Source organism: Vigna angularis, chromosome 11 (assembly GCF_016808095.1).
Source record: "Vigna angularis cultivar LongXiaoDou No.4 chromosome 11, ASM1680809v1, whole genome shotgun sequence".
Classification (NCBI taxonomy): Eukaryota; Viridiplantae; Streptophyta; class Magnoliopsida; order Fabales; family Fabaceae; genus Vigna; species Vigna angularis.
The window spans coordinates 23,301,627-23,373,715 of record NC_068980.1 but is presented as its reverse complement, the minus strand read 5'-3'; the positions used below and the strand labels follow the sequence as shown (position 1 = coordinate 23,373,715).

Genomic DNA, 72,089 nt, shown 5'->3' with positions numbered 1-72,089 from the left:
TGAGAAAACTATAAAAATCCATGGGGACCTAGTTTAGTAAAATCTTACACAAATAATAGTTTCTTTTGGAGTTTCCAAGGAGTAACAAAAAAATATTTTCTTTACCATAGCAACACAAAAATGTTGATAGCCTCCTCCTCCAAGTAAGATGATCCAAAACATGAAAATGAGACCATGAGGTGAGTGGTGTGCAAAAGAAATGGAGGAATGGGTCAGTTTGATGGTGTTTGTGATAGGATGGAAGTGTTTGATGGTTCTCTTGAGATGTTTGATCAATTCTAGAGAATGAAGGGTAGAGAAGACCATATGGAATGCTTTAGCATTAACTTTGGAGACAAGTATGATGGCACAAATAATTTTGGCAGCATAACTCTAATAATCTCAAAGTGAATACATGGGAGAGACACTTTTATTTATAGGCCAAGGTAAATAAAATTTGTAGATACAAAACCCTAAAAATCTCATTTTGGCCACCTACGGTACAAGTCTAGAAATCCTCTCCATTAAGAAGAGGACATGTGACCACTAACTTATAGGAATCATCTCCACTCCTAGAGTGACATGTGACCATTACTTTGGAAAAAGTTTCTCCACTAGGAACATGAAACATGGTCACTACCTATAGAGAATCCTCTTCATTAAGAGCATGTCACATGACCTCTACTCTTCATGTGGGAAGCTCTTTACCTTGTCCACCAAGCTAGATTAAAAACTTTGACCATGATCAACTTAAGCTAGGCTTCTACTTGGGTCAACTATAATTGTTGACCTAAGTTGAGCAAAATTCCTATACTACTTAACCTATAAGGCCTAAAAAAAAGGAAATTCTTTACTATTAGAAATGTTCCATGATGGTCCCATAGAATAAGAGCTTTGATTTACCTTGTATAGATGACTCTAGCTTTTCTTGAATATGCTTGGTCATGCTTCGTATGATTGGTCCCTTAGTCAGGGGTTTGCCATCAAAAGCCCCAATGGATACTTAACTAAAAAACATAGGACACTCCAATATGAGATGTGAAATAAAAACTTTTCTCTAAGCTAGCTTATGTGAACAAACTTGCATAGGATACACTTGTTCTTTATTCTCTAGTGGCTTCTTTTCTTTTCTCACTAGAGGCACTCATAACTTCTGTCTATTTATGCCTCACTCTCTTGCTTACTTAAAAACTCCTAAAAACCTTATGCAAAGGGTTATTTTAAATTACATAATAGGCTCAAAGCTCATAAGTAAAAGGGTTAAATATGTTTATTTATGCCTCACTCTCTTGCTTACTTAAAAACTCCTAAAAACCTTATGCAAAGGGTTATTTTAAATTACATAATAGGCTCAAAGCTCATAAGTAAAAGGGTTAAATATGTTTTTGTTCCCTTAACTTTAAGTGAAAATTGGAATTAATCCCTCTTCAAAACTTTTGGTTAAAACATTTAGTCTCCCATCTTTAGAACTGCATCGATTTAGTCATATTAACCAAATTTTGTTAAGTTTATTTGATGTTTTAAATGTGTTTATTAGTTAACATTGAAGAGTAAATGTGTCAAACAGTGTGAACAACTCAAATGTTATCATGAAAAGCGTTTAAAACGTTAAATAAGCCTAACAAAATTTAAATAAAAGGATTAATCCATGCATTTCTAAAGTTGGAGTACTAAATTCGACCAAAGTTTTGAATAAAGACTAATTCCAATTTTTACTGAAAGTTAAGTGACCAAAACATATTTAACCCTAAATAAAAATACATATAGTTTTTTATTAATTAAGTTAATATAGACCCAATAAATTTGTGACTCACTTGATGTTAAGACAAGATCGTCTAGATAATAGACTGTCTAAGAAACCTAGGTTTTGAAGTTTAACAATAAGCATTAAACGAAATATATTTTCAAAAAGAAAAGTGCCTACTTGACCTAAAGCACCTAAAGGTTTTATACAAGAAGCTACATAAATCATCCAAGTGCTAATATAAAGTCCTTTCAAGATAAGAACATACAAAACAACGTTTCCCTAAATTTAATATCGTCTAACTTGTTGTTTACAAGAAGCGTCCAATCAATAAGAAAAAGCCTACATGAACCTATGGTAACAATATGCTTAAGGATTTCTATTCATGAAGTGTTGAAAAGAAAAACATTTTACAAAGATACTGTCTAAGGGATATGTGCAAAACAATAAGATGTGTTCTCAAGCTTTTCATCTAAAACAACTTTTCATTCATAAGCATCTAATGTTTTACATCGTCTACTATCAATATGTCATACATCATCTAATATTCTTGAACGTTACACCTGAATGTTGCATTAATTACTGATAAGATATGAGACAAAATGTTTTTTACAAGCTACAAAAATTAATATCTATAAATGATCAAATTCAAAAAAGTGTTTTTGTGCTTGTATACTTTGATCTCTTTATTTGTGCAGAAATGTCAGTACCTAGCTTAACTTAGAAGCTCTGTACAAAAGTTAAAAAGACGTTGAGAGATAAGAAAACATTCATAGAATGTTTCATCAAAGCTTTTTATACAAGAAGATCGTACACGTTATTTACAAGAAAAAGTTTTGTTGCTTTATAACGTACACTTGAGTTTGACCAAACTATTGGAAAGTCTATAAAGCCTATCAAGATTTCAAGTCAGTCTCCAACAATCATCTATCAAAGAAAGCTATATAAAAAGATCAACTGAAGAGAAAAAGTTGTTATTGGAGTAGAAAAGAGAAGAGGTGAAAAATGAAGAGAGAGAATATCCAAGAAAGATTTTAGAATACCATATCTAACTCAATGCTCATATCGCCTAAACGCTCCTTAATCTAAAAGAGGTTGTTGAAGAAGATACCAAAAGAAGTGGGAGATGAAAAAGAAATAAAGACAGTATGTTCAAGAAAGATCATCATCAACTTTGTCTCATCTCAAAGCTTATATCGTTTGATGATCTTCCATCTAAAAGGGAGACCTTCTTTCGAAGAGAAGAAAAGACGAGAAAAGAAGGAAGCACCGAAAATGCGATTGAAAGACACTCTATTGTTCTTTAAGTCTACATCGTCCGATTATCAGACTACACTTCAATATACTTGTCCTCTCTTAGAGAGTTACCCAAGTCTATAACTAAACAAGATTTCATACTGTATTGTACTGAAAATGTATCCTCTCATTGAGAGCTTTTAAGTTGTATCTTGTAGGAATCTCGTCGTGAATTTGTCGTAAATTCTAGAGAAAATTAATACACTTGTAACCAAGAGTGGGTTATACTTGGATACTAGGAGTGGTGTGTAAGAATACTCAGTCTAGATGAGTTGTCTAAGGTTAGATCCAAGAGAGGCTAAAGTCGGACTAGTCGTGTTGACTAGGGAACTAAGAGTGGTGTAAGAATACTTGCACTAGCTTACATTTGTAACATGGATCCAACTTTTCATACTCTTCACTAATACGATGTTCATTTATCCATGTTTGATCCATACTATATTCGTAACAAACTCCATCAATCTTAGGTTTTTAACTCTCATAAGGTGAGGTCCTACACATTTTGAAAAAATATTTTTCATAATTTGCTAATACGTAAACGAAGAAGTCTAACATTATAAATTAGATAAAATTTCACCAACATTTGACATTGGTCTCCGAAGTACATAAAATGAAAGTGATCACTCATAACCACAATCAAGTATGCATAAAGAGAATAACACAAAATAGTCTCAACCGAAATTTTATCAAATTTATGCATAAACTTCAATGTATACGTTATAATTAGTTATGAAAATTATTTTTCCAAACTGTTTGCCAAGATAAATAAAATAATGGGAAAAATAATGTAAAAATTCACATGCAAATCAAGCTATATTAAAGCCTATTAACACATGAAATATTCATTCAATATTTAGTGTACATAACAAACCTTGAACGAAGTCGGAGGATGGATGTATGGTCATTGCCGTAGTGGAAGGGTTGTTGCTGGTGAGGGAGAAAGGAGAACTTGCATCACCGCTTGAAGGTGTTCAAAACACAGTCTATACACGAAAACAATAAGTAAAAACGAAAGAAAATCATGCCCAAGACAACTAAGTAACATGCATTTTCATTAAATGAAAGAAAATTTACCTTTGGTGGTGGTCGCACATGTCTTGGCAACTATTGAGAGACCTTAAAAGAGAGAGCGTGAAGAAACAATGAATGCGAAATGTTGTCACGCTGTTTTTTTTCTTAACTTTCTAAACAACATATGACATCGAAGCTAGTGGGATTCAATGTGAAAGACATAATCGATGTCGGATATGTAGCGGGCAACCGTCTAAAGGGTATACTTCGTGTTGAATTTTTTAATGTTTCAAACATCATTAGACATCGACCTAAAGTAATTTGATGCCTAATGAGATATGACGTCAGCCCTCTATAAAATACGACGTTTAAATGATACAGGAAAGGTCATTTCTAACTGGATTTTTTAATGTTTCAAAATCATTTGATGTTGGCTCCTTTATAATCTAACGTCTAATAAAATATGACGTTAGTCTCCTTGAAATCTTATGTCAAACTCTTCAAAAACATTGCCTTCTAGCTTGTTTCTACTAACTTTTTTAAATATTTAAAAACGTAAATTTCACTGCAAGATTTCCCTTACATTAAACGCTTCTTTTTTATTTACAGCCACCTCTCATTTTTTTACAATATTTTTTTTTATCTAGATGAATGAGTGACATTATAAACTCATTTGTATTTGTATTGTATATACCAAAGAATTCTCATTTGATTTATTTATAATATATAATAAAATAGTGGCGGCAAAATATTTATGTAATGAAATACCTTTCAGTAATAGTAATGGGGTGGGACTATTGAGGACAGAAGACAGAAAATTCTCTTTTTATGCAAGTTCCCTGAATCCTCGATATATGGGGTCTTTATATATCTGAAATGATGTCTCAGTATTGCAATATAGAATATTAGTACACGAAAAAAGCAAGAAAAATAAGAGGGAGAAGAGAAATAAAGTAATCTAAGCTTATCTATATATCATGGATCAGTAGTGGTTGGAATAACATTGATTCTAATGAAATTAATGTTGATAAAGGTTACTTTTAAAATTCTTAATGAATCCATAACTGCCAATGTCTTTTGCGACCAAAATGGAGTTTTCGAGTCCAGCCCAACACCATGTGACCCATGTTCGGATCTTCTCACTCGATTCCATTTCATTTTGTTTTCCAGTGTAAAGATCTCTCATTAGTCACCTCTCTAAAACTAACTTTAGTTATTTTTACTTTCCTTTTTAATTCATGACGGATCTTTAAAAAATATTTTAAAATGTTAAGATAAATGTATAAAAAGTTTAGAATACCAAATATATAAATTAAAACAACATTTTTATTTATATATTTATTTACTTAAATAGAAAAAAAATGTTGTCAAGATCCTCCTATAATTCTTCAAAGTTCCGTTTGTGATTATATAATTTTTCTTACTTATTGTATAGATTTTCAAACGAAATATTATTAATATCAAACAAAAACAATTTTTAATTTTATTAAAAGGTGAATTATTTGATAAATACAATTCTTTTTATCTATACCTATATATAAAAAACATTATTTTTTTACCTTTTCTTTTTCATTTTTACCCTGATCATTAATATAAATTTAATTATTTTATCATTTTATTCTTTTCAAAATAAGTTCATGTTAGACACCAATGTCATTACATGAAAATTTTATTAAAAAAATAAAGAAAAAGAACAAAAAAAAATAAAACTACAAAAGACCACACCAAATTCATGATAAAATTACATCACACTTATTAAAGAAACTACTTTAAACTTCATACACCAACAAAAAGAAAAATTTCTCAACACTTTATCATTCTTCAATCTTCTTATATTTCAAAAAAAGACCTTTAATTTTTACACTAGTAAAATAACGTCTTTTTAACGCGCTATATACGCTTCGGTTTTACTAAAACCGAAGTATATAAAAGCGCGGTGGCATTTTCACAGTTTTAGGGAAGTTATATGCCTCGATTTAAAAGAAACCGAAGCGCAAGATGTCTACTACCTCGGTTAAGTCAGAAATCGAAGCATAAAGTTTTGTCACTGTACCCTCTGCTCCTCTGCAAATCAACTGACAAACTAACAAACTTTTTGAAAAACACATACTGCCTCGGTTACAATCAGAACCGAGGCATAAAGGCCATGCTATTGCATTGGTTTGGCGCCAACTGAGTCATATAGGTTCAATATATTTTCAAAATTGTCATTATATTTTTCAGTTTTTACTATTTTCTGATATAATAGGCATCAGTTAAGCTGAAGAACCGAAACAGTATGGTCATATTACCTCGGTTATATTTTGAACCGAGACAGTATAGGCTGTTAAGAGCAAGCCCAGATCCTCCTCTTTCCCTTAAACGCGCTAGCTAGAGGCTGAAGCTTCTTCCCTTTCTCTTCTTCATTTCTAGCGAGCACGAGCAACGAGAGTGTTGCGATGGAGGTGAGTGGCCAGCGAAGACGTGGATAGTCGCGGCGAGGTCGCGTCTGATAGCGGCAGCGCTTCCGCGAAGGTTCCAACTCCGACTTCTTCAATGGCGACGACTCTGCGAGGACGTTGGTCGTTCTGATTCACGGCGCAAGTTTCCTTCTCCTCCTTCTTCCTCTGTTTTCGTTTGAGTTTTAGGGGTTTCCTGTTTCGTATAAGAACGTGTGTTGGGTGCGAATGGGGATGCGATGACGGACGAAGGCGGCGGTGGCGCGTTGCGAGGAAGGCGGCAGCAGAGTGAATCGTTTTTTGATTTGGCATTTTAGGGTTTCTGAAATTGAAAATTGGAGAATTAGGTTTTTCATTTTCAGATTTGGGGTTTATGTTCTTGTTTTTGCGACTTAGGGTTTCAGCTATTCATCTAATTTTAGGGTTCCAGCTTTGTTATCTGAGTTTGTGAAACAGTGTGGTTATGTCCTGAAACAAAATTCCTGGCTTGGGAAAATCAGGTATGACTCGGATTGCGGAGGAGATTCTCTCCAAGCGCGGGTCTTGTTCATCTTTAACGTTTTTCATAGTCATTCTAGTCACTGGTCTAGAAGAAAAAGTGGAACGGCGGAGGACGGTGGACGGAGGGTTGAAAGAAGGGCGTGAGAAAGGGAGGAGCGGAGGGAATCTAGAAGAAGGGCGTGAGACATGGATTTCATTTCAAATTCATTTTTGGGCTTCTGTCTTTGCAATCTTGATTTTTTTCAGTTTGGGGGTTTGAAATTAGAATCTGGAATTAAAATCAGAACCGAAGCACAAAGGTGGGTAAAGAAGAAGAAAAAAGAAAGACCCTACTGCCTCGGTTTAGGTTCCAATTGAGGTAGTAGAGGGGGACAAAGTAACTCGGTTCAGAACCGAGGCAAAGAGTCTACCACTTTTTGCCTCGTCTGAATATGCCTCGGTTCAGGAACCGCTGCCTATGGGCGAAAAAAACCGCTGTCGTTTCCTCTGACTGCACTAGTGTTAGAAGTTGTTGCTTTGGAAGATTTAGTATTATAGCCTTCTTTGGTCTATCCATAGGTTTCCTTGTTATTGAACTTGCTCATCATCATCTTCCATATTATAATCTTGCTTCTCAACAAACATATTAGTCCATTTAGAAGCTATTTTCAATCTCATTTCCAAAGGAAGTAAAAATGTATTTAAAACATTTTTAAACTTGAATATTTGTTTTTGTTTTATAAATTTTTTAAAATATACATTTTTAATTTTATCAATGAGCTAATATGCTTAATGAGAAACAAAATTCTATTTTTAAGGATATGATGAGTCAATTCAAACTACAAGAAACCTAATTAAGGTAAGTCAAAGAAAATTAATACTAACTCTTCTAAAGCAAGTATTTCTAAAAAGCCCTAATGAGTTTTAAAGGCCTTCTTTTTAATGTGGGAGGTTAGTTAATGATAAATCTATTATGGTGTTGCATTGATTTACTTTTTTCGGTCTATGAATTTACTTAATTTTTTCATAATAGGTATTTTTTGCCTACGTGTGTAATGTATTTTTATCATGAATTTGGTATGGTTTCTCCATGTTTTTCCTATTCGCTTTCTTTCTCTTTTTATTTTTTAATAAAATCTCCATGTTAGAATTGATGCCCAACATGAACTTGTTTGGAAAATTATCATATTATGATAAATGGAGTGTCTTTATATAATTAAAGTGATAAAATTACACTTATGATAATGACTTAAAGAATAAATATAATTACACTTCTGGTCAAAGTCGACTGAGCTTTACATCCACCTAGGCCAACTCAACTTGAGCTGGGTTCTTATGTTAGAGGACTATCTCTTGATCCTATAGAAGAAGAAGTTGAAGAAGAGTCATTGCAATTCAAAGGACCTATGATAAGGTTAAGGAGAAAATACTTTGAACAACAAATCTTCTAAAGGCTCATGATGCTCCATGAAGATTGGAATTCAAGGAACATGAAGATCATGGCTTGAAGTGCATTTATATAATTGTTTAAACAATTAATAGTATATGTAATTTTCTTTTAATTGTAAACGATGTTTTTGAATTTTCAAGTTATTTTTAAGTCCGATGTCTTTGGGTTTTCTTTTAGGGTTTCTTAGGTGGTTTAAACATTTGTACCTATATAAAGGAGCACCAAATACATATGTAGACACTTTGAGACGTATTATATGCACTTGCATTCTTTGAGAGAGGATTCTCTTGGTTTTTAGAGAGAAACTCTAATTCTTATCAAAGATTTAACATCGTTGTGACAAATCTTCACTCAACTTATCAATCTACTAGATTGTGGCGTCTTCATCCCTCTCTTATTCTGCATTCTTCTTTTATTTATTTTTATTGTGCCTCTTGAGAATTCAAATTCAGAAGTTATCATACTCTTTCTTGGACATGATCATATCTTCTGGTATCTAGAGTAAGGTTCCAGTTTGAATATCCTCTTTTATCTGATTTTTTGTCTTATAAAAAATAACCTAAAAATTCTTGAATGTTGTTCAATACTTTGTTTTGATTTTTTTGTTCTTAGAATTTTACAAAGGGGTAAAACCCCTAATATTTTATCCAATTCCGTTGAGTTTTTAATTTTTTGAGTTCTTCGTTTAAATTGTGCATTTCTACATTTGATTCTTGGAAATTTTCTGTTTTGTGTTAATTCTAGTCTTAATTAATTGTTTACCTTGATCTTGCATGAGTTTTGATGTTTGAAGGAAAATTATTTAGTTTTCTTTATTTGTGTGTTGAACTCTAAAATTGAAAAAAGAAGGAAAGAAATAATGGTAAATTCGAGTCAAAAGGAAACAAATATATATTGAAAGAAAAAAAAGGAGAAAGTAAGGATTCAAGAGTAAAAATAAAGTTGTAAGTTCAACACAATTATTATGTTGCCCTATTGGTCATGATTCATAATCTATTAAATTATATTCAATCTTTTTTTTTCACTCTTTGCATTGTTTCATATAACTCTTTTTAGTAGTCCTATGATTTTCTATTTTTATTGTTTTATATCTTTTAAAATTCTTTGAAGTTTTATCCTGAGTTTTGTATTTTCTTTGACCTCTTTAGTCAATATTTAGATCTCGCAACATTTTTCACATTATTTGTTCAATCTTTGGATACTATGATGTTGTTGGAGAATGAAGAGTACATTAGTGAGCTTTCTACTAAAGAAACATCTGAATCATCTAATAGTGATGAAGAAGACATGAAGTGTGAAGTACCACCTTTGGATGGAGACCTTTCGATAGTTAGAAGGTTGTTGGGTAGTATGAATAAGTAGGAGAATGAGACCCAAAGAAGGAGTATTTTTCATTCTAGATGTATGGTTATGGGAAATGTGTGTTCACTTATCATTGATGGAGGAAGTTTTACAAATGTAGCAAGTAAACTACTAGTTGAGAAGCTTGGTGGTGACATCTATACACCCTAGTCCTTATGCTTTGCAATGGTTGAGTGTGGATGGAGAATTGGCGGTGGATAAATAAGTGAACATTGCTTTCTCTATAGGTAAATGTGTTGATGAGGTAGTATATGATTTGGTACCTATGGAGAGGAGTCACTTGTTGTTGGAAGGCCTTGGAACCTGTGGTAACCCATGGTGGACCTAACTCTCTTTAGACCGGTATTTCTATGGATTTTGTTTTAGGACTGCCACGATCCAAAAAAGGAAAAGATTTTTTTTTGTGGTAGACAAGTTTGGAAAGATGACTCACTTCATTCCTTACTGTAAGAGTGATGAAGCCAACCATGTAACCAATTTATTTTTCAAGGAAGTGATGAGACTACATGGTATTCCAAGGAGCATTGTTTCGGATAAAGATGTAAAATTTGTTAGCCAATTTTGGAAGGTAAATCAAACTGAAGTGGTAAATCAAACTCTATAATCTATCATCCTCAAACGAATGGACAAACTAAAGTGGTAAACCAAACTCTTTCTCAACTTCTTAGATGCTTTGTAAATAGAATTTTGAGAACTTGGGAGGAATTGATACCTCATGTGGAATTTGCTTATAGTAGGGTAGTTCATTTTACTATTTGAATGTTTCCATTTGAGGTAGTCTATGGTTTTAACTCTCTAAGTCCCTTAGATTATTTACCTTTGCCTAATATTAAACGAAGATGGTCTTGTCAAAGCTACTTTTGCTAGGAACTATGAATGATCAAATTAAAAAGAAGATAGAGAAATTGGCTTCTAAGGCTAGGAAGAAGATGAAGTTTGAGCTCAAAGATTGGGTATGGGTACACGTTACGAAGGAGAGGTTTCCTTCCGAAAGAAAATCTAAGCTCCTACCTAGAGGAGATGAACATTTTCAAGTTCTTAAGAGAATTAATGATAATTCTTACATTGCTGATCTACCTAATGATTATGGAGTGAGTTCTAGTTTTAACATTAATGACTTGTCTCCATTTGATGTAGATACTTATTTGAGGACAAATTTGTTTCAAGAAGGAGGAAATGATAGATGACTATCCACTAATCCTATAGAAGAAGAATTTGATAAAGAGCCATTACAATTCAAAGGACCTATAATAAGGTGAAAGAGCAAATACTTGGAAGAACAAATCTTGTCCAGACTCATCATGCTCCATGAAGATTGGAATTTAAGGAACATAAAGATCATGACTTAGAGAGCAATTATACCATTGTTTAGGCAATTAAAAGTATTTGTAATTTTCTTTTAATTATAAATTCGCTTCTGTTTTTAAATTTTCAAGTTATTTTTGGGTCTGATGTTTTTGAGCTTTCTTTTAGAGTTTTTTAGATGGCTTAAACATTTGTGCATATATAAATGGGCACCAAATACATATGTAGACACTTTGAGTCATATTATATACATTTGCATTCCTTGAGAGAAGATTCTCTTAGTTCTTGGATTATAACTCTTATTCTTATAAAAAGTTAACATCTTTGATGTAAATCTTCACTTGACTTATCAATCTACTAGATTGTGGCATCCTCATCCATATCTTATTCCGCATTCTTCTTTGATTTATTCTTGTTGTGCCTCTTAAGTATCCAAATTTAGAATCAATCATACTCTTTCCTAGACAAGATCGTATCACCTTGTTAACTTGGTTTGACTTGGATTTGGACCAACTTAGCTTAACTAGATTTTGTCTAACTCGACTTAACCTGGACCATGACCAACCCGGCTTGACAAGGACCTGAGCCTACTTAACTCAAGATAAATCTGACTTGACTCGACTCAGACTCGAATCGACTTGATTTAACATTGATCTAGACTAACTTAACTCATTAACTAAAAAAACTTATGAATATTAACAATTATTTAATATTTAAATAGGTTTTTGAATTTCATGGTAACTGATATACTTTATTAAAAAAAATCCTTAAATTTAAATTGTCTAATGAAAATTAAACACTTAAAAAATAAATAAATTTAAAGTTAGATTAATTGAATTCAATGTACTTGAATATAAACAACTTTTACAGAGGAGGATACCAAATTTGTACAACATTATAACTAATTACATTCATGTTCTTGTATTTGGAATGATAAAGTTTATGTTGATGGCAAACAAGAAGAGCCTTACAGAGATGTAATGAAGACGAATATGTCTGATTATGGTACAAAATTAAGAGGCCATCCAATCATGGGGGCACTTTGGCCTACATGTATGTGACCTAGAATTCTTTGCTCGGCAAGGGTAGATCTATTTAGAAACCTCAAGTCAATGTACTTATATGTTTCTCTATATGTGATGGGTATATTAGGGCAAGTGAAGTATTTGATGAAAACTTTGGGTAGAGAGAGAAATATCTTGTACTTGATTTGTTTACTAAAAATCTAACAAGCCCATGTGTTAGATTCTTGCCCTATAAACTAGGATAAATCTTTACGAGTACTTGTAGATGCACAGCTTTGGAAGTGTATGAAAGAATAGTGTGCACATGAAGCCCTCTATACGATTTGCTTTTCCAGATCGCTTCAGCTTTTCTTTCTTCTACACAGCTTAAATTCCTCTTCTCGTTGGCTATAACTTGATCAAAAATTAAATTCGTACTTTATTCTATTTGCATAAATATGAAATATGCTTTTATATAGCTTTAACATTAGACAACAATATCATTGTATACCAATTATATATTATGTTTCACTTCCTTCGAATCTCACTCTTCAACGATTGATTGGATATGTTGATAACAAATTGTTCGTACTGTTGGAAAATCACTCAATCAAGGACGTTGAAAGTTAAAAAAGAAAAACAAAACTAGTACTTTGATTTCTTCGTGAAACTAGTTTTTTTTTTTTTTTTTTTTTTTTTTTTAAATATATAAAACAATATCATATGGTTAAGCCATTGGGCACTTTATTAACATAAGAATTTTCCATTTTGACTATAAAGCTCACAATTTGTTACCTTTATCTATTACTGGACATATACGTGTTTCCGCATATACAAAGAGTTAATAATCTTGTTTTGTTATGTGTGTGTGTGTGAGATAAAAGAGGAACATGTAAAACGATGTATTGCTGAAGAAACAAGTTGAGTGGTGGGTGAACAGACAAGGAATCGTACTATTGCACATTTATGCTTTTCTAACATTTATGCATGAAAAGTATAAGGAAAACATTATACAATTTCTGTTTAATCATCGACAATGGGTAAGTATTTTGATAATTAAGAAATTTATATTTAATCATTAACTTTATATTTAAAAGACCAACTTTAACCATCAAATAAATAACATCTTCTTCCCACATTCATACATGTTCTACAATTTTTTTATGGGTGAAAAAGAATAAAATAAGTAAAACAGTTACAGACACTTACAGTATTCTAATTCATATACAGAATTGCAGTATGACATCAAATACATATTTTACTGTAGAAATTAAGTTCATCTGGTTAAAGTACAATAAAAAAATTTATTAAATAAGAATCAATTTTAAAAATAAATAGTAATTAATTATTTTATTGACTAATTTAGATATTTTATAAATTAAAAATTATTTATATTTAAAATAGTCTTTATAATAAATAAAAATTATAATTAATTTGTAAATTAGAGTTTAACTTAGTCTTTATTATTACGTACCAAGGTTTTAACTATTTAATAAATTAGTGTCTAAATTAATATCTAATTATTAGAAATTAATTTAGACTAAATAACTTTAAGCAAAACCTTTTGATAGTTAATGTTACAAACTAATTTAAATTATAATTCACAAACCAATTTAGATTATAATTCACAAGTTAATTATATTTTTTTATTCATAATAAAAATTATTTTAGATATCAATACTTTTTAGTAAAAGGGTATTTAATTTTATCAATACAGTGACTAATTATTTTATTTTTTAAAATTATCATTTAATAATTTCTTAGTTATGTTTCACTTCAACTAGAAAATGATAAGTTCAAATACACTCTAGACATCTGGAATCTATCACAAACAATTTAGTTACGACATAACTTTAATATGTTTAGGGACAGAATAATGTATATTGAATTGGAGTTAATTGATAGAATTTTTCTTACCAAAGTAGGTAAAAGCTCTCCACAAAGCCCTTGAACCCTAGCCCTACATTAATTCTTGTCCGTGTCTAATTGGAAGCACTTTAAATACAACTTTAAGATTAACATTGTTTTGTTTAAATGATTATTGATCCTTTTTTACTGAATTACAATTTTATTAAAAAAATATATTACTGAATTAATTATTAAGAAACGAGTTTTATGTCTCTGATTTATAGAATAAAAATGCAACTTATTTGTAAAATAAAATTTACATTTACTTTTATTTATTTATATATATTATGAATTCATCTCATTTCTAATTAATGTATTACTTTCAATATTAATATTCCGTATCAAAATCTGTTACTAGCGTCAAATATATCGTAAAACATTGTGTTGCAGGATTAGAAGAATTATTATTAAGATACTACCAAAAAGGTACGAGTATATTAATAAAAAAGATTAGTTAAGTTGATCGAATAGAGTATAAGGTTGTAAATTTATTATGTTGTATTTGTCCAATATTCGGTCAAATAGTAATGAAAATCCAAATTGAAACAGCATGAAAGTATTTTATGTCATTTTGTTCATAAAAAGATAAGAAGATATTAACCCTTATAACATATGGACCGAAATCCTACAAATTTTGAAAAGGGTATGTTAGCGTGACAGGTTCAGAATATGATTGAAAATGAAAAGAGAGATGAAAATTAAAGTACGTAAGTACATAGAGAGATTTTAAAGATCTCGGGTTACACGTTTCGAAAATTCGAGAGCATGATCCTAAATTAGGGGGTTGCTTATTGAAACTGCATACCCTTTTAAGTACACACAAAACAAAAATTAAAAACAACAATACAATTGTACATGACATTCAATGGATATCAATTCAATATATATATATATATATATATATATATATATATATATATATATATATATATATATATATATATTACAAAATTATAATATTCTAGTCAATCTTCCAACAAACAAGTAATAATATAATTCAAAATTCTTCAATACCAAATCGGTTAAGTAATATTGTGATGTTGGAGTTAATTATTATATTTAAAATATTGTTTGATTTAGAATCTTAAATTTTGTTATGGTTTTATCCTTGAGGAATTGGAAAAAAAAATTATTTAAACTTATTTTAATATTGATTTCTTGCGGGAATATCAAAATAAAAATTATAAAAAAAAGTATTCATTAATAGAATAAGATAAATTTGTTTTAACTGTTTTATAAAACGAAAATTATGTTTATTTCACTTAAGTGTATTGTGATTAAAATTATTATATTTTGTTAGGTCTGATATTCTTTATAAAAATTTTACATACTTGAATCGTCTGTAAAACTTATAGGTACATAAAAGGGTTGGAATTAAATGTTAGATTTGAACTAAAAAATTGAAGTCACCACACTTTAAATCTAAAGCCTTCTAGTTATATATTATCTATCTTACCAATTTCAACTCAACATAAATTAAAAAAAAAAAAGTAATTGTTTTTCTTATATAAATTGATCCATTAATTTCATCGATCTAATAAACTCATTTTTAAATCATTTGAAGAGAGAGTCAATCCGAATAAACATTAAATCAAAAATAGTTTCAAATTTTCAAAAATGATATTGAAAGTTTCACAACAACTTGTGTTATCGACTTAACGTTTGCACAACAAGACGCTTTGGGTCAAATCTTCACATGTTTTTAGTATTATTTCAAAAGGTTTCTTTATTAATAAAAATATAAATTCACTTCTATATCTTATTATATCTTATTTTATTTAACGTGAAACTTTGTTTATATCTTAAGTATTACCCACTTAACGTTTGTAGTCCAAAAATGATTGTATGTGGTGATAAAAGGAAGAAAGAAATACGAGCTTTGTTATGATGAGCACAAGGCTTACGCGTTTACAGTTGCACAAGTTAGAAAATGAGAAAGTAGAGAGAAACAGTTTAATTAGTTTGTTTTGATATCCATAATTCTTAGCTGCCTAATTCCCTATTATAGTCTTGTCCACTTGCTTTGACAACTTGCCTCAACCCACTCTCTTGCACTATCACAATAGCCTATATATTTCAACCCACAAAAGAAGAAACACAACACAAAACACAAAACACACATCAATTCATTTCCTTCTCTATGCCCCTCTCTCCCTCTTCCATGGCCTCAATCCCACACTTGTATCCAAACTACACCTTCACTACTCACGATCTTTCCGACTTCCCTACCCCACACATCACTGCCAACGCTTCACTCATGGAGAATTCCATGTGGGCTGCTCAAGATAGCTTCATTCCTGTGCTTGATATCAACAATGGTGCACTTGATCATATTGTCTCACTGGATTGTGATACCATGGCTTGTGCCAATTGGATGCCTTCCTTCTCTGACCAAGTTGGGGGGCTCTCGGACTTGGCCATTTCAGACTGCAAAATGGGCTTCTATGGCGGCTTTCAGAATTTCAACGCCAGATATCAGCCACATATTGGGGACTTTGGAGAAGAATGTTGTGCTTTTCTCGAGGATGTTAAGCCACCTCCATATCCTAATGCTGCAAGAGAAAACTGGGTATACTTTTCTTCTTCCATTATTCCTCTTAATGTTTCATCCTGTATCGTAGGTCGATAGAAGTCTGATTAAAAATAAGATCAATTTAAAATGTATATTAAAATATATAAATGAGTGTAGATCTTACTTTATAAGTAAGTTTTGTGAGGTTTAATTAAGTTTAAAGTATTAGACCATCGTCAATTCCTTTCTTAAAGTTTCATCAACCCTTCTCGTATAAGGTGATTCTTTCTTTGTTTCTTATATCAAACTTTCATCAAAAGTTGAAAGCCTAATAACAAAGTTTTCACTGCCTGCTTTAGAAAATAACAGATACGTGGTTTCGTTTTATTGAATGTTGGTTTGGAAATTGATGACAGGGACTTCAAGGTAATCAAATACAAGCAGTTGAAGAGCCAAACATAAAGGTGGGAAGGTACTCAGAAGAAGAGAGGAAAGAAAGAATTCTGCGATATTTGAAGAAAAGAAATCAAAGAAACTTTAACAAAACCATCAAGGTCTTTTTCTATATTCTTTCTTTCACTCAGAGACACACTTATACATGACTCTCTTTTTTTATTGTATCTTTCTGCATAATCTGGAATATGAAATTCACTTTCCATTGACCTATTTCCACAGTACGCATGTCGGAAAACCTTAGCTGATAGGCGAGTCAGAGTTAGGGGAAGGTTTGCAAGAAACAATGAGCTTTGTGATGAAGACATGACATCAAAAAAACACGAGAATCATCATCACCACAAAGAAGACTTCTACGGTGGTGATTCAATCCAGTTCCAGGTAACTTTCCTTCTCTACTGTTAAGATGGATATCAAGAAATCAGAATCCATAGCTCATCACTATCAAAATGCTGTACACACTTTTAACCATAACCTAACAAACTAAATAATTTAACCAGTACACTTTTTATACTATACATGTTTCTAGTCCTTTTAACACTACAAAATATTGAACAAAAAACAATTTTATTTACTTTATTTTAAAACATAAAAAACACCCAAGTATATAAAATGTGAAAAATTAGAGTTTGGATTTTTCAATGGTTTTTTTAATGTTGTCCTTCTTAAACACTGAAAAGTCATAAGAGAATCTGGTTTCAAAAATCAAATGGGAGTGTTAATTAATATTATATTTTGAATATCTCCTAGGTTTCTTTTAATCAAATTTATGAATATCTGCCATGGTTAAGGCCAAAACAAAAGTTTTACATCTATAATTGATTGTTCTTATATATGCATGCAGTTAAAGAATGATGAGGAAGATTGGCTGCAAGAGGCTATGGCAAGTCTAGTTTATTTATCTCACTCTTCACCAGAGGATATGTAAGATAGCATGAATGATTATTCCACATGGGAAGCTGTTGTTATAAGCAGATGTGGGTTGAAAGGAAACTGAGTTGTGGAAGGTGAATAGGAGGAAAAGGAGAAGAGAGAGTTTAATTAATTTGTAATTGTATGCTAATTTGTTTTGTTTAAGGATTAATCACGTAGATGTAAACTCTAATTGCATGGGGGTGTAACAAAGCAGAGGAGATGTAGATTGTTGATGTTAATTTTATAGGCATCTTTGTTAAGGAATTGGATGGGCCTAGTTTGACTGGATACTTGGGTTGATTGAAGGTATAATATTCCATACAAGGGACTTTATGTTTGAGAAGACACAAATATTCCGATAAAAATAGCTTATGAGTCACTATCTCTCGAACTGTTTGGAGTCAATTATATCCATTCATGTGATTGTCATCGTCATGATTACTGAAAGCCACTAATCGCAAATTCTAGTTCCCATATATTGATGGACATTGGCCTCTCTAAAGGGACCTTTTAGATTTACATTTACTTTCGTTACTTTCAACTTTTCATTACTTTCAACTTTTCAACTTTTCAATCAAAATTTTATAGAATTGAGTTAAGATTAAAGTTTATCTCTTAATATAATATCGATCTTATTTTTTTTTTCGTATAAGTCTTAAAAACTCAATAATATAATACTTTATGGACAAAAAAGAGTTATTATTTGTTTACATGTTCCCCTATTCTATTAATATAATTAAAAGAATTTTATTTATTTATTTTAAATTACAACATTTGTCATATTATTAATTACTTTGTATTGACTTGAAGTTCGCTGTACACATTACAAAAGATTCTGTCAATCGAGTATATTTTGTATACAGAAAGAGATTGCATTGAAATTGAATTTTATGTACATGTTACCCAAAATATACATAACTAAGTTAAATAAAAAGAAAATATAAAAGGAAAAATTTGACTGAAATTTTAGGTGGCTGTTCATATACCGTTTGATGTTTTGTTTTTAGTAAGGAAAAGTATATAATATATTAAAGATATTATGGATGTCTTAATTCTTATATAAAAATCTACTGTTTACATAAAAATAATATAATCATTCTTTTCATTTCCTATCAAGATGACTTTATCAAATTAATTTTTCTCAAATTTGATAAAAGAAGTTAATGCCAAATATATTCATCACTCATTGACCGAAAAATATGTTATACAAATTTAATTTGCCTAATTCATATACAAATTTTAAGTTTAATAGGATTGCCATAAAATATTTTTTAGAGTATAAACATTATTATTGGTGTAAAATGATGCTTTCATACATTAGTTTCTATAATTGCATGAAAAGGTAAAATTAAATCATAAGTGAAATAAAAGAAAAACCACTAATATATATATATATATATATATATATATATATATATATATATATATATATATATATATATATATATTTCCTTTTGATAGATATTCTCACCTTGAAGTTTGGACATCATGGTGGAAATGATAATTATTAGCTTTTCTGTTTACTTCTGGATGCCAATCTTGTGTATGGGAAAGACGAAAAAGAAATTATTCTTGTGGAATATAATGTAAGAAAATTTAAAAGACAAACACCTACGAATATTAAAGGACAGAAAAGAAAAAAAAGAAGAAAATAGACATTTTATGTACTACCACACACTGATTTAGGTCATGGAAACCCTACTATGTTTAAGGAACATTAATGATTTAGAACAAAATCATAGACATATAGGTTAATTATGACTTGGTTGGTGTAAATATGAGATTCGAAATATAGCTATACTTAGTTTATAGTTCAACTGATTCAAAGCAATCCACTAAACTTCTTATGTCGTGTTTTAGAAATTTGTTCATAAACTTTCCATTAAGAACTTAACAGCATATATCCCAGAAAGTAGACTTCAACGGACATTATGAATCCATATTAATAATTTAAAACGTTATCTTCTGATAAACGAAACCCTAGTTTGGAAAGCACCCAATATTTTTGTCCCACAATTTTGTGATTAAAGCTTAAAAGTGAAAAGTGTAAAACAATTCCCAACGTTTTCAATTGTATATTAGTTGCATTTCATTTTATTCCCCGTCCCTTTACCAATCCAATCACAGTAAAGCTTGAGAACTTTTCCCAGTTGAAAAATAATAAAACGAGAACTTTGGAGTTTATCTATCTCTATCATTAAATATAAATATTGATAATTTTTTTGTTTTTACTTTTATTCGTACTTATGACATGGTCTATGTTCTGTTTTTGTTTTATAGTTAATTAGTTTTTTTTAGTGAGAAAGAATTTTAATTAAACGAAGCTTTTATTTCATAGTTAATTTGATTTGGGCAGGTTGGAGAAAAATTATGCATTATCCTTTTATTGTCGTTAGTGTGGATGTATAAAAAAATAGGTTGTTCGTCCAAATGATCTATGGAATTCAATTCCAATTCCTTGAAGGCCACGATGCCATGGCAAGAACATATATGCTCCTCTGGACCAAGCAAGCATCTACAAAATAGTAAGAACGAACTTTATGATATTTTTCGAAGTTTTGTATAGTTTAATATTATATAAGTTATACAATATTAAAAAATATTTAGAAATTAATTGAAATTTTGTTATGGTTTAAATGTATGTTATCCTTTGACATTAATTCACATTAAGAGGTGGTTTAAAACTTTTTAAATTCATTAATTTCGTGGAACAATACAAGACTAAATGAAAGAATTAATTATATATAAGCTTTTGTCACTTTCATGATAAGGACTGTTACCAATAACATAATACTATATCTTCTCCCTCTTTCTAATGTACAAAATCACAATTCTGAATGTTAATTATGTGATAAGTAGGTCACATAGCTCCAGATGACAGCACTGTTACAAAAAATGTTGGAGAGTGGGCCCCACCTTCTTGAAATTTCACGTTCTTCAATCACCCATTTCTTTGTATCATATTGCTTTTCTAGGAACTATTAACTCCTATGCTTCTTATAGTGGTGTCATTATCATAGTTATCTTGCTCTCTCCTTTGTCATCATGTTCAATCAAGACTTTTCTGACATACACAACTTAGTTGGATATTTAGCGTAGAAATTCTGTATTAATATTCACAGAGTGTTATATGTATCAAGAAAAGAGAAATGTGTACCTAGTAAATTTTAAGTAAAGTGAAGTTTCTAAGAATGACATGTCACAAACATGTCATTGGTTAAAGCAACATATGTATAATGTTTGGTGACATGATAGAATTTTGCTTGGAGTTTTGATGTTTTGCATACTGTGGTGGATTCCTAGATTAATCAGTCACAACTCAAAAGTAAATAACTTATCGGATTTTAACTTGGTGGAGCCTGCCCTCTACTACTACAACCAAAAGCTTTGTAGTCAATAATGGATTGATTACTAAGCTATATGAGCACACTTTATGTGATTGAAAGTGGTATATGAAATGGTCCTTTTCAGATTCTACCTACAAGGATCCATGTTCCTTCTAGATCTTCACCCTATAACCTATATCTATATATATATATATATATTACTTTATCATGTTATGTGTAAATATTTTTGTATTACTTTTTCGCATAGTAGTATTGCGTTCAACTTTTTATGTTAATGTTATTGGCAAGAAAATTATATCAAGGAGTTACATCCACTGTAAACTGTATTGAGATTGACAAAATTATCGATAGAGAAAAGTATCAACGGAAAACTGTATTAAAAAAGGAAAAAGCATATATGTAAGAGCAGCGTGAAAAAGAAGTTATTAGTAAAATTTGTATTAAGAGATAACTTTAGAACCCTATAGAATCAATGGTTTGGTACGATTCTCTTATGGTAGTCTTCGGTCCCTAGTTTTCGATCCTCTTCTTCGCTCCTTGATTTTGCTTAGCATCTAATCCTGTTTATGCTTGTTTAAGCAATACTTATGCATTCATTGGCTTGGCGGTGGTGGTATCAATGTGAATCAATTTAAGGGTGTTGCTCCCTACACCACCACTCCTTACTCCCTTCACCTCCTCATTACTGTTTTGCCCTTCAATAAAATTTTATTTTTAGGGTTAATATTTTTGAATTTTTATCCACTCCCAACCCATTTCAGTGACATATACCTGGTATTCTACATGTAGTGGCAAACACACAATCTCTTCTTTCTTTTTAACGTTGAACTTCTTCCTCTCATTCGTTGTGCTGTGTGAGACTGCAGTAGAATTTCATTACGTGGTGTGCATGGGAGGTTGCAAAGGTTGGTGGTAGTAGAAGGAATTGATCCAGTGTCAGGAGTCAGTCTTGGTGGTCTGGTAGTGCTCGAAGGTTGCAGTGCTGCTTCGTCCAGGTGCGTAATCAAATAAACCCTAAAATAAAGACTTAAACTTTAAATGGATGTCATCCTTCAGCGGATGACGGACATCCGTTGAAGGCCAAACGGATATCCCACATCTGTTTTGGCCTTCGCAGCTATGAGAGACAGTCAAGCACAACAACAACACATGATAAACAAATATACAGATTTAAACTAACCTGGGATGGAGATGAAAAACCAGATCCACCGCTAGATCTAAGCTCCTCCTCTACGCTTCTCCACACCAAGAGTCAACACCAACAATGGAAGGAAGCAAAGGGAAAGGGAAGTGGGGAAGAGAAGGTTGAAAGAAAAAGAAAGAGAAGGAAGAAGAAAACCTTGAACGGAGATAAGAAGAGAAGAAGAGTGAAAGATGTGATGTGGTGGTGGGGTGCAGCTATCGCGGGAGTGAAAGTGAGAAGTAAATTAGGGTTTTGAAATATGTTAGAAAATTCCAAAAGGTAAAAAGTAAAAAGTTAAAACAGAAGGGTAGTTTTGGAAATAAGATAAATTGGGGAGGTGGAGGGAGTAAGGGGTGGTGGTGGAGGGAGCAACACCCTCAATCTAAATGTTGGTTTATGTGTTTGAACTATTATCTTAACCTAGTTCACTTTTTGACGAGTTAAAAATTTTGTAACTCAACTTGATTCATGAGTTGGTGGATTAGTTGGTTGGTTCGCTTGCAAATGTTTTAATTTTATAATTTATTTTATATATTTACTATAATATAATAAAAGTGGATTGACTTGATTTATTTATTTTATATTAATGGAATCAAAGTGTTCACTTAATTTTTCAAATATTTTTATAGATAGTAATTGAAAATTAAAGTATTAAAATATATACCTTTACAAACAAATAAATTAAACATCCAAACTATTCAAATATTATTGAACAACATTCTAGTATTTAAAAATATTAAATTGTGGACCTATATAATTAAAAGTAGAGAAAATTGTAATAAAAGAGTTATAAAAAAAGTGAAAAAAACTAACAAAATGTTGTTATTAGAAGGGTATATACTAACCCTTCTTCAACCCGGCTCGAACCCATTTAACCCATGAGTTAACTAAGTTCAGTTTAGTTTAACCCACACAACTTGACTTGAACCTGTGGTGATCAAGTTGGCTCACGGGTTAAAACTCATTTTGATATCTCTAGTATTAACTTCATTTTGACATCTCTAGTATTAACTGAAACACTACGCACGAAGAGGTTGAGAATGATCATGAGCCAAGAGGTTATTAGCTTGACTGAAATTGTGCCAAGGTGTCACGTAATCGTGTAGTACACTAACCTTTTAGGCTTGAGAAAGTAAGAAGAGTCTTGAAAGAAAAACATCACTTTTTGCTAAGGTATTGTCAATGTTGTATGGTATACTGTGATAGCAAACATTCTAGCCACGATCTAGCACATTCAAGAAGAGTAGGCTTTTGTCGAAGGTGGGCCCAAGCTCTTATCCTCTTGGTCCATAGTGAGCTTTTAGAAGAATAGGTTTCTTTGAGCTTTGTATTATGGGCCTAGTAGTATAGATTCTTCTTTTGGGTCTTGTATTTGGGCCTTAGGTATTGTGTAGGGTTTTGGGCCTTAAGGAGACACATGGGTCTAGGCTTTTTACCTTAGCTTGGGGTGCAAATCTCCTAGAACAAGGTCCTCTTTATACGTATATGAGAGGAGAGTTGTTAATACAAAATCATCTATTCGCCTAAATACTCTCATGCTTTGAAGTTTAATCAAATAACAATAAAATGGGATAATAATCTGAAAACAACTTAAAGTGAAAACACAATATCTAAAACTAGAATCCAAACATAGAAAAGCTTCGGAAAACACTTAGGCCCTTAGGTAATAGAAAACATCTAGCTTAAAACACCCAGACGTAGGGCTAAACGCTATTGTTCCTAAAGCGTCTAAGAGATTTAATGTTAAACGCTTAATGCTTATCATACCTGAAAGAGGTATTCAACATAACTCTCGAAAAAAAAACATTGTTTTCTACATACATTATTAAAGCGTTTTTTTAGAAACACTTGTATTAGGATCTTACTTTCACTTGTAGGCTTTTAAAAGTCTTGCAACTTACTTTTTAATATAGTTTACTTTCGGAAATAATCAATTACCACGAGGGATAATCAATTATCATAGGTAGAATTAAAAAAGGACATCAATTCGACAATAATCAATTATCACTAAGGATAATCGATTATCACTAAAAGTTATAATTATCCAAGGTTTGGCAATAACCGATTATCACTTTTTTAATACTTTATAACGGCAAAAAATAATCGATTATCACTTTTGGTAATTGATTATTATTGACAGTTAGGAACTGCCTTTTCAGTTTCTAACCCTGGCCTATAAATAGAAGTCTCAATAACCTTGAGAAGGTTACCTAAACTATCACAGAGTACATAATTGGTTCTGAGGAAGCTCTAAGTGTTTAAGTCTTTCTTGATCTTGTGCCTGAAGAAGGAGAAACTTATCTTAGTGTGTCTAAGGTGGAAGTGATTATCTACCAAGTTGTTTCAAGTTGTTCTTCATTCCAACGTGTGTTGAAGGAAGGTGTTGTTGTCATCTCTTATCGGTTAAGAGAGGTGTTTTCTACTTCACTTTGTTCATTACTTATCTTGTATCATTAAATCATTTTTAGTGAAAATTTAATCACTTATTCTAAAGTGATTAACAACTAGACATAGAATTTTTTGATTTGAACCAGTGTAAAAATCATCTGTGTCATTTTCTCTATTCCTTCACCTCTTTACTTTACTTTGTCCGAAGAAAATTTTCAAAGGTAAAGACAAAAATTTTAATAGAACCAATTCACCTCTCGCCTCTTGGTTTTGTGTCTAAACACGCTCTTAAACATTCCGTTACGCGATAACAATTTCTACAAAGGTAACATTTCATTAAAGTCATCTTTATATAGCACAATCTCACATTAAAGTTAAGATATCTTGTTCTAGTAAGAATGTGTATGTTGATTCAATGACACATGTTGTGAGCCACCCTTCTACACAATTTTATTTCGTATTTTATTTTCCAAATTTGTTGCACCTTCTATATTTTTAAAATAAAAAAACATCTACCTTTTTTTCTATATTAGTATTCTATATAAAAGTGTAACATCCCAAAAATATAGTATAACTATATTATAGAGTCATCACATATCATGATAAAATAGAACAATCATCTACTAAGTAATAAAGTATTAACAGTATAGTTATCCAAAAATAACCTTAAAATTAAAACTTTACAAAATTCTACCTAAAGAACAAAACTATAAACACAACCGATTGGTCCCTACAAAATCTCCACCTGATCGATCGGTACTAATCTAAGCAGCCGAGTCCTCTCCATCCAGCGCATGCTCCACCGAACACTCACCATCCTCTGCTCACATCCACCGGATGATCATTGCAAAGGAGAAATGTCGAACGGGCAACATGACAAGACCAAAAGAAGGGTAAGCCAGTGTAATTTAATAGTCATGTAAACATACAATCCAAACACACTGAACATTTAAAATAATTAAACACAAGAAGAAAAACATATAATACATATTGACCGACCACTTTAACCGACCGTCCGGACTAGTATGAATATGTAGCTTTGGTCGTTCGTGCACTCGTGGATGTAGTAACTGGAAACCCATCAGCTGCCACACGTGGTTAACCCGTTATCACTCACCGTAGGACCCCCCCCCCCCCCTCGGCTAGGGCCGCTTGCTATTCTCACGACATGACTTACCCATCTCTACTTGAGACTTGGTAATCATTAGAATGTCAGGATGAACGTCGTACATTTCGCTATCCATATTCATACTATACCACCACCTTGATTAACCGATCACTGAGACATTCCTCCTTGGAATTCTCTTTCATACCAGTTGGAACATCATACTTCATTTGAATTTTAATACAATTGCTCATACAAGATAGATCAATACAACTCTAATAATTAATCCAAACCAAATAATGAAATCAACATTTAAAGACTGAATAACATTTCGTAGAAGAAAACCGAACAGATGACAGCACAACCTCTGGATACAACCGAACGAGAAAACTCATCATAACCAATGAATGAGACCGAACGGAAAAACACTCACAACACGTGAACATGACCGAACAGTCCTTAATAGGTAAGTTCTATAAAAGGCCGAACACAGTTAAGACCGAACACTAGTACCAGACAACTCTATAATTAAATCGAATACTAGTACGACAAACGAACGTTATGAATAAACCGAAGACTACTAAAATTGAACGTTAATACAACACCGAACCCTACTCAGACCGAATACTAATACAACACCAAACACTTCTAAGACCAAACACGAATACAAAATCGAACACTGTTAAGACCGAATGGGAATATAAAAGCTAACACTTATACGAAACCTAGCACTACTAAATCAAACGCTAATACAGAATCGAGTACTACTAATAACGAACGCTAATATCAAACCGAATAATACTAAGGCCGAAAACGAACTGTTAAGACCGAACGTCAGTACTAAACCGAGCCCCACTAAGTCTACTACTACGAAACCAAATACCGCTAAGACTGAACACTATTGTGAGACTAAGTACTACTAGACATGGCCGAGCGGTCAACAACAAACACTCGATTTTCTGCATAATTTTGCAAAACTTATGCAGAGCGAAATACACACTAGAATTTAACAAAACTGAATATTTTGCTCAACCCAGAATTCACTCCAAAGTCTGCATAATCTACAACTCAATAATCACAGCATTTAACATGTCACACAAACAATGTCGAACACCCAAACATTAAATTTCACCCACATGCATAACCATCAAACAAAGTTTTCATACATCATCAACCAAACAATTAAATTAACTAGCTTCCCTTACCTCTTAACCGAACGGGAAAATTCTACCCTTCCAGAATTTGCTCACACTTCCAGAAAATCCTAAGAACTCCTATAGCTCACTGATTGGTGAGAAGAGACCAACCAAAGTACCAAAAATGAAGTTAGAAAGTAGAAGAGAAGGCTAATGAACACATGCATACAGCAAAGCTTACTTGCATGTGTCAGAAATTCCAGAAATTCACCAAAATTAAACGAACGAAACTTACCAGCTCTAACCACTACACCGATCGGCGAAACAGAGAGGTCTTGCCTCCCAGATTGCTTAGGCACGATCTGATCATTAAACAGATGAAGTGAGATTGAAGAACTTTAGAGAGAAGGAGGAGAAAAGAAGAGAGTAGAAGAAATTGGAGAGATAAAGTTATATTCAGATAATGAGACGAGACTTTTGAAACTTTTCATTTATATATCAATCCTATTTCAATCTAAACTGCTCGGTCTCATCTTTTGCTTACACTTGTCTACTCCAAACTCTTCTAAACCTCTCGGTTCTTACAAAAAGTACATCTTGATTTTAATTTTAAAACTAACCACCATATTTATATGCTTTAATTCAATATTTTATCCTTATTTTCTTTATCTTTTGGCTAAGTATCTCCTCCCTTATATTTCAAAAATCAAAAGCCTAAAATCTCTTTTTTCATCCTATATTATTATACCTAAATAAAACTACATTTCTCAATTTTAATTTTAAAATTAACTTTAAAATTAACTAACTTAAATACAACTTATTCAAATTTTTTTCTCAACTTATTTATTTTTTATTTGTTTTTCCTTAAATTTTTATTCCCAAAAATTTTAAAGTCAAAAAGGAAATAGGAAACGTAGATTAAAATTCGATTTTCTGAAAACCAAAATCCAACTAACATTTTGACGAGATTGCAAGTAATAAAAAGTTAGAATTTTCTTCCCGAAAGATCAAATTCTTGGTTAAAAAAAATCATGTTACTACATGCATCAACAACCTTGATGTTGGACTGAAATGTTATTTGTCACATTAGATTAATTTTAACGCAGTTGAAAATTAAAAACCTAAAACTTCAGATATAAACATATTTATTCCAAATATTTTTCCAGCAAACTACAAATGGAAGTTATATTATACTCCTTAATAAAACTTTGTTTGTCGTAGAAAATATCCATTTACCGGAAAGAATATTTTACATGACTTATATAAAATACGAAGACAAATTAAAAATAGAACTTCAATTTTTAAAGTAATTTTCGAAGAAAAATATATTAAAATATCCATAGGAAAGTCAAACTAGGAAAGAAAAGGATATACAAAAATGGTCAATATTCGGTGCTATAAAGTCAGATGAGAGTTCACATACAAGTCCAACTAGAACATCACTAAAGGAAATTAACGCAAACTAGCTAGCTTGTTTTTATCAACTTTTCTCTAAGTATAGAGTCTGAGCAGAGAGAAAACAAATAAAAAAAAATTATTGAAAAGAAAGATTAAAGCAAATGGGGATCACAAGCAAGCATTCTTACAATCGTAAGAAAGCACTAATACACCATAGTGACTCAAACATTCTCTTTTCTCTCTAAGTTGACCTGTTGGCATTATCATTTATAATGGTTTTCCATCTCAGTGCCACGTGTAAAACCTTAGGCTTTGTATTCATACCTAGGAATTGGAGTTTGCCCAAAAACATCATTTAGAATAACCCAATAAATTAATAAGAAATTAAATCACATTATTTTTCTAAGAAATCGACAACCACAAAACATTGCATGGTTATTATTATTTTTAGCTATGTTGCATGGCTATTGCAATCGCATTAAAATACAAATGCATAACGCATCAATCAAAAATGTAAATGTGAGTGTAATTAGTGGTAACAGGAAAACTTTTATAAAACAAATAATAAGTTTTTAAGTTGTGTTTAGCAAATTTGAGTTGGGACATGGATATGTTAAGGAGTGAACTTTAAGCCTATTTATAAGGTGAGGTTTGCACTCATTTATATATTATAAATTGATTTTGTCTCTAGTCGATGTGGGACTTCCAAGATGGTTCGATATAGTATCCGATAGCGGGTGGAACAATAAACCCAACAAACAACAAATATCGCTAGAATAGATTTTAACCAGAACTTTGATACCGTGTTAAGAAGTGAACTTTAATCCTAACTCAACCTCACAAAACCGGTTTGTAAGATGAGAATTCACTTATATATTATAAATTGATCTTATCTTTAGTTGATGTGAGACTTCCAACGAGATTTTGAAAAAATACAAGTGGGTCCTTTGTAAGAAAGATATTCATTGAGCTCATTGTCTCTTCACGGCAAGGGAAGGCAAGATCATAGTGAAGTTGAAACAATTGCATAACTGTTGATGAATTTGAAAACATTTTTCAATTGTTGTCTTTATGTGTGTTTGAGACTAAACCCATACACTATCGAAATCACAATAATGAAGGAGTAGTTTGTTGTAAGTGGCAAGTGCATGTCGTATCATATATACGCCTCCAACTTTGCTCAACAAAACCTCAAGAAGAGAAGATAACCATACACACTGGCCCCATTGGATTTGGCAAGGAAAAAATAATTATAATTGGTTGACTATTATTTTTTATATTTTTTTACTCAAACCCAAAATATGAGGACTACGTTGTTATCAATTTAGAATGTTGTTTGGGTGACCACATATATTTACACCTCGAGCACTGAACTTGAAAAAAAAAAGGAAGAACAATGTTGTATAGTACAAGCAAGCATATCAATGTTGTAATCATAGCTATGTATATGGGGCCAAAAGTCTAGCACTTTGTCATCAAGTAACATGGGATAAAGCGTCTACCACACCAAGATTCTTACAATCCCTGACCAGAAAAATATCACAAAATTTTCATCCTAGTTCTTCAAATTTATATTAAGTATTTTGTTCGTAACCTATGTTTATTTTTGTTGGAGATTTTACATCATCTTAAACACTTGAATCATTCAAACTTAAAACTCCCAATGTTTTGATATTTTGTTGAACAAATCAGTATATTGTTGAAATCATCAAATACATAGTACATATAATCCATACACACCATCATTTAAAAATAAATTGTTATAATTTGAAACTAATATTATTTTATCAAAACATGTACATGTGCTATACTTTATATAATAAGTAGATTTAGAGATTAAATTAAACTTATAAATATAAATTAAATTCTTATAATTTATATATAAAGTAAATACATTCAAAGATTAAAATTAATTTTATGAATATAAATTAAATTTTAAAGTACGTAGTTATCTTTTTTATTTTTCATTACACAAAAATAACTCAACCTAAAGTTTAGATGGAAGCTAAAAATAATAACTTGTTTGCAGAGTCCAACCACACGTCATATTTTTTTTTTGCTGTCAAACATTAAGAGACTATTCATATTGATTATAATTGGAATGTCTGAAGATTGAGGGTATTGAATTGAAAAGTTAAATATGTTTTCTTTAACTTTAACTTTAAATAGAAAATTAGAATTAGTAACTGAAATTTTAGTCATCCTAGATTTAGATATTTTAATCAAATTTTGATATATTTATTTAATATTTCATAATAATATTTAAATTATTTTATGATAAAATTTAAAATTAAGAAACTAAATTAAATAAAAAATTTAATGTTAAATTAAATTAAAGAAAAAACATATTTAATTCTTGAATTTTAAACATAAGAGAGAAAATGATAGATAAAAATAAAGTTTTAGAGTAGGGGAAATAAAAATGATAAGAAATATTATAGTCTTAAAAAAAGAATAGAGGTGAGTGAAAACAGATAATTGGGTAAGGGTAGGCTTTTGCTTACTGCACCCCATGATTATTATTTGTACTCCCATATTAATTACTTTATTTTGTTACACCACCTTCTGCCTCTATTATATTGTAATGATTGTTTCCACTGTCTCTTCTTCTTTATAACATTTCTTATTACATTATGATTTTCTTTTTAAGAGGAAAACGAGAAAAAATAAAAAATAATGATAAGATGACATTTATATTCAATTGTTATAAAGATAAAATAATTATAAAAAAATAAAATTTATATTTTTTAAAAAATAATAATAAAAGATAATAGCATTAAATAAATGTAAATGATTTGTGTATATCAAAGGATTATTTTTGAAAAAAAAAAGTATCATTTATGGAAAAAGAAAATAAAATGTTGAATTCGGTTAAAAACTTGTTTTGGAAAACTCCCTTTTAAAAAATGTGGTATGTTTTAGAAAACTTTTTCCAAAAATGTTGTTCAGAAATTTTATTTCGAAAAACATTTCATATGTTTAGGAAAACTTGTTCTAATCAACTTGTTTTAGAAAGTTAGTTCTATAAAGTATCTAGTATATTCTAAAAATCTTATTTTAGAAATTTGTTTTGGAAGGTACATTCTAAAAGATTTTTGGAATAAATAATCTGAAAGTCACGATTGAAATATTAAAGAATAAAATATCATTTAAAAAGGATGAATAGTGTATAACAAGTGTTAATACAATAAAAAGAATAATAGTTTAAATTAACAATAAGAAATGAACCTGGAAGGATTTAAAATTTGCAAAACCAAAGGTACAAGATCAAATTCATCAAAGTTAATTATATATTAATATTGTTTTTCCTCTAAAATACATACTTTACAATTGTTAACAACCAAACTCATGCTCAATTATCTCAATTATTAACATAATTCACAAAAAAATATTTAACACAATTAAAATTTTTGCACTAATTATCATTTTTTCGTTATACTAAAAACAAAATAAATGAATTATTTATCTTTTTAAACTTACAAGATTGCAAATAGTAATTATGGGAGTGCTGGAAGAAAACCGGAGAGAATAACATTGTGGAAGTGCTGGAAGAAAAACCCGAGAATAACACCGGCTTTTCTGTATATCGCGTTTTTGCTATTTACAGTCACATAAATATATGTTTACAATTCCTTTTATTGGTATGACCAAGTATACCCTTTATCAAGAAACAAATATGACCGTCAAACCCTTTCCTTTCAATTCTTTAAATTTTCTGTATGTTTTTCTTATTAAAGGATTTTACCTTAATTCCTCTCATTGAATTTTTCATCAATCTAGTTATAAAATATTTTGATCATGTTTTTAATTTGTGTGTAAACAAACTTGATGTATATTTTTGTTATTTTCATCATTTCAGAAAAATAATCTTTGGAGAATTCCGAAAACTAATTTTTGAAAATGTTTCTTAAATTACTTTTTCTAAAAGTGTTCTTATAAATTGTCTTTAAATTTAAAATGAAAAAAAAAGATAGACTTAAAACCTGTGGTTGATTTTTCATTATTACTTAATTGCATTACTATTTGTGTTCAATTAATGAAAAAGATAAATGGAAGAAACGAGATAAAGACAAAATAGGATAAGTTTGTCTGACAAATTTTATCCCACACCAAAGCATGTTATTTCACCAAGTCAAAGCCTATCAGGTTATCCAAAAATCACATTTGACAAGGACAATTAAACATAATTTTAAATAACTTTATAACCATCAAAATAATTTTTTAAATTTAATTCAACAAAATCTTCGACAAAATTTAATAATATACATCTAATATTTATTCAATTTGATCAAGTTTCACTGTAAAAAAAATTGAAACTAATTTAAATTAAAACGAAGAATAAAATTGATGTTTAGACCATATATATATATATATATATATATATATATATATATATATATATATATATATATATATATATATATATAAAGATGGATGAGTTGGTAAGAATAAATGGTCTACAAGTACCTTTTGGTGTTGGATTTGTTGTTGGTCCACTACAATTCCAAGAAATAAGTCCAAATTCTAGTTTAAACCCAGCAATAGAAATAACAAAACAAATTAAAAATCTTAAATGAAAATTGGAAAAATAAATATCACAAACAGATAAACTATTATTAGAAAACCCTACATCATATGCTTGGATTGTAGTCTAGTATAAAAGTAACATAAAACACTTAGAAAACAAGTTTCTTGACTTAATTACTAAGTTTACTATGAATTTTAACCTAATCTCCGTTGAGGTTTTAAGGTCTATAGACTTCTTTAATCCTTTCAAAAGTCTCCATGTAGCACTCAGAACTGTTAATGGTCAGTCTTTAGATCTAGTGATCTTGACAGTAAAGCCTTAGAGTAAAAAAATATGAAGTATACAAACAATATAAATTCTGGTCAACACATAAAGATGCATATCATAGAGTATAGTTATCCGAAAACTAAGAATAACAAAATTATTAATATTTTATTACAATCACTTTTAGACCAACACATTAAAAATGAATATAACTTTATTCACTTATGATTAATTCAAGTGGTAAAGCCAAACTACAAATTAGTAATAAATAGTCCAAATATTAAGGGATAAAATATTTAAAAAGTTTAATAATTCGATAATTGCAATATTAAAAAATAAATTACATAATGATTATGCTTTCTTTAACTGTTATCCTAATTTTTCTATGAACATAAAAATGATAAAACAAGTAATGCTATAAAATTATATGTACAAATTCCAGATGAAATTATAGATGAATTATTAGGTCAATACAACTATAAAGTTTATTATAAAGTTACATAGATTATAATTATAGAGCTATAAGATCTTCATCAATAAATGAATGAAAGAATATACTGGTAGAAAGGAGAGATTGGTATTTTAAAACATTCACAAAACAACAAACATAAAACTTTAGAGAAGAATTTTATAATTACCTTAAGACAAAATGAAATAAATTTATACTTCTGGTATTCAAATTAAAGTAAAAACAATAACCACTAGTACAGTCAGGCGAAATGACAGCGGTTGTTTTTTTTTATAGGCAGCGGTTCTCGAACCGAAGCATATTCAGGCGAGGCATAAAGAGAGAGGATTTGGCATCGGTTCAACCATAACTGAAGCAGTAGAGTTTTTGGTTCTTTTAATTTTTTTTTAAGAAGGACTATATGCCTCGGGTTAGGGGAACCGAGGCCGTATTTCCCACCCTACTGCCTCGGTTGTAGCTTGAACCGAGGCAATAGAGTTCTTTTTTTTTTCGCAAAACTTTCTGCTTCTGGTGTGGTCATAACCGAGATCATAAGGTGTTTTTCTACCTCGGTTTTGACATGAACCGAGGCATATATCCTTGTTTTTTAAAAAAAAATGAGGTATGTTTCTGCAACATTCCCAACAACAGAAACAGACCTGCATATATATTTACAGCCAGAACAGTCCAGAATAATCCAGAAACGTATATTTTGAATGAAAATTATAATAAAACATAAATACATTCAATTGAGTCATAAATTAACTTCTTATAAGCATAAATGAATCCAATTATAATCATAAATCAAGTTTGAAGCATAAATCAATGTAATGTACAAAGTTAAACGAATAATAATGTAGAAAAGCATCAAACAACTTAGAAACATAAACTTAGAACTTACTATATCTTAATATCTACTACATACTATTATATAAATGAATTACATATTTAGCCAGTGTTTTCCTCACAAGTTGAAGTGACTTCTCTGGAATTGGAGCAGTCCTATTGAATCTCTGCATAAAATACAATGATTTCAATTAGTGTATTTGAAAGCTAAACTATAGGGAAAATAAAATTGAAACCTAAATAATACCGTTTCCCATCCACTGGTGTAATGTGCACGAATAATGGTCATCATTCAAAACATGACGTAGTAACCACATTCATATGACCCCGTTTGTATATTACACTACAATATATCATCATAATTATAAAATGTTAAGTAACATCATTTGAATGGAACCAAATTAACAAAGTATGGACTAAAATACCAAACCTTAAGGGCAACCCATGCAAGCTTTTTAGCTGTAGTAGTAGATCTCCCAGATAACATCATATGTGTTGCAAGGGAACTATTAAAAACAATTCCTTTAGCATACGTTTATATAACAAAAAAGACGAAAAATTGAGATTCTTACCAATCTACTACATGTCTAAGAGGGCTGGGAGGAGACTTCTGCAATGAACAAAACCAGACAGCAGTGTTCTCCGGTATGGAGATCACAAGTAGCTGCCAATGACACCTGAAATTGGTAATAACTTATGAATCATATACCAAAATTAATAAATGAATGTGTTGAAGTTAACAAACTTCACTTACCCATATATATAAGGGAGAAAATATATCTCCTTCCCCATTCCAAAGCAAGTGGTGATGTATGTTTGGATATCATCAAATTTATTTCTTTCATGAGTCATAGAGGGGTCAATGAACCCATATGCATCGTTGAACCCCTTCTTGTTACTAACATCAAACATATACCTAAAATGAAGAAATAATCTGATATAAGTAAGTTGATAAAATAGAATTATATAAAAAAGTTTTCATCAACTTACATCATCCACAACTGAATGAGTGTAATATTAATTTCTTCTCTACCCGACGCAAGCTCCCTAACATCTTGATGATGCAACTACAATGGGCTCTGAGCTTCTCTTCCAAATGTAGTAGAATCCCAGTGTACATTCATCGGCGCATCTAAAATGATTTTAGCAAGCTCATGTAACGCACCAAGAGGGTCATCCTCAGATAAATGAGTCTTCTTCGGTGTAGGACTTCCCTCTTGACCTATCTGCTGTTAAATGCAAAATTGATTATGTTATAACGTCAATTAGAAGTAAATATTAAAATTGAGAAGTATATAGTACGAGTGTTTACCGGGGGATTAGATACATCACCAACCAAATGTCTAGGCCAGGCGACAAAGGACTTAAATGCTTCTTCCACAGTGAAGAACTCATCTGTAGGCACAGGAAGAACGACATCTGCTATGACAACTTCATCCACCGTGACCTTGAACTCATCTTCTGAAAGTTGTACACTATGCACTACAGTGGCTGTCTCATAAACTGTACCACGAGCCACTAGCATGGTAGTATCAGAAAGAATATATAACTGACATGGACGAGTTTCATCCATGTCGTCCCCTGGGGCACCGGCAGCTGAACAACTTCCTTTACCGCTTCTACCTGTCAAATTAAATGTTAGGTTATGCAAAAAGTAAACTAGTAACAAAAAATAAATAAGTTTACCTGTAGGGGGCACAACATGTTCCGCTACAGGAGATGGCGGAGGACGATTGCCATAATCCTCATAATGTTGCTGGAACTAGCGCGCAACCATTTCAGCAACTTCATCATACAACTCTGCCCGAACCTTCTTTGTGATCTCCTGCGTCATCTCTTTTCTTATGTCCTCCTTCATCTTTTCGTATGAATATGGACGCGAGGAAGACCCAAAAAACTGTCGTATGCCTATGCCAGTCCCAGCACCACGCACCCGTCCTGGGTGCTCAGGTCGTCCAATAACTGTGGCAAGAAGATCCTGACGACCTTCTTGTGTGAATTGACCTTGGGAGCTCTGCTCAACCTAGGAGTCCTGTCACATAACAAAAGTTCAAAATCATTAGAAATATCTATGTAATATATATAACAAAATTAATGTAAAAATATAAGAAATGACATCTTACAATTCTTTCAGATATTTCTCTGGCAGACTTGGAAGTGTAGGAGCCCGATGGTCTTATACGGGCTAACTTCCACTTCTCGTGCCAAGATGGTGGTGAAGGAGGAGGAGGAGGGTCACCACCCTCAGAAAGTGGAAGTCTACTATCTGACTTCTGCTTCATTATTTTTTCTTCAAGCTTCCTATATCCACCACGAGACAGTAGGTGTGGATTTTTATTCTGAGCGCTTATTCCCTGTGCTTTTGACCTTTTTTCCTGTGACAAAATGAAACAATTGTCATAGTAGAGAATTATGAATGATGAATTGAATGATTTTACTGCACTTACCTGCTACGCCTCGGATGAACGAAGCTCTACAAACTGACGCCATGTTTCTTCGTCAATTGCTGAATATTTGGAACATGGAGTTTCATTACTTTTTGGTCAAATATATATCTAGACGTCAATTTTGTCTTAAACCCTCGAAATCTTTCTGCAATTGCAGATAAACACCTATTCCTTAAGCTCTCGACGTTTGGCATATCAAATTTTATCTGCAACAAAGAAAGTAATTACCTTATATCAATACAGATTTATCAATATAATGAATATAGAATTTGGAGCAATATTGCTTAACTTACCAAAAGATCTTGCTAGATAAGATTCCGATCAGCCTCAGAAACATGGTCAAAGGATGGAGTAAGTATAGAGATACGATCACGTGCTAGTACTCCAAGGTAAGACCTAAATACATCTGCATTTGGGCCAGATGCAACTCCAGTGACCACGTCAATAATGACAGGTGTCCTCTCACCTGCATTTCTTCTAAGTATAAGCTGTCGTAACCTCGTTGCTCCTCTCGTCCGTCTAGAAGTGGTGGGGACTTCATCGCTTGACGAATGAGGTGACTCAGCCATATATTTGTCACAATAAATAAGATGAAAGATAAATAAAACACTTATAAAATAACATATATTATTTAACAAAAGCCATAAATATTTACACAAACATGAAATTCATACATAATCATATAGATTGGTCATATATATATTCCCTCATTGTGATCTTCTCGTATTGCTTGTATATCATCAATTAGAGGGTCGTCATCCAAATTTATTGTCGTTTTAAATGGATGGTTGTCAGCGATATGAAGATTACTTAGATTCTCTTCTTTATCTTCAATTTGTCTTTTTCCTTGGAGAGCAACATACCAATGGTCAGACGCATGATCTTTGACATAAAAAACCCGACTTGCTTGATATGCCATGATGAACGGTTCGTCTCCATAACCAACCTTTCGAAAATCAACAAGTGTCATACCAGATTCATCTATTTTGACACCACTCTTATTGTCTACCCACTTACATTTGAAGAGTGCAACAGAAAACTTAGTGTAATCAACTTCCCATATCTCTTCAATTCTACCATAATATCTCATGGATCCAACTATAGGATTTTGATCTTTGGATGTGGAAAACTGTAGCGACTCAGCTTCTGGACTGACGCCACTATTTTGTACTGTGCTTTTATCATCCAAAGTCTTTGTATAGAATGTGCAATTATTAATTTCGTAGCCTGTACAACATACAACATCAAACTTCAAGCCATTTGCTAACCACAACAAAGTCTCTAAGGACCGTGATTCTTTCGAAACTTCAGATTTGAACCAGGACAAGAATGTTTTGTTATACTCCATTAACTGCCATTTCTTTGATTGTCGTGGATAGTTGTCCTTTACAACGGCTTTGTGTGCTTCCAAAAATGGGATCACTTCATCTGTGCTGTTTAATATGTACATATGTGCTTGCATCAATTCTTCACGACTTTTCGTCACCACATTCACACCTCAGATGCTTTTACTTGTAGAATATCTATTCAACCATGATGTCCGAGGGACTCCTATCGGATTTGCTTTAGTCATATACTCAGAGCAAAACTCAATACTTTCTTCAGCAATATATCTTTCAATCATTGAACCTTTTGGACGATATTGATTTTTGACGTACCCTTTCAAAATCTTCATATAACGCTCAATAGGGTACATCCATCTTAGGTATACTGGTCCACACGACTTTATTTCTCTGACCAAATGAACAAGTAAATGCACCATGATGTCAAAAAAGGATGGAGGGAAAAACATTTCTAGCTAACACAAGATGATGATAATTTTGCTTTGAAGTTCATCTAACTTTGTAGGATCGATGACTTTACTACAAATTGACGAGAAAAATGAGCACAATCGAGTTATGGTCTGCCTAACTTTTCTGGGCAAAATTCCACGAATTGCCATTGGTAACAATTGTTGCATTAAGACGTGGCAATCGTGAGACTTCAGTCCAACAAGCTTTAAATCTTGCATTGACATTAAGCTCTTGATATTTGAAGAGTATCCTTGTGGTACCTTGATACTCTTTAAACAAAGACAAAAACTTATCTTCTCTTGTCTGGACATTGTGTAACATGCAGGGGGCAAATAAGTACGTTTACCAATCTCTCTTGGTGCCAACTCTTCTCGGATCTTCATGTCAACCAAATCCAAACGCGCATTCACTCCATCTTTTATTTTTCCCTGGATGTTTAGTAGTGTACAATCAAGTTATCACAAACATTTTTCTCAACATGCATGACATCTATGCAATGTCTAACATCTAACTTTGACCAATATGGAAGATCAAAGAATATTGATTTCTTCTTCCAAGGGGTCGTTACAGAAGACTTCTTCGACGTTTTCCCAAATATATGATGTACTTTATTAACTTTCTCAGCAACTTCAAGTCCAGTAAGTGGAATGGGTGCATTGTCTTTCTCTTGTTCTCCATTGAATGCTTTCTTTAACCTTCGATATGGATGATTAGATTGTAAAAATCGCCGATGACGCATATATACTGTCTTCCTTTCGTGTTTTAATTATTGAGCTGTAGTGTTTTCTTCACATATAGGACATGCTTTATGACCCTTCACACTGTACCCCGAAAAATTACCGTAAGCTGGGAAGTCATTAATGGTGCAAAATAACATGACATGCATCATGAAAGTTTCTAAAGCAAAGACATCAAATATTTCAACCCCATCAACCTACAACAACTTCAAGTCTTCAACTAGTGGCCTTAGATAAACATCGATGTCATTTCCAAGCTGCTTTGGACCAGATATCAACATTGACAACATCATGTACTTTCTTTTCATGCACAATCCAGGAGATAAGTTGTAAATTATCAGTATAACGGGCCAAGAACTGTGATTGGTACTTAAATTACCAAATGGATTCATTCCATCAGTAGCTAAGTCAAACCTAAGATTTCTACATTCTTCACCAAATTGGGGGAATTCTTGATCAATAATTTTCCATTGCTTTGAATCAGCTGGATGACGAAGCAGCCCATCAGTTGTTCTCTCATCTACATGCCATCTTAGGTTTTTAGCGTCTTTGGGATTCGCGAACAAACGCTTAAGTCTGGCAACTAGTGGAAGGTACCAAACTACTTTCAAAGCAGAACCATTCTTTTCTGTGTGACCACCATCTTCACCGTTGTTTTTTGACTTGTATCGTGATAACCCACATTTTGGACACTTTATCAAAACTTCATTCTCATTCCTATATAATATGCAATCATTCGGACATGCATGTATCCGTTTATATTCCATACCCATCGGACAAAGAATTTTTTTTGCATCATAATTACGATTGGGTAACGTATTTCCATCTGGCAGCATTTCATTCAACAACGACAACAATTCTGTAAAACTCTTATCACTCCATGCATTGCTCGCCTTTAAATTCATGAGCCTTAATATCGCTGACAACCGTGTGAACTTAGTTGAACCCGCATACAAAGGAGTCTCCGCATCAGTGGACATCGTTTCATACACATGCGCTTGGGCAAAAGCTTCTGCGCCAACATCGCGGATCATGTCCTCTAAGTTGTCTTCTTCTGCTTGATCTTCCATATCCATTGTGGAATCATAAACATTTTCAGGTGGAGAGACAGTTGGAAAGTCTGTTAATTCGTCGTGCCATATCCATGTTGTATAACTTCGTATGAAACCATCACAGATAAGATGTTCCCTAATATCAGTTGCGTTCAATTTCCTCCCATTCAAACAGTTCACACAGGGACATCTGAACTTGACTTCATCATCACCACTTGTACTCGCATTACGTTGCGCAAACTCTATAAATTCTTCTACCCCTCTCTCGTACTCAGTGTTGATGCGTGGTAAATTAACCCACCCTCTATCCGTACGCATGTTTACTGAAATTGTTTACACAATTTCAATAATCTTGAATGATTACTTTGATCGTGTTTGTATTCAAGGTGTGACCCTATCCCATTCAAGAAGATTCACTTTTTTTAGTTTATTAAACATATCAATTTTAAACAACATATCTTAAATTTCACGAAATTTTGCCAGCATTTCGCATTGGTCTTCAGGTTACACGAAATGAAAGTGATTATAAATCACAATCAAATATGCACTTGAAGATCAATACAAAACACAACGACAAATTTTCGTGAAATTTAAGACATGTATATTAAAATTGATATGTTATAAAAAACTATGAAAAAGTTATTACTCTTCTTAAACTGTCCAACCGAACAATTCAAGATTCAATACTTGTAAATTATTATTACCATCTCCTCTATTTTCATTTGTAAAAAGTATGTTTGTTAAAAAAATCTGGAGATAGTAAATAATTTTTGTATTGAATCTCAAACGGGAAACTAAGGCTAATTCACAACAACAATATATATTCAAGCAAACAAATAATTACATATGCAACATGTAATATATTCAACCAAACAATATATTCAACCAAGAGTAAATAATGTCATTTCAATTAACTTTAGGGTTTAGATACTTGAGTTTATTCCACTTGTTTACAACATGTTTCTCAAACCTTATTTGAATATTGTTTAAATTAACGTATCTCCCTTCCTTCCATCTAAAACCCAACAAGTCTTTTTTTTAAAATTTCTTTCTTGTTATTTCTTCTAAACTAAACTATCCTAAATTAACTCTCTCTTTTTTGTCTACTTTTCCTTATTTTTATCTACACCAAATGCGTTTAATTGGTCTCAAAATCTATCTATCTTGTTATTTTTTTATGTCTTATATTTTGTTAACTACCTTGAGTTACACTCTTTGAATCAATTCCTTGAAAAATACTCAGCCTTCAAAATCTGTTGTTGAAAGAGGACAAAGGGACACAGTGCAGTGCACTTCCATTCTCCCTTTACTTCTTTAACTAACTTCGCTTCCACTTTTTGAATCCCTATGTTCTAAAAGACTTATTCTTCTTTTCAATTTCAAAAAAAAAATACATTTTCAATCGCTCTAAGTGTTAGGCTTAGAACCAATTAATCATCCCAAATTTCCAACCTTCCAAGTTTGTTGAAACTCAGCTTTTATTTATCTAAACTAAAAAATCTACAATTCAACGTGCCAATCACTACACTGTACATTTCTAAATTAACTCGGAATAGTGCGTAACACATTACTTATCCTAATAATCCAACTGCCAAACAGCCAATACACTGCCAACAACAAATAGCCAATACACTGCCAACAAAATTAAAAAAATCAAAACAACCAATACATACAATTTGTTTCTCTTTCGGCCTCCACCAATTATTATCAGCAAAAACACAATGAACCAACCTCAATGCAGACAACAAGATTGAAACAGCGTTGGAGGCAGTACCGGCGGAGGCAGCAATGGCGGAGGAAGCACCGGCAGGGCAACGGTGGCGCGACGGTGAAGGGAGGAGGCGCGGCCAAGAACGAGGACGAGCAGGAATGTGCGAGCACTGGCAAGACCGAGGCAGGCGAGACCACTGGCAGCAGCACTGGCAGAGGTAGCACCAGCGAGGCACCAATGGCGTGACGGCGAAGGGAGGAGGCGCGACCAAGAACGACGACGAGTAGTGGCACTACCGAGACGGAGGCAGGCGAGACAACTGGCAGCAAAGCGGTGGCGCGGCGAGCCAAGGAGTGGCACTGGTGGACGAAAGCACAAATGAAGAAGAAGACCGTATACGAGGAAGAAGATGTTGTCGACGCAAATGGAGGTTCTACGAGATTTGAAAATATGAAATTGAGCTACTACCTCGGTTACTCAAACACGCGAGGTAACAGCCCTATATAGCATCGGTTAAAAGCAAGAACGGTGTAGAACGTGTGGCTAATAGACCTCGGTTCAGTGCTAAACCAATGCCCTAGGTTTGGCGTAGCAGGCAAGTAGCAACTGGAGCAGGCGTAGCAGCAGTTGGAGCAGGTGTAGCAGTGGTTTAGGCATCGGTTCCCCTACAGCCCGAAGCAATAGGAAGTGGTTTAGGCACCGGTTTCCTAACAAACCGAGGCAGTAGGGAGTTGTCAGCCCCTTTCAGACTTTTCAGGTGAGCAGCAGAGGTGTATAGGCTTCGGTCTCATCCCAACCGAAGCAATAGGAAGGGGTTTAGGCACTGGTTTCGAAGCAAACCGAGGCAGTAGGTAGTTGTCAGACTTCTCAGGCCCTTTTTCAGACTTCTCAGACTGAGCAACAGAGGTGTATAGGCACCGGTTTTGTCTTAACCGAAGCAATATAGCTTTTCCACCACGGGTTGGATGGGGACCAAGGTATATAACCTTGTACGCTTCGATTTTTGGATAACCGAAGCGTATATGGAGCGTCAGAATCTACTTTTTTACTAGTGAACTTAGAATATCCCTTTTAGTATCAATAAATCTATATGTCCACTAAACAAGATATCCAATAATTGGACAACAAATAATGAAATAATAGAATCAGAATATCTCAACAACAAGGAATTATAATATATCCCACAAAAGATATAGAAATAGAAGCTAACCCTTATAGAAATGTTAAAAGTGAAGACAAGCCTCTACAAATGAAAGATATTAAAAAATTGCATCTCCAACTTAATTATTCAAATACAACACTACAAAAAATTAGATTTTTACCGGGGGTTATTTTTTCCGTTTCCGGCGGTTTTAACCCCCGGAAAATATGTTACCCGCGGTTAGGAAAACCGATGGGAAAACCTGCGTCGTTAAGCAATTACCGGCGGTTTTTTAAAAAACCGCCGCAATTAGCGGGGGTTTTGAAAAACCGCCGGTAGTAGTGGGGGTTTTACGAAAACTGCCGGAAATAACCGGGGTTAAGCAAAACCGTCGGTAATTTGTGAGGGTTTATGAAAACCGCCGGTACTTTTGAAGGTTTTTCAAAACCGCCAAAAATGTAAATAATTTAATTCTTTTTATTATTCAAATTACTTTATTATCATTAATAAACCAAAATTAAATAATATGAAACCAAAATTAAATGTAAACATTAAATATAAACCAAAATATTATTATATAAATTGTAAACATTAGAAATACAATTAATGTTTCTTAAAAATTAAAATTAACATGTTATGAATAATAATTATAGTTTCGTACTTCTTGATTATTTTCATCATTTGGTACTTCTTCATTTTATCCATCATTTGATATGCTTCCTTTTTCAAATACCTACAATATAAAACAATAATTAGTTAATAATATTTTTAAAAAATTATTAGACGAATTTAAGAACTATTGATGGTTGAAAAATGTTAAAATATGATATAATAGAAACTAAATGCAAGTATATCGATGAAAACAAAAGGTTAAGCATTTTATGGAAAGTAAGAGAAAAAAAAAACATAGATCTTGATCTTGATCTTAAGAATTTTTCTTTTACCAATGAACATGTCCCAACACTGTTTACTAGATGATACCAGTTTACTATTTACGTTGAAAATTCAATTCTTGGTGACTAAATTTGCATAGCATCACTAATCTTTAATATATTTTAAAATATCAAAATTAATATACATCAATATATTTTAAAAAACACATGTTACAATCAATCTTACGAAAAAGAATTAGCAAAAAGGAAAACAATTTATACACAGTATTAGTTTCATAACATTTAAGAATTAAACATGTCATCATTGCCTTCATTTCATTGACTTGTGATGTCAATAAAGATACCTATAATAGAAAATTTTATTTAAAAAGTGAAAAATATGATGTTAATATTAAAAAGAACAAATCAAGTATGTATATATTAAATATTCATAAACATGAGATTGTATCCAAGTCCTCTTTAAACCTATGATACAAAATGAAGAGAACTCTAAAAAAAACTAAAATGGGTAAAAAATGACTAGAGCAAGTAACAAAAATAATCTGCATCCACATGAATATCAACAGTATTAGAACTAAAATCCAAATCTGTAACATACTTTCAAATCTTTAACACTGAAGAGCTGTTAATCTTAAAAGTATAGAATCAACTTCATTATAAAAAAAATGCATCTAAATATGAACAAGAATCAACATTACTAACAGCAGTTATATTAATAGAATTAATGACAAATGCTAAACCAAGAATATTAGAATGAGGAAAAATATCATTTAAATCAATAATTGTAACAGTGTTAGCAATATTCTTTATAAAATCAAAATACATATGACCAACAACATAAAACTTATTATGAACACTTTCAAAATCATCTAAAAGTTTGGCTTTATTTCAACCCCACCAAACAGAAGGGGCATTTTAAATCTATATAGTATTACCTCATGTGTTCCCATCTAATCCTGAAACTATTATTGTTTTTCCATCATCATCAGCAGCTTTACGGCAGAATTCATAAAGGTCATCGAAGAATTGTGCTTCATCAATACCAATCACATATATTCGTGACTAGAAAAATAGGGAACTTCCAATTATGTTAGTATAAGAAAAACAGGACAACCTTGAAATTCATTGTGAAAAGGAAATATGTTAGTTTCACAGATTTTGTCTGTTTTACCGTGCAAGAGCTTTCATACATGCAGTAACCTGCTGCTAGCATTTGGTTTCCAGGTTGCATTGCATCTTCAACACTTACTTTAACCTCATTCTTTACCATATAAATTCCAAAGATCTATGTGCAACAGAAAATGCTGGCAGTTATTGTAATGTTTTCAGTTTTTAAATGCAACAATTTTGTTTGACAATTTGAAGTTAAAATTCATACAGTTCAAATAGAAACTTCGCAGTCAATGTTTGAGGATCCATCCAAAGGATCAAACACAACAATGTATCTACAAAATTAAAAGGAACGTTGATCAGATAATGTATTTTATTTGATCAAACTTGTTAACAATTGGTGGAAATCAAATAATGAGGAAGAAGAAGGGGGCAACCTGGACTTCAGATGAGGGTATGGTTTTGAGCATCCTTCAAAACACTGCGTACAACGAAGCATCTGGGTTCACCTACAAAACCATTACTCAATTCAGAACATGAAACAAATAAAAAAATCCATTAGCCACCTTATCATTAATAAAAAAACATTTTATTATTCAACAAAAACAAAGAACTGTATGTGACATCATGTTCAATTGAAAAAGGTAAAAATAAAAATGCACCTTAAGGCAGAATAACGTAAAAAGTAAGGTTCTAAATATAAACTTTGGGTAGCTTGAAGTTCAATGAAAACTATAATGTAAAGAATCTTTCAATTTGTTTGAAATCTTGTACCATAAAAAAGAATGCACCAGAATACAGAAAACTATAGCCAAAGATTGCAATCTAAGCTCGAATATAAATTCGGAGAGTAAGACAAAATTAACTAGAGCCACAAAATACGTTTCCAAATTCAAAAGGCAACCGAAAAGATAAGGTTAAAGTTTAGATATCCGTTATTTAAATAAAAAAAATCCTTCATTGAATAATCCAAATAAAATATGTATCTTTAACATAAAGTCTCTAAGAAACAATGTTATTGGCATCAATTATGTCCAACAATGAAGAAACAATCAGTCAATTCTTAAGCCAGAAAAATAAGTTCTTCACACAGTGGATCTATGGTCAAGAAAAGTGTATTAGCATAGCATAGAATATGAGAAAGATGGCAGCCAGTGTGAGGGATCTGAAAGCATGAGAAACAGCTCAACGTCTACATTCTGCTTTTCAACAGTTTAAAATTAAATGTCCAACGGAATAAAAGATTTTTGGTTGTGTATGTTCGTTGATGAGTACTGACCTTCTTTGGTTCCAAGCAGCGTTTCTCTGAGGAACATATATTTGTTCTGGCTTTTCTGGGGGCAAGCAATAGAGAGCTGGGGAGCTAGAAAACAAAAAACAACAATGTTTAGAGAAATTATTATGCGCACATTAAGTAAAAATAATAGCAATAAACTACATGTAAGAGGATATGCTAAATTTTCACCGGGTGTTGCCAGAAGCTTTTTAGAAATTTGTGGAGCCAGAGTGTGCAAGATAAGAGAACAAGAAAGTAACTCATATCAGAAAGAGGCACTTCAGAGGCAAAGCATATGAAAAAACCATATTAAGAAAAGAATTAGAGAAACTTGCTTTATTTTCAACAGAACAATATACCTAATCTAAAACCTATTCCAAAAATGAAACAGAAAAAGGGTAATAAAATTAAACCTTGATTCACAATCAAACATTCCAAGCAACACTACGGACAGATATGGAGGAGGAGGAGCAGCGAATGCAACCAGCTCCAACACTGGTGCAGGTATTTTGGCTCCCTTTCCTACACCAGCATTAGGAAGTATTTCATTGATTGCTATTCAGAGTCATAGACGCCTCCATCATGAGAGAAATCATCAAATGTTCGCATATCAAGCTGGTAACGCGAGATTCCACCAATCCCACCAAAACCTCTACAAAACTGTGAACCTTCTTGAGATTTATCGGTGACAAACTCAAGAGTGAAACCAAACCGTTTATATTCATTTGCAAACCACTCCAAAAGAGACAACTTCTCCAGAGATGAAATGTTTTGAGTTACAACACAAAGATCGAACATCAGTAGATTGAACAAAGAACAAGAGAGCCAAGATCGAACACAGTCTTACCTTGACGGTCAGTGTGGGAGTGCGCCAGAGCACCTCGAACTCGCTCAATCCACAGATGGCTCGACGCCTCGACGCCTTCAACTCCACGCTCAACCAAGCAGGAGAAGACGAACACGATGGAGAGCAGGAGAAGACGAACACGAAGCCAAGCAAGAGAAGATTGTGGTGGGGTGAAGGGTTTGGGGGAAAATTTGATGAAGGCGGGGAAGGAGGTTAGGATTTAGAGATAGTTTCAGAGAATTAGATTAGATGGAATATTCCCGAAATTAATGACTGAAGGCGAGGAGGGGATATAGGTTGTAAGTATTCTAAAAATTAAAAACTTATATTTTAGGGATAACCACCAGAAATACATGCGGTTTTAGACATAAACCGCAGAAATTATTCAGGGTTTTTGTAGTGCAATATTAGATATTATGTCAAAACAATTAACCATAATTGAAAATAAGACACAAAAAGAAATTTCTAGCAGTTCAAAAGAACCTATAAAATCAATATTTAAGTTATTCAACGTACCACAACAAAATTGGATTCATTAATATTAAAAAGCGATACAGATTTAAAAATAGAATAATTAAACTAAAAATTGGATTAGCTAAAGAAAACATCAGTAAATACATTAGAAATCAATAAGTTAAAAACATACCCAAAGCTTAGAAATTATTATCCTCGATCTACAACTACTGATGTGTAGTTTGAAGAGAGAGGAGAAATGATATAAATTGCTTTCTCTATAAATGAAATAACTAAATGAAATTAAGATGGAATGAGTGAATAAGATATTTTAGATCTGACTTCTCAAATGACAATGGCAACTATTGCCCATAAAACTAAAGGTTGTAGAAGGATTCACTGGCTATAGCTATTGTAAAAGGATTCACTGGCTAATTGAAAGGTTGATGGGATAATCTTTGTACAGAACAAGATAAATTAGCAATTTTCAATAGTGTAGAAACTAAAATAAATCAAGAAGATGTAGTCTCGACATTAATTTACTCAATAATTCAAAACTTTGTAGGAGATCCAAGTATCTTTAAAGAAAGGTTCGCAAATCAATTAGCAAACCTTTACTGCCAACAATATCAGATTATAGATGGTATAAAGATAATTTTTTGTCAAAGATAAAGAAGGAATAGAAGAATAAGAACAAGAAGATAATACAACCGAAGTTATTAAAATAATAGGATGAAAATAGAGATACAAACAATATAGACATAATGAGAATGAAATAAAACTGACAAGTTTCACGAAAAAGAAGACTAGAAATGAAAACTTGAAATTTCACAAACATTGTTTCATAAACTCTTACAATCTCTTACATATGAAACTTAAACACTGAATTCTCACACTTTGAACTCTGCCTTTCACTCTAAAGAGACGCTTCTTTATAGATACAGAGTAACACACTAGAACATATACAATTTACTAAACATGTGTCACCTTACGTGTCAAGATGTTGAACTAGAATGTCATTTGTCACGTAGGATAAAATTTAATACCGGAAAAGAGAAACCTAAACCAATATTTTTGAAAGTAAATGGACCAAATAGAAACAAAGTTTTGAATATGATCATTTACAAATTTTCGTAATACTTCATAGACCAAAACATATTTAACTCAAAATAAAACAATATATTTTACTAATACCAGCAGACCCAATACAATACAATAGGTACAATTCAAAATCGAACCTATAATTAAAAACAATCATAAAATGCGTACACATTTAAAATATATATATATATATATATCTAGAGAAAACAGTAGACCAACTTGAATTTTAAAATGCAAAAAGTTGGTGTTGGTGTATATGACAAAGAGCAAGGAAAGGAACAGCGGTGCCGAGAAAACCAAGAGCAATAAAGAAAATGAACAATAACGACATAGAAAAAAAATGCACCTTTACCTCATAGATGGAAATATATGGGATTTTTTTAAGTCATCATCGTACGGATTAGTCCTTCAATTATTTAATACCAATATACTAGTAGACTACATCAACAACTGTGGTATATTTTAACAAAAAATTCTTAGACCAAGATCTACAAAATCTAAATTTGTACGGTTGTCTACCATTCCTTCCATCCATTCATCAAGTAAAATTAAATTCATTTACATTTATCTTGACAAAGTTAATTAAAATATTAATATATCCAACATTATTTTCCCGAGTGACTAACCCACGAGACACTTTTTTGCTACTTCATCGTAGCAAGACCCGTCCAGCTTTATCAATAGTTTTTATACTTTGATTTTCGTTCTCTCTAGCACACGAAAATGATGATGTTTGGAACAAAATGGTGACATAGATAGTGAAGAAGAGGAAGTGAAAAAGTATAGTCAACTTAATACTAATTATATGATTACTCATAATTACAAGTTTAGACATTTACACTAGGACTAACTAATCATCATGATCATCTCTTGGTAATGCAGAGAGATAGATGGATGTCCTTTGAGTCATGAGAAGAGACTAAGGTAAAGATATATGATAGTGAGGGAAACAAAGCAGAGAAAAAGTGGTAACGAGGCAGACAATAAAGCAAGCCCGTGATAATGTAATAATGACAACAGGAAAATGAAGAAAGTGAAGGCATGCATGCCATGAGAGAAGCTAGTATGACCACAAAGATTGCCCCATGATGGTCTGATCAACGACCATGTCCATGCCAAAAAAAGACTTGCTTTGTGAAGACAAGACCCTGCTAGATTGGAACATGTTTTCTGATGATGAATTGGAGGGTTCATGAGGCATTAGGGAGGCTTGACGGTGGTGGTGTTGATCCGATGATGGTGGTGAGAATTGGCTCATTCTCATGTGAACAACCTCTGCTTGTGCCAGTGCCAATTGGGTTTGGAGCTCATCAACTTGTTGTTGGAGTGAGGAAATGGCTCCCACACATCCATACACAGGGTCCCTCACTCTTGCATTTGCTTCATACACCATTGAACTTACTGCATCACTTCTTTGGTGCTCAGGTAATTCCTACATTTTTTCAAAATATAAATATTAAAAGAGTGCTAATATATATATATATATATATATATATATATATATATATATATATATATATATATATATATCACTACAATTGCATATTTATTTAAACTTTAACCTACCATTGTATCAATTTAACCAAAATATTGCATTGGTTTAATCAAACATTTGTTATCTTGAAAAATAATTTAGGATGCCATGTGTCTCTATCATAGCTAAGTGATAATTAATTTTTCACGTCATTAGAAGGTTTGTGATGATTATAGGGTTTCAGAAGGTCTTTTCATGTATGTTTATGTGATGATGTGTTATATAATTGATATATTGTTTTAAATATGAATAAAGTAACAATTATACCAATTAATCTAACCAAAATATTATACTAGTTTAACCAACATATGTTATAGTGTAATAATAGGTGCACCCCACATGTAATATGTTTATCATTTTTTTCTACTATAGCACCCATTAGATCGATGTAATCATCCAACACATTTAACATTTTATTTAATTTTCATAACAAACTTTACTTTACTTTTCCGTCTCTATATATTATTTATTCAACCATATATACATTAAAAATACTGTAAGAAATTAAATAGGAAGAAACATATATAAATGATCGAATCTCAATTATATAAAGTGAATTATCATATTACATGACATCTCATAATTATGTGGCGTGTATGTGACTTTTAGGGTAATGATTGTTTGCTCATAGGGAGTTTAGACCGTTGAGCAAAAGAAAAGGTTTTATATGTGGCTTGCACTAGTGTGTCCGCATGTTAATGCTATAAAATTTGAGGGAAAAAGCCTTTACGTACCTAAACATATCACTAGGAAAAAATAAAAATAAATATGCTTGTGAATTTTTGACCAAAGATGCATGAACTAGCTTTTTGAATTTGTAGAGATCGAGGGATATGATGTAAACCAAATGGGTTGTTTGGGAATAAACTGATCAAATGCTTTGTCAAAAAAGGGATGATAAGGTGCACGTTGAAGTTCGTTCCTTTGGAGTGGAAAAGAAAAATATCAAACAGTTGACTATAGAGACAATAATATTATGTGTAACGATTTCAGAATCATAATACTTTGAAATACAATATACTTCTTAACAACCACCGAAAAAGGCAACCCTGAAATTGGTTTGTATGCTAGAATTAGGGCAAGTAAAAGGTAATCCTGTAAAATTTTGACTTTCAAATCGTGCAAGTTTATAGGTAAACAGATGAATATTCAAGGTTGATTAATCATACATTCTTGTGATCATGCTCAATGGATTCAACTCTCTTACCATTCTTTTATTTAGACATATATATATGTCAATATGTCATGAAGGTATCATGCTTACAAAATAATTCACTTGAAATAATAATTTATTGACAGGTTGAAACATCTTTATCTGGGAATCAACATCACTTTTGGACATATTTCTAATGTCTCTTTCGATGTAACCCTGATTTTAGAGACAAAAGGAAAAGATGAGCATACTAAAACTTTCTTTTTTACGGAATTATCATTGCCCAAGGAGTCCAAGACAAAAAGCCAAACCCTAGCGGTGGTCATAAAGATAGATGCTGAACAAATTGGGTTACATATAACCACCAGTAATGATGCAATTAGCAACATCTTTTTCACTTTATCCTCTTCACACTCCTTCAACTGGTAAACCTAATTTATATATCTCTCATCCTTTGGTGGGTGTTACTGCTACAGTAATACTTTACTTTAACAAAGAATGAGAATTGGAAACAGTTTATTTAAAAGGACCTTCCTCAACTGTAATTATAACCACTATAACGGTAGTAAATATGGGAGAAACAAAAACAATTTTTCACTGTTCTTGGACAACTACTTTCAATTTAAGAAATCAAAACTTTTGGAGTTGTTTGTGGCAACCTCTGCAATTATTAGAAACATATGGAGAGGTCACTGATGTACGTTGCTTTAGTAATTTAATGTACGGTTTCAAAGGATGGCAGTTAAAATAGGATTGGTTACTCAGGAACTAGGGTTAGTTTCATTCCCAAAGTGAAATTATAGGCCAAGTTGTTAGATGTAAAATCAATCACTTTCGTTCACCTAATAACTAAAAAGTTTGCAAATAATTGGTTCATGTTGAGTTTAAAGCATGCTGTTTGTGTTCTCTCACTCTTCTATGAGGCGCTTGCATGACTTCTAAAACTAATATAAACTTTTTAAAGATAAACTAGACCTGTATGTTAAAGTTATTTTGTAATGAATGTTAATTTTAAACTGATCATTTTAAACTAATCTATTTTTAAGGTTGTTTCAAATAATACGAAAGAAAAAAAAACAAAAATTGTTATCAATAGAGTGAATGAATGATCCCTATAACTGTTTTTTGATAGGTAAATTATCTACATATCTATTAAATCACTTCTAATATACTTGGATAAAGACTGGGAAAATGAAAAAGGACCAGGGCATGAAAAAAAACATATAAAGACTAACATATAATTCTTTCTAAGAATTAGTTTTATTTCAAATTACATTTCTTTCCCCATGAAAATACGTAAAAGATATTTAGATAATTTCTGTAAAAAGATTAGGTAAATTAATTACCAAAAACACTCGTTATATAAAATCTAAAACTACCTTCCGTAAAGAATCAATATATATATATATATATATATATATATATATATATATATATATATATATATATATATATATATATATATAAATTGAGGGGATGAATATATATTCTCCATAATTTAAGGTTAATTATAGTTACTTACATACAAAAAAATTTGATAGGAAGTCGTATATATGCTATAATTTGAGTATATATAGATTCACCACACACAGATAAATGCCATGTCTCTTGATCTCCGATGCTACTCTAATATGGTTCTGCTCATATGTGGAGTAACCTTTACTTAGTATATTAGATATGAGAGCTTGCAATTTGACACCAATACTTCCATTTGACGATCAAATACATTAATATTTTATTATAATATAATATTTTATCAAGAAAAATAAGTGTCAAATGGGAGTTATTGTGAATAGTGGTGTTAACATAACTTTTTCCATTATAGGTGGTTTTGCACACAGTGGTACACCTTTGGTGCTCTATTTCACCAATTATGTTAAGATGGGAAAAATAATTTAATTAAAAAAGCAACTAGGCACAAGATATGTCATTAAGTTGTCCTATGAGTGTATACTATTTCACTAATTAATTCATTTATCAGAAAAATAATTCTTAAAAGTAGAAAAATATAATTATTAAAATCCTTGTTTGTTTTTACCTATTCAACAATTTCATAAAATATATTCACGTTTTTTAATTGGCACAGCAGTAAGAGAGGAAATTATCTATAAAAGTGACCTAATGCAGGCACCAGTATGATTCCAAACCGTAATTTAACCTAGAAATATTTTTCTACAACTGTGCATTTGATTCAATGTATAGAAAAAGTTGAATTGGACCTAAAACAGTATTCTACTAGCGTATTTTGATGAAAACGACAGAAATATTATGCGTGGATACGATGATAGAGAAAGGGGAGGTGCATAAAAATTTGTACCTGTAGCATTTTGTTCACATTGCTAGCCCCGAAAACCTTGTGCACACTACCAAACTTCTGGGGTTCATCAGCAGGAAAATAAGGAGCAAACACACAATCTCTCGTGCACCTCCTTCGAAGAAGCTTGCATGCCGCACATGGCGACATGGTACCTAGTTTTCTACCATTCTCTTTCATGTTCTTATGGGAAAACAAGACAATGTGCTAGCCCTCTGAGGTATTAAGGTTGTTTCAGAAACCTAGCTAGAAGCAAATTAATGAAGATGGGATAATGAGGGTGAAAATGAAGATAGGAAAAGGAGAGAAAAGAGAGGTAGAGAGAGGAGAAGGTAGACTTAAGAGGGGATTAGAGGTGATGTTGTTATATAGAGAAACTATGTGACAGCAAATCTTTAAGGGTCCCACAAAAGAAGAGGAAATAGATTGTGCGGACAAAATCATCTGTCTTGATAAGATTTTGACCCCACCATGAAAAATATATTTTGTCTCACTGTTTTATTTTATTATTTTTGTGGCACGCTATCGGAAGCTTTGTTGCCTTCACCATTTGAACGTTCTTGGTTTATTTGAGAGAGCTTGGTTCAGAACAAGTCATTCTATTCATTGTGTTTGCTGTCAATAAAATTTTTGGCATTTTGGGTTGTTGTTGTTGTTCATTTCATAGTAAAGTACATTGGTAAGTGTTCTTATGCTGCACTTTTTCTTTTTGATCCAAAAGTGACACATGAATTTTCCTTTTCTTCAATTTGTTTTTCTTTGAGCTTTACAAGGTGACGGATGATATTAGATCAGTTTGTATAGTACTTAGGGTAGTAAAGGGATTCACAGGAAAGAAATTAAAGGGAACAGTGTAAGCACCCGAGGTGAAAGAAAACAAATGAATTACTTTGAGTTTTGTCCACTCTATAACCCAATAGCTATCTACTAAAATACTAAAAGCGGAATATAATAATTAAAAATTAAATCTATTAGATATATTATTTTTATTTTATATTTCTTTTTTATCTTTAGTTAATTTATTATTATATTTATTTGTATTTTGGGTTTAATTTATATTTTTTTTATTATGAATAGAGGATTTCATGTGTATATTCAATACAAGGGAGATTAATTTCACATATAATTTTCACTATATTTAATATGGTATCAGAGTTATGGTTAAAGCCTATCTTAGCGATATTTGTTGTTTGTTGTGCATATTGTTCCACCCGCTATCGGATCATCCATTAATGTCTAGTCTCACGCTCGAAATGTATATACCTCAACGTGAGGGAGGTGTGTTGAAAGTCTCACATTGACTAGAGATAACCCCACTTAATTTAGAGTATATAAGTGGGTGCAAACCTCACCTCACAAGCTGGTTTTGTGAGATTGAATTAAGTTTAAAGTCCACTTATTAACATGGTATCAGAGCCTAAGGTTCTTTTGAGAAAAAAAATTTATGTTGTCTCAGCCACTACACCCACCACTGTCGGCAGCGCCATCATCTACCATCATTGTCTATTGTAGCCACTACCGAAGTTCTAGTTTTGACCGACGATCACATGGTTTTGATCGTCTCAGCCAAGTGACCACCATGTCATCACGAGCCTTCACCGAAGCTCCTACGCGTTCTCAACTCCTTATGAAGTTGTGGATTTGCTCCCTTCTCTATCGTGCATGGTGGCATGTCTAGTAACAATTAAGAGCGTCGAGGTCGCTCGTTTTCTTTTTTAGAGCATCGAGCGTTGGAGAAAGAGTGTCTCCTCTCAGGCAGTTATTTAGAGCATCGAGGTTTCTCTTTTTCCTTTTTTCGGTGCCTTGATAGGAGAATCTTGATTTTTTATGGTTTCTCTCTCCCATTCATCCATGGCTTCTTCCACTGTTGTCTCTTCTAACCTCATTTTTTTGACACCATTGTATTTGATCCATCCATATATGTTTTTTCTCCCATGGAAAAGATGGTTTTTGTTATCTTAATAGCCATGGTGACTCTTCAACAATGATCGTTTTTATCCACTAGATATCAACAATGCATTCTTCAACGACAATTTGCAAGAAGAGATTTACATGGAGTAACCTCCCATATTTGTTGCTCAGGGAGAGTCTTCTGGGTTGGTATTTCGTCCTCTATGTTGTCTTGCAAATCATTAGTAATTTGGTGTCACTCGAGTGCAGAAGCAGATATTTTCACTAAGTTTTTATGGATTATATTAGTAACAAACTTGATACATATGATTTGTATGCACTAGCTTTAGGGGAGTGTTAGATATATTATCTTTATTTTATATTTATCTTTTATCTTTAGTTTGTTTGTTATTATTTCTTATTTGTATTTCGGGCTTAGCCCATATTTCTTCTATTATAAATAGAGGACCTCATGTGTATATTCAACACAAGGGAAATTAATCTCACATATAATTTTCACCATATTCAACAAATCCTAACAACACTAGTATAAAAAATTGTTTTTATAGAGAATTATTATACTAGTTCATTATATACATGAAATATAATAAGTGATGCAAATGTACTTTTCTAAATCTGAGAAGTTTTTCTATATTGGTTGGTGGTAAAATTGGTATAGAGAGTGGTGTGTTCAAAATTGTAATAATTTAAATGTCTTACTATATTAGTTATGGATAGAATTAGTATAGAATAAGGCATGATGACAAATTTGTAATTACTTACAAATGTTTTTTTAGTCTTCTTTGTTTGTGTTTATCTTGTTTTCACTCTTGAACTACCATTTGCCTTAGCCTCCATTTTCACTCCCTTCATTTGCATTTGCATTTACCTCTTGACCTCCCTACATCCACATTTAACGTTGTTATTTCACAGTGGTGGTTCTCCGTGGCTGGTTCACGGTGGTGGTTCGTAGTAGTGGTTCATGGTGGTTGGTTCACGGTGGTAGTTTTTGGTGGGGATTCGCGGTGGTTGGTTCGTGGTGATGGTTTGAAGTGACTGGTTCGCGATGATGGTTTGTAGTAGTAGTTCACAATGGTAATTCATGCTCTTAGTTTCGCGTTATTGATACGCCTTGGTTAGTTCGTATTGTTGTTCTCTAATATTAAATTATTTATATTCTTTTCTCTTTGAGGCTATTTCATTCAATTATCTCTCTAACTATGTAATATTTTAATATAATTTTGTAGTACTGAATCTTTGTGTGTTTGTGTTAATTGAATTGGGTGTTGGAAATAATGGTGGTTCAGGGGATTGGGCATGGGTTTACCTGATTTAAGAACGAAGATAAAGGGAAAGCAAAAGGCTTCAAAAGACAACCACATGATGGAGGTGTTAAAGAAGATGAGAGAGGCTACTTTCTATATCGATTATTGGCTTAACAACTATAAACATTTTGAAACAGGTATAAAAGTATAAACTTTTTGTATCTATACCAGTTCTAGAACCAATATAAAAAAGCTTTTTCTTAACCAGTATGAAAAGGTTTTTCTACACTAGTGCAAATTAATAACATCAAATTATACAACACATTTAAAAATGTAATCTTCAAATGAATTATGATTATAATTTGCTACAACAATAATATGGTTTAAAGCAACAACAAATTGTTACACCTACTATTGCACCTGGTAGAAGAAAATTTACTATATATGAAATGTTGGTTCACGTTCCTTTAGAAAGGAGGATAAATAAAACCTATAGACATTTTATAATTGTTTTGCACAAACATAATATATTGTAAATAAAATAATATAGAGTAAGACAAAGAAGAATCCATACAAGGATTTATACTAGTTAACTTCCTTAAAGGCTACGTCCAGTCTTTTAAGTCATTTGCTTAAGAAATTCACAAATCAAATTTCTTGACTAGTATGTTTAGTACCCCTGATGGAATGTCACATGTATAATTCTTTTTTCAACACAAAGTTTATAAAACATTCTCTTTATATATTCAAAATCTTTATTTAAGTTTATAGCGGAAGCATACCACAACTATAACAACGTTCATACAAAAAGTGAGAACTCAAAATGTAACTTTTAAAGAACGCACCAAGTCTGAAAATTATAATGAAATATAAATATAACAATTCTCGGAATTAAAATTTTCCTTCTCTAATCAGCTACTCCAATCCAGCATTATTTGCAAAATCATCTATATCTGTACAAGTATGATTATCACAAGTGAAAACCACAACCACAAACATGCAAGAGTGAGCAACCAAAAAATATCATGTCATGTAATGCAGTATAACCACATTAAATGCAAATTATAACAAATCATAGAATCATATCTCAACAGAAAAAAATAATATCACGGCCAAACTGTCATACCTAAGAATAAATGTAATAAATAGGGAATTAAATGATTTGAGTTTTGAATGTTATTGTTGGCAATTGGTGTGAAGTTTAGGTATTTTTTAGAATTATAATTACTATGTTAATTTTTGGGTTAAATATGTTTTTGATCCCTTAACTTTTAGTGAAAATTGGAATTAGTCCCTCTTCAAAACTTTGGACTAATTTAGTCCACATACTTTAGAAATGTGTGGATTTAGTCCTTTTAACCAAATTTTATTAACTTTATTTGATGTTTCAAACGCATTTCTCAGTTAACATTGAAGCAAAAATGTGTCAAATGGTATAAACAACTCAAATGCTATCATGAAACACACTTGAAACATAAAAAAAACCTAACAAAATTTAGTTAAAAGGACTAAATTCACACATTTTTAAAGTTTGGGGACTAAATTAGGCCAAAGTTTTGAAGAGGGACTAATTCCAAATTTCACTAAAAGTTAAGGGATCAAAAACATATTTAATCCTTAATTTTTTCATGATATTATTATTAAAATGCAACATATTATTGGTATGTTGGTAATTGGGTGATTTATGTGTGTGTGTGCACGTGATACTATTAATGTCATGTGTTGGCTTGTTAATGGAAGGGTGGTTTAGGATTGAATGAGTGTGGGTTCAATTCTAAGGAGAAAGAGAGTTACGGAAAAACTTTTGTTTTATTTGTATTTTGCTTAGGGGCAAAATTGTCTTTTACTTTTATTTAATTGCTGTAGAAAATAAATAAGTAGGTGTAGGAAGTAAAAGAGTTTGAATTAAATAAAATATAAATAAAAGGCTAGAAAACATTAGATAGAAAGGAATTAAAGATTTAGATAGATTTGTTTTTAAAAATATATTATGATAAGAGATAAAATATTAAAGATAGAGTTGAGTTTATTTATAAATATTAAGATATAGAGAAAGGGGAGAAGTGTGTTTAGAAACCATAGAAACTCAAAATCAAAGAGAAAGAGCAACAGAAAACCCTTAGTGCAAAGGAAGATTGGTGGTATTTTGGAGTTTTAGATAAAGCCTTAGGATTGGTCAAGGTACGGGGAAACTTACCTCTATTTTATTGTTTTGATGAATGTGGATATATTCTTGATTTTCTTTAGGAGTATGATGAATGTTTTAATTTGAATGTTTCATCACCACTAAAAATTTATTTTCATTGTTCACATCAAGAAACCTGATGTGTGGAACATGTGACATCAACTCAATTTCAGCATCATCAGGTGCATTAGGAAAGTAAAGAGGATCATCAATAATCATCATAATCTCATCTTGTGAGAAGAAGTCAACACCTAAAGTAGTTGACTTTTTTGCTTCATCATTAACAAGTTCAACAACATCTTTAGTAAAATTTATATGTCCATTAGTAGACATATTAGTGTGATGTGATTCTATAGTTGGTTGTTGATTTGATCTCTGAATCTTGATGTTGTTCACATCAACTATCTGATTTTGCAACCTATTATCAATGTTCTCTCATCAAACATTTATATTGCTCTAATAGTCAAGTTTAGAAGTACATCTTTTATGTCGTAATGAAGTGCTCTAAACTCTATAGTATCAGGAAATCTTGGATAAGAGTGAATAGTGGAATTAACACTTAGAAGTAATTCTCAAAAATTGTTGTTACTTGCGTCCTTCATCATGTTGCATACCATTTTTTCATTTTCGTACCACTCATACACAATATTTTTTCATCGTTGATCAACTCGTAACATTTCATCTATAACTTCTATAACTCACAAATTTTCAAAACTGTCATATCTCAACCAACTTCAAAGTGTAATATAAGGCCTATTTGCTTGATCAGCCTCGAACGCCTACAAAGGATAGAGGCACAAGATTAAGGAGAATAAACATGTTTAGTAGGAAAGGTTTTTCATCTTCCTTCTATTTTTAGGGTTAGTTTTATGTTGACTTTTATTTTGTTGACTTAAGTTGAGTTTACCTTATTGACTTGGCTTGAGTTAAATTTTTTACATTTGACCTTGGATTTTTGTTTTGTAGGTCAAGCTAGTGTCAACTTCGAGGAGGAGAACACTACTTGGAGTCAAGAATAGCCTTTGAAGTACTTGAAAACATTAGAAAGGGGGTTGAATAGTGTTTTTGAAAAAAAAAATTTGCAACCCTTCTAATGTAGCACTTTGTCGAGTGTGTAAAATATTCATTAAAAAGCTTAGACGCTCGACTTGAAATATATGCATTAATAAGATCGTCGTGCTATTCAGAATATTTTTACTACAATGTTTGTAAGAACGTCCTTTAAAAGTAAAGGATCGTTTAGTCTAGAAGTTCTTATATTTTCAAATATAAAACTCAACCGCAGGTTTTCTAATTGTTTACTAAAAAGAAGAGAGAATAACACAAGATATTTTATACTGGTTTGCTCCAAATTTCTTCACTTTTTCATGCTATGCTTGAATTGATTTCTTGTGGTCTTGATTATTTGTTATTTTTGTATTTATCTTTAAGGTGCCATGAAACTTTAACCAATTTATTTTTCACACCTCTATGAGCTCAACTTAGTTGTAGCTACACTAGTAGCACACCTCAAAATATCCAAAGAGCATTTATGCAACTAAAAAACTATTTTTATCATGTTTTTGTATCTCATGCTCAATAAACCTAATTATAACATTTTTTAATTAAAATATACTATTAAAGTACAAAAATGAATATTGAGTAATGATTTGATGTATAGTAAATTAGTAATAGTGTAGTAGTAGATCGGTAGTGAAATTCAATCTCAACACGCTCATTTTCATCAAATTAGTTAACTTTATTTATCTTTTATATTTTATTCATCTTATGCAACCAAAACATTGTTTCATCACAAATCTAAATACATTTAAGATTACTAAGAAATCTGAGCAAATTCCTGTGGATATGACCTATTTTTTACTACAATTGAACTAGTGCACTTGTGAAAATTTAACAAATAAAATAAAAATATTGAACTATACTCTAAAAATGATATCTTGAAAATGTTTATTACACTTATGTTTCATACCTATAGTTTTATCACCATAAAAAGTGGGAGATTGTTGAAACCAGACGATACATGATAACTGTATGGATAAAATGTCCAAGTATTTTGTATGATAACAAAACATTATATAATATGAAAAAGTATGTTATTAATTTTGATGATAACAAACACCATATGAAAATGAAGATATATGTGGTTATTCATATAATATGTTTAGTCTTGCATATATTAGCTCCTTAGTTGTTAAACGGTAGACTCTACTTATGCTATGACTAAATGAAGTAAAACTAGATTAAGTAACCATTAGACTTTATACTAATTTGATGATACACTAATTAGATGTTGTATAAGTTGTCACTATACATTTGATTATTGAGCGTGTGTTCATTAGTTTCAAGTAAGCCTTACCAAAACCATAATAGTGCATAATAGACTAAATATAAAGATTAAATTAAACAAGTCTAAAAGTGAAGAGTATACGAGCTCAGTCAAAAAAGTTGGCCATACGTCTTGGCATTAAACGAGTACACACAAAAATGAAATAGAAAGAAACACCAAACCATTACATGCATTAGACAAGTCTAAAGAGCTTCACCATTTTGGCTAAGTCATTTCTTTCCTTTAATTATGGATTGAATATTCGAATTAATATTTTCATCTCATTATTTGGAATTAAAATTATTGAAGTAGTGACAATGTTTAAAATTATCTCTTTATAATAAAATTTGAATTAAAGGATTTCATAAAAGAAATTGTATTTGAAATTAAAATAATTGTAAAACGGTGAACGAAATATTTTATAAATGACCACCACTGTTTTGGTTATATATTTTGGTTAGTTTTTCTCTTGTTAATGATACATTCATTAAAGGCATCATTTGATAGTTCTTTAAATTACTTTGAAACACTACTTTTTACTCAACAAATGGATGACTTGTATAGCGAGTTCAATTGTCGAACAAATACATTGTCTATTGGGTACACCATCTTATGAGTGCTTCCTGAAGCAAGCAATTCATCAAACAAGTACTCATCTAAAGAGTATTCGATTACTTAAATCTTAACACTTATGAGTGTATTAGTTTGATATTATTGACTTCTACCTATCTTAAATTTGTAATTTAAATTGATCTCATCTTAAAAGAATTACCTTAGCCAAATAATTTCAAACTCACTCACTCATCCTATTGTCTAGAATCCCCTTTTGTTAATAGCAAATCACTTTTGACTACATCAACTGACTCCCCATGTCTATTTTGATATTTTTATTTGTATTCTTAAGTTCTTAAAGGTCACTTACAATTTTAAAAGCTTACTTATAATATAACCATTTGACTCAGTTGTCATACTTCAGAATCCAACTTCTTCCATTCCACTCAAAACCTCACCCAACACCATATTTTGACAGGAATCACTCAACATCCAATTCATCACCTATCAATAACCATATAATATAGTATTTCAATTAATGAATCATACACCAAAATACTCGAACTAGATAACTTTTCATCAATAACAAAACATAATATTTTAATGAATTAGTCATATAATCAATAGACAACATAAACAAATTACAGAAATTGGACGAAAATGACAAATGCATAATAACTTATAGTCCAACATGAACATGTAGCTCATACCATGACATCAACTACTTATAATTAAAAGTAACTAGTTCAATTCCCTTACATGTTCTTAAGGATTCATTCCTTTTGATTTATACTACAAGCACTATTGCAACTACTTAACTACACACAAAGAAAACTTTAAATCAACTATCTGAACATGACTTAAAGATATTTTTTATACAGAGAGACTCGTATTAAACCTGAAGGAGTCACATGCAAGCATGGTTCACCCATATATAAACACATTGAGAAATGGACTCGAAAAGAAAGGTTAAAGATGAACTTACTCAATTTAAACTTCTAATTGGTTTAAAAGATAAGTTCTAACACCAAAACTCCTATGATGTCTTAGGATCTTAAACCAACAAAGCAAGTACACTAGATTTTTAGATAAAAGCAAGACAAAGATAAAAAAGTGTATTTTAGAGAAATATTAGGGTTTATAAAATGAAACTTGATCACAAAGTTATTCTTTTATTGATCATACCATTTTAAAATAGTAAGATAATATTAAGATAATCAAGTTTCACATTATAAAAATATCTATTTTCCCTTATACACACTGTTCATCTAATCCAACACATTCTATCTTATTCATGCACGTAGATATTCATTGTTTATACTACATAATCTACATATACGTTGTTTATTCCTCTCACAGCATCTGCTAAAGCATCTACAACGCTTACCCTCATCTAGCCTCTGTTATGTAATTACACAATGTTTGCCCTATGCAACTACATAAAGTCTACCCTATGCACTTACACATAGTGTCTACTTAGTGTAATTGCATTAAATTGTCATCATTTTTTAAATTTTTACTTTTTAAAATGGTTGTTACACAACAGTTGTCATTAAAAAGTTGTATTTATTTACAAAATTTTGTTGGGTTATCAATCATATAGCACAAGAACACACAACTAAAATAGAGAAGAGAAAATAATGATAATAGGCAAAAATGGAAATTTTATACCAGTGGAAGAAATTTACAGAACCTCTCTCTTTCAATACAAAACTTCTCTAAATTATGATAATACAAGAAAGGAGAGAACAAAGGAGAGAATGGGATGATTAACAAAAGAGGCAAGGGGTTTCTTTTATAGCCACCAAGTCATACCTCTTTACAAGTTCCCACCAATGTGGGACTTCATTCCTCACAATCTCCCACTTGAAGATTTTGATGAAACTAGTCAACTCTTCACACCATTTTTGCCTTCGTGTTGCTTGTTCTTCTGATAAACTTCAGTAGAATCGAATTAACGTAAATATGCCAATAACCTTTGACACCTAATTCTGATTCTCTGAAACGAAATGTAACACCTGATCAATATTTTACTGCTCTCCACCTAAACCTACCACGAACATACTAACCATCCCACTTCTTGTGCAATGTTTGGTCTTGTACGCATCATAGCAATTATAAGGTTGTCCACCACCGATGCATACGGTACTCGAGACTTCTCCATCCCCTCTGCTTCACTTCTAGGACTCATACTTGAGGATAATTGATAGGAGATGGGGTAAAACTGGCTTCTACTCTTGCATGTTGAAGCGCCGCTAGACTTTCAGTAAGTTTTACTTCTGAGAAAGCCAAATCTTCCTATCTTTTTCTATCTCGGTGAATTTGCATCCCTAAAATCTTATTTACCGGTTCCAAGTCCTTTAATATCAAACTCCCTAGCCAATTGTGCCTTCAATTCTTGGATTAGAGCTTTGTTGGGGCCTACCACCAACATGTCATCCACATACAACAATAAAATGATAAATCATTATCCTCAAACCTCTTGTAGTATGTACAATGGTCTGAACTTAGTTTGTTGTATCCGAGGCTAATGATAAAGGAATCAAATCTCTTATACCAACACCTTGGCGTCTGCTTTAAACCGTATAGAGATTTGTTCAACCTGTAAACCAAGTTTTCTTGTTCTTCAAAGCCTTCTGGTTGGAGCATCATTTCATTCCTGCTTAACAATAACCTTGTGAGCAACTCACAGGCAATACCATTCACATTGTTAGCATAGCCCAAGCACTTAATTCTTTCCCCCAATTTCAAGCTCTACTCGTGCTTTGGTTTCCTTGAACTGGTACTAACAACACATTTGACTTCTTCTTGATGTAATACACCCACAAACTCATGGAATAAACTTTGCTCCTCCTAGGAATAACTCCAGTGATTCCCTTACATCATAATGAACCAAGTCTTCTTGTGTTTTCTTTTCTGGTAGTCAAACTTGCAAACTTCGATCTATGTTGTTGGCTTATCAAACAGTGCTCACATGAAGGTAAAACAACCTTCTTAAGCCCGAGTACAAATTACGTTCCGCCTTGCAAACTTCACTTTGACATATGTCCAAGTACGATGTCACGTTAACACCATTTCTTCTTGACTTGTCAATGCAACCATTGCATTAGCTTTCTACAACGTATCTCTCATAAGCACATGGCATGATCTTCTAAGATTTTATGACTTACCAGATCTCTCCTCTGTTTCACAAAATATCTTCATCCTTTGATGTATTTGCCATACAACCTTGTGAGGTTGATGCATCAGAGTTCTTTCTTCCACTCTTCTCGTGCCAACATTCTTTCTTGACATGCCCCCTTTTGCCACAATTGTAGCATTTGAGATGTTTCTTACTTTGAGATCTATCATGGGACTGACTCCCACTAGACCCATATTTCGTTGATCTTCCTCTCATCATCACGAAAGCTTGTGTTTCCTTTGAACTTTCCAGTATGTCTTCTTTGTTCCTCCGCCTGGATTCTTCTTCAAGAATTGCTCCGGCAACATCCTCAAAGTATAGACAGCCTTCAGTATTATTATTCGTAATATTGATGATGAGTTGATGATACGAGTCTGGTAAACTCTGCAGTAGAAGCTCCGCGCGTTCATTTTCAACTATGTTGAAATCTGCCGCTGATAGTTGGGCAAACAGAGTGTTCAGATGGTTGATGTGGTCCCTCACTGTTGTGGACTCACTCATCCGAAGAGTGTAGAGTTTCCTCTTCAAGAATATTCTTGTGTGAAGAGACTTCACCTCATATAATTTTATGAAAGCATCCCAAATCTCCCTTGTTGTTTCTTTCTCCGCCACACTGGATAACACTGAATCTGTCATTGATAGGTGCAAATTCACGATGGCGTTGTTGTCAATTTCTTTCCACTTCTACTCCGTCATTTCTGCGGGTTTTCCTTCAATTGCAGCTATGCAATTGTCCTTTCTCAAAATTGCCTTTATCTTCAATTTCCACAACAAGAAATTGTTGTCGTTGAACCTCTCTATCTCGTATTTTGTTGTCATAATTTCTAAAATATCAGCTTATGCACTTCTCACTATGAATAGTATTGTCTACTGGAACAACACAGGTAAATCGTGAAGTAACACACCAAAAAGTTCCCAGGAAAGAAAGGTGGGTCACAAATGGACACTCTTAAGTACCAAATTTTTCCTAGCCAGAACTTTTCCAAACAATACTTTCACACTACCAAACGTTTCCTGATACCACTTGTTAGGTTACCAGTCATACAACACAAGCACACACAACTAAAATAGAGAAAAGAAAATACTGATAATAGGCAAAAATGGAAATTTTATACTAGTGGAAGAAATTTACAAAACCTCTCTCTTTCAATACAAAACTTCTCTAAATTATAAGAATACAAGAAAGAAGAGAACAAAGGAGAGAATGAAATGATTAACAAAGGGGGCAAGGGGTTTTTTTTATAGCCACCAAGTCATACCCCTTTACAAGTTCCCACCAATGTGGAACTTCATTCCTCACAAATTTTATGTAGGTCTTTCTTCAAATAATCGTCAATAAAAATAATCTTGAAAAACATAATGATTTGACCGCTTTTCAAATAATTATTATATCTCTTTGTAAAAAAATCATATTAAATTTAAATATGAAGAACTAATTTTTTACGTTCAGGAAAATTTAAAGATTAATTTTTCAATCAAAATTAAAAAAAAAAATACACCGTACTTAACAAACGGAAAAGTACATAAACTAAAAGGACATTTTTCTTTGTATATAAGTTGTTGACAAGTAGTGTACCGGTGCTATGTACTTAGCCATGACAAAGAGTGATAGTTAAGTTAATCAAGTTTAATTAGAAAAAACCAAACGTTGATGACTGTCTAATGGTCTTAACCACATAAATATACATAATTATGGTTGATCACGTGCACATGACATCATTAAAATCTCTAACATATTGCATGTTGTTTCTTTTTACCTATTCTAACAAGGGATTAAGATGTATATACAACAGATTTTTAACTTTTTATGCTATTTTCTTCTTTGTGCAGCTTAACTTGATCCTTAAGCGACACTGTTGGGCGTAATATCCACCTATATGCCTTTTATTTATCAACTCCAGATTTTTCTGTTGACTCATGAGATCTTTATACGAACTTTATACGCAGAGACAAGGATATCTGAATGTTACAACCTAATAAAGAAACCAGATTTCATATTGTAACTTCCAAGTAAGAAGAAATAACTTAGGAGACATCACTGATTAGAGGGAAAAGTTCCACGACAACAAAGATTTCTATGCCAGGTTAGATAATTGATATGAAGTGACTTTTGGAGGCAAATAAAAGTATAATATAAGAGATCCAATTACAAATCAATTATTTATATGTTAAAAAATGATTTTAAACTTATTTTATTCCAACAAATCTAACTTGTAATTAATTTCTGTTATCTATTTATAAAATAAAAGACAATATATTAATAATGATTGGAGTAATTCATTATTAAATTAATTTTAACTCATAATTTTAATACAATATTAAAAAATAGATTTTAAGTTTTATTTTATTTTATAAAATAAATTTATAAAATAAAATTTTGATTCATTTATATATTATAAATTATGTATAATTGATGTGACTTTGAAAAAACAATTAACCCAACGTTATAATGGTTTTACATTATCCCATGATGACTTTTGTCTCACGGAATCAAACTTCTTATGTACATGTATATTACAATTGATAATTTCCTTTTATATGTACATATATATTACAATTAGTGTTTTTTATTTCGATTTTGAAAAATAAAAGCATAGTTTTGAATTCTTATTTTGAAGCTATCAGTACTAAAGTACTGTGAATAACAGTAATCTCATTGTGGATGAAAATGTTTCTCGTGGATGAATGAGGTACAATTATTAGCTAGCACATCATCAATTTTGTTCATTCATTTGCTTTTTTCTAGGCTAGGATAGGAGCCAGGAATTATATAAAAATTACTTAAACTCCTCAATGATTTGGATATGCAATTAGATTACCATGTTTCATGTACCATAAAAGAAATAGAATAATATGGCTTGTTAAATAATAAACTTTAAACATAATTTAGTTCAATAAAACTCAAGGTGAGATTTTTGCTAAGAATTGTTATTAAATCATTAACAAATTGCTAAAATGTTTATCTCAGCAAGATTTGTTAAGAATTCTTATTAAATCATTAACAAATGTTTAATCTCATAATCAAGATTCTCATTTATTAGTATGACGGTTGTGTTAGAAATTTCACAAGTAGTATGACAAAATCATAATACATAAGTAAGATGGAAACCTACTTTACAAACTTCAAACACAAAAACTAAGGGTTGAATTCTATTTTAAAACTTTTGCGAAGATGCATGTAGTTAAAGAGGTGAAGTTTGCTTTGAGTGGGCTTCTATAATACATTCATGTACTTCACGCTCGCAATAGTAAGAGCAATCATCCATAGTCCAAACCCCTACACCTAAACCATCCCAACTTCCTATCCAAAACTACACAAGATGTTAAAGACAAAAATCAACACCCTAAATTTTTTTATTAAGGGCTCAAACACAACCAAACTTAGAGTTTGAAAACATGAAGAAATTGCATCTGATAAACGCTGATCAATCAAATATCTCTTATAATTCGAGCTAAACTTGAAATATCAGTTAAATTTATTTGACATAAGCATGTCAACACTAGCTAAGTTATGTACATAGTATGTGAGCACTTTTATCATGCAAAGAAGTAAAAAAATAAATATACAATATAAGGAGATAAGTACTGCCATTATCATAGTAGTTTCACAAAGTTGAGAAGAGAAACTAATAGTCATGGAGTGCATTAAATGTTTCTCTACATCAAAATTCGACAGGCAAAAAAGAATAGCACAAAGAAAACAAAGACATTAAGTGAGTTTAAAGTTTTCAACATATAGAAAGGGGTTTATAACAATCATCTCTTCTCAAACATTTATAAAGACTCTTTTAGAAGAAGAAAAATAAAAGAGCCATTATTTGCAAGTGCAAAAATTAGGCTAAATTTTTTTTGTGTCCTAAAGCTTTGTAAGAAAAATATGTGTGGTCACATCGTAAACTAGTTGAGAGAGTTTAACCATTATATACGTTGAAGGACTCTACCCTCTCCAGTTAACTAAAATCATGATTTGTTTATCATTTAAACCTTATGTTTGTATAAGGTAGAAGTAACTTGTCAAAAGAATACTTAGTTTATCTTGGTTTGGAGATATGGTCTTGGAGCAAATTGCTAAAAAAGTTTATCTTCCTAGTTTGAAGGAGATGAAAAATTATTTTCATAGACATACTTTGTTAACAAAGGGGATAAACCTCTCACGCATTTAAGCCAATGGAAAGTAATTCCATTTGGCTGAATTTGCTTTTTCTTTGCCCGTAGATATGAGAAGGGTTTTAACGATTCAAGTTTGAAATTTGTCTCTAAAATACTTTGTGTTGTAGCTTGGACTAAGGATTTTTTTCGAGCTTCTATGAAGCTCACAAAAACCCATTGTTGGGTGTGTATACATAGTCTTCCTTAGGAATATTGGTAGTCAAAGACAATTTTATCAATTGTGTGTGGCATTGGCACACCCTTATCTTTAGATTATTATGATAAGAATAAGTCTTGAGGTTTCTTTGAAGGTGTCTTGGTTGATATTGATTTGTTGTTTGATTTGTCTAATCAAATTATGGTGGAAAGACCACAATTTTTGTTTTCTACAACATCACATAAAAGTCACTCGCTTGGTAATCCAAACTATTTTATAAGATATTTCAAACAATTTTCACAAAACAAATTTGTTTTCTACACGTCACAATCATTACTAACCTACATTAATAATCAAGATAGTTAGAACATAATGTTTTCTGCCAAATTTCTGTGGATACGACACTTGTTATGCTATAAACTATGTAATATACTTGTTGGTATACTTGGGTTGTTGCGTGATAACCCAACAACCACCTCTAATCAACATGCAACACACTAAATTTTGCGTTATGTAAAAGGTTGTCCTAGCTTTAGAATTTTCTTTCACAATAAGTCAATTATTTATCTTTGATTGGGCAACGTGCCCCGACATTTGCAAATCTATCACATGTTTTTCTATTTTTTGGGTGACTTTCTTATCTCTTGGAGATCAAAGAAACAACAAATCGTTTCTTGAAGTTCATCTAAGGCTAAATATCGAGCCCTTGAAACCACTACTTACGAGCTTTAGTAGTTGACCTTTCTTCAAGATTTTCAAGTGTCTCTTCAAACTCCTTATTTTCTTTATTGTGACAATCAATTAGCAGTTCAAATAGCCTCAAACCCGATTTTCCACGAACGCACTAAGCACATTGAGATAGATTGCCACATTGTACGTGATAAAGTCATCAATGGCTTCCTCAAGTTGCCTTCCATATCAACCACCCTTCAAATTGTTGGCATCTTTACAAAATCTCTACACCATACCAATTTTCATGGTCTTCGTTCCAAGTTGGACATGTGTAATATATATGTCCAACCTCAGGGGCTTATATACTCGACCACACAACTTAACACAACTCAACAGCAAAGTTCGACAACAAATTTCATCACAGCTTGACAACACAATCCAACAACATATTGTTCAGAGTTTTTATAGTTGTTATCCTCACTTTTCCATTTTTGTTGTTCGATTTTTTCTTTCTGTTCTATATAAATTCACATAGAATCAGATTCTATATGCACATATACTCTTTTAATTTAATTCTTTTCAATGATGCAAGTTAACTGCTTTGTCTTTTCTTTTTGTTTTCTTTTTCCTTCAGTTTTCATTTTGCCATGACAATCTAGTACCTCATGAAAATTATTTCTAAAACATTTCAATTTTTTTTCTTGGATATTTAATAAATATATTAATTTAATTGTGATAAAAACTTTTTAACTGAACAATATTCACAATAACTAGTTTAATTAAATATTTCTAGTTGTATTAGCATGTAGTGGAGTCAAAATCGTATAGTATAACTAATTTAGAAAGAATAACATAATATTATAATTAATATATATTTATTAAATGTTAAAGAATAAAATTGAAATAGCATAAATTATTTAATCTAATTTTGGTTTTATTCTTTGATGTGATTTGGTTAGAATAAAACATCTTTTACCCAATCAACCACGATACTCGCACTTGGCACATGGAGTGCAGCATCATCAACTATGAAAGACTATTTTATTCCATTTACTAACTGTTTCTAATTTTTCTTGTGTAAGTTTTTATTTTTTGGTTTTGGTTTTTTCCTCACTTTGGCCAAGTCTATATGCAGTGAAAGAGACAAAATGAAGAGAATAATACGTTACGTATCCCATAAGGAAATATAAAAGGCTTGGCTTTATGATTTGGTAGCTACTTTCATCTTTCAAAACATGTGTCAAAGACAATAGAATTGACCATAAAACAAGCCTACTATTTAGTGGTCCAACCTCATTTTGCATAATCTAGTATTCATACGTAAACCAGCGTTGCTGTGTTACCTATCTAATGTACGTGCATGGGTAACTTCTAATAAAATATTTTATTATACAGCGTTTCAAATCAATGTTTTGACTTGTACAAAAGCTTCTTTTTTTTTAAATTCAGCTATTAATTAAAGACTTTTGATTTGTTATTTGTCTATCTCTTTCTCTCTATATAAAACAAGATTCAAGTAATTGCAAGAGTTTTAGAAGAGTTATTTTTACATTTTTATTCCATCTTTTTTCCTATTTTTTCCTTAATGTAATAGATCAAATTATTAGAATTATTAAATTAAGAGAAATTGAAAGGTGAATATATGAAATA

General features: G+C 31.7%; 2 protein-coding genes and 1 long non-coding RNA gene across 4 annotated transcripts; 1 reads left to right on the top strand and 2 right to left on the bottom strand.

Moving 5' to 3' along the window:
- Positions 1-16,086: 16,086 nt before the first annotated feature.
- LOC108333733 (uncharacterized) lies at positions 16,087-18,361 on the top strand. The gene is made up of 4 exons (XM_017569210.2): positions 16,087-16,546; positions 16,906-17,043; positions 17,165-17,323; positions 17,787-18,361. The coding sequence occupies exons 1-4, from the start codon at positions 16,118-16,120 to the stop codon at positions 17,868-17,870; spliced, it is 810 nt and encodes a 269-aa protein (XP_017424699.2). The 5' UTR covers positions 16,087-16,117; the 3' UTR covers positions 17,871-18,361.
- A 26,800-nt stretch (positions 18,362-45,161) lies between these two features.
- On the bottom strand, positions 45,162-47,752 carry LOC128194830 (uncharacterized). 2 transcript variants are annotated; one of them, XR_008246248.1, is made up of 5 exons: positions 47,508-47,752; positions 46,664-46,747; positions 45,822-45,893; positions 45,653-45,719; positions 45,162-45,559 (listed from the first exon to the last, which is right to left on the bottom strand). It is a non-coding gene; the product is annotated as an uncharacterized LOC128194830 (long non-coding RNA). The 2 variants fall into 2 exon arrangements; XR_008246247.1 differs by lacking the exon at positions 47,508-47,752 and adding an exon at positions 46,850-46,941.
- Positions 47,753-49,834: 2,082 nt separating this feature from the next.
- Positions 49,835-54,388, bottom strand: LOC108333427 (LOB domain-containing protein 4). The gene is made up of 2 exons (XM_052871190.1): positions 54,066-54,388; positions 49,835-50,493 (listed from the first exon to the last, which is right to left on the bottom strand). Exons 1-2 carry the CDS (start codon positions 54,240-54,242, stop codon positions 50,122-50,124), a joined length of 549 nt encoding a protein of 182 aa, XP_052727150.1. The 5' UTR covers positions 54,243-54,388; the 3' UTR covers positions 49,835-50,121.
- Positions 54,389-72,089: the final 17,701 nt, after the last annotated feature.

Excerpts from the sequence above, each read along its gene's own strand:
- LOC108333733 (XM_017569210.2), top strand. The coding sequence starts at position 16,118 with ATGCCCCTCTCTCCCTCTTCCATGGCCTCAATCCCACACTTGTATCCA. Across the intron at positions 17,044-17,164 it reads ACTTTAACAAAACCATCAAG|TACGCATGTCGGAAAACCTT; the intron begins GTCTTTTTCTAT and ends CTATTTCCACAG. Across the intron at positions 17,324-17,786 it reads GTGATTCAATCCAGTTCCAG|TTAAAGAATGATGAGGAAGA; the intron begins GTAACTTTCCTT and ends ATATGCATGCAG.
- LOC108333427 (XM_052871190.1), bottom strand. The coding sequence starts at position 54,242 with ATGAAAGAGAATGGTAGAAAACTAGGTACCATGTCGCCATGTGCGGCA. Across the intron at positions 50,494-54,065 it reads ATGTGAACAAAATGCTACAG|GAATTACCTGAGCACCAAAG; the intron begins GTACAAATTTTT and ends GAAAAAATGTAG.